At 39.6% G+C, this 60,948-nt stretch overlaps 4 protein-coding genes across 5 annotated transcripts in view; 3 read left to right on the top strand and 1 right to left on the bottom strand.

Annotated features, from left to right (window-relative positions):
* Positions 1 to 312: 312 nt before the first annotated feature.
* On the bottom strand, positions 313 to 10,429 carry tmem222b (transmembrane protein 222b). The gene is made up of 6 exons (XM_030412276.1): positions 10,261 to 10,429; positions 9,303 to 9,387; positions 8,328 to 8,359; positions 8,114 to 8,210; positions 7,892 to 8,022; positions 313 to 4,641 (listed from the first exon to the last, which is right to left on the bottom strand). The coding sequence occupies exons 1-6, from the start codon at positions 10,377 to 10,379 to the stop codon at positions 4,554 to 4,556; spliced, it is 552 nt and encodes a 183-aa protein (XP_030268136.1). The 5' UTR covers positions 10,380 to 10,429; the 3' UTR covers positions 313 to 4,553.
* An 11,603-nt stretch (positions 10,430 to 22,032) lies between these two features.
* Positions 22,033 to 28,150, top strand: paqr7a (progestin and adipoQ receptor family member VII, a). Its single transcript, XM_030413075.1, has 2 exons — positions 22,033 to 22,168; positions 24,944 to 28,150. The coding sequence occupies exon 2, from the start codon at positions 24,981 to 24,983 to the stop codon at positions 26,043 to 26,045; it is 1,065 nt and encodes a 354-aa protein (XP_030268935.1). The 5' UTR covers positions 22,033 to 22,168; positions 24,944 to 24,980; the 3' UTR covers positions 26,046 to 28,150.
* Positions 28,151 to 43,171: 15,021 nt separating this feature from the next.
* Positions 43,172 to 50,552, top strand: sh3bgrl3 (SH3 domain binding glutamate-rich protein like 3). The gene is made up of 3 exons (XM_030412569.1): positions 43,172 to 43,315; positions 45,651 to 45,818; positions 47,805 to 50,552. Exons 1-3 carry the CDS (start codon positions 43,271 to 43,273, stop codon positions 47,868 to 47,870), a joined length of 279 nt encoding a protein of 92 aa, XP_030268429.1. The 5' UTR covers positions 43,172 to 43,270; the 3' UTR covers positions 47,871 to 50,552.
* A 1,076-nt stretch (positions 50,553 to 51,628) lies between these two features.
* trappc9 (trafficking protein particle complex subunit 9) overlaps positions 51,629 to 60,948 on the top strand; it is a 257,722-nt gene continuing 248,402 nt past the window's right edge. The window contains exons 1-6 of one of the 2 annotated variants that reach the window (XM_030412356.1): positions 51,629 to 51,755; positions 52,800 to 53,395; positions 55,923 to 56,068; positions 56,358 to 56,483; positions 58,407 to 58,433; positions 59,586 to 59,707. In XM_030412356.1, the coding sequence (XP_030268216.1) occupies positions 52,812 to 53,395; positions 55,923 to 56,068; positions 56,358 to 56,483; positions 58,407 to 58,433; positions 59,586 to 59,707 (1,005 nt within the window). In that variant the 5' untranslated portion in view covers positions 51,629 to 51,755; positions 52,800 to 52,811. The remainder of the gene's footprint in view (positions 51,756 to 52,799; positions 53,396 to 55,922; positions 56,069 to 56,357; positions 56,484 to 58,406; positions 58,434 to 59,585; positions 59,708 to 60,948) is intronic. The other variant, XM_030412357.1, reaches the window with a different exon arrangement.

Below are 60,948 nucleotides of genomic sequence, written 5' to 3'. Positions count from 1 at the left end.
GTGGGACTTTTGGCCACTTGATAGTGGAGTATCAAAGCTCCCCTTCCTTAATGTTTATTCTGACGGATGATCATGATTATTACAGGAATCACTTCTGAGTGTATTTATAGAAAGTTCAGGAGGAGGAGGTGGTGGAGGAGGAGGAGGAGGAGGAGGTGGTGGAGGGGACTTTGCCTTTCATGGCTCAGAGGGCCTTGAAATCCTAACATCATCCTTCCCCACTGACAGCTTTGATGAAACGCAGTCATCATAATTCAACGAAGGAAATCCAAGAAAGGAAAAAAAAAAAAAAAAAATACTCAGAGAAATTTCTACAATAATAGACATCTTTATTTGTATTATAGCTGTAAGTCATAAACACATTCAGAGTTCACACAGTCACTTGCAGCGGTCTTCAAATTCCCCGTGGCCTGTATGATCCGCAGCATTGGAGATACTTTGGGGATCAGAGAAACAAAAGAGGGGTTTTGAAATCGCAGACTCCTATAAGTATATATGGATAGTGGCACTAATAATAGCATCCCAACTGTCTTTTGTCAGCAGGCTGAATCGCGAGGACCACAGGTCTCCACATTCCTGGACCTGGCTCCTGGATACAACAAGGCACCGCAGCAGGCAGCATCTTAAACCATTCAAATGATCTCCGCTCAATATCGCATTCCTGCACAAGCACTTCAATGAGGGTTGGTGTACCAGCTATCTTCACAATTTCTACCTCTCTTCCTTAAGCATACATATATATATATATATTTATGCGTCAGAAGCAGTCATAATCACACTGTTGTCAGTTGCATGCGCTGACCTCAAAGGGGCCATTCATTTATTACCTTCCATAGCTCGAAATGTAATGAATGAGCTGTTTCACTAAAGAAAAACAAAGTCACATTCAAGGATACAATTTGTCTCTCATTTTCTGTTATTTAGCACAATTACAGAGAGCCAGAAGGTTTTCACTTTTTGCGCGTTTCCACAGCAACGTTTGCTAAGTTTGGACAGAGATGTAAAATGTCTCTGCAGTTGAGGGATAATGAGCATATTTCCAGATTTGCTTTTTATAAACACATGCTACTTTTAGTAACATCACAGTGAATGCAAGACTACCAGTTCACTTGCCTGTATCCACAGTCCAAAACATTTCACACTCATTTTAAACATAAATATTAGAGACTGTGGGGCACAATGAAAGGCAATCAACTCTTCATAATAGTTACTAGTAGTGACAAGGCCTTTTAAGAAAGGCAAAAAGGGTCACAGAAAAAAGCTTTCTAAAAAAGGTATAATTTGTAAGAAATGGCCAGAATTTGAAAGTAGCTCCAAAATTATAGAGGGCTGCATGCTGGTTAACTGTGGCTCACTATATGTTTTGCTGTAGTAAGTAGATCACTTTAGCTGTGGAACTAAGTGGCCCCATTAGCTGACAGGAGTTTGCCAGGATCACGACCTCAGATCATGGGGGAATTCACCACCGCAACAGACCAAGTCAACTGGCCTCCCAGTGATCACAGCTGAATGCCAGTCTGAAGACAGGGGATGCAATGCAGAGGTGATTTACAGCGGCTCTGACCAGGACTATGACTCCAGGGACTCCGGAGAAAACGGAGCAGACAGGGACAGGAGAGGCCTGAAGCGGCAGAGGACTGAGAGCACCCGGCATCAGCGGCAGGTGAAAAACGGCGTGTAGAGCCAGAATAATTTCGACATTTAACTTTGAGAAAACCAGATAAGCTTGAGGAGGACAAACAGTGACTGTTGAGATTTATTTTGTTTATGTTGAGGGAACAAAGTGTGTTTTAAGATGCATTAACAAGGCAATTAAGCTAGACTCCGTTGGCTAAAAAAAGAAAAACCTGAATTCAGTAGGTTGTATTTTTTATTTAGTAAAGAAAACAGGTGTAAAAATATTTCCTTTCTTGACATTTGTGAGTTAACTTTGTTTACTTTCTGCTTTTACTTCTCCCTGCTGAAGCTATGGGGGCCTCTTGCAGTACAAAGAAATATTAGCAGACAGGATGGGCCGGGACTAGCTGGTTAGCACACTAACTTCACCCCTTCAACACAGTACAGAGACATCTTTGAAAAACATCAACACTGTAGCTTCATCACACTCCTGTTGATATAGTTGTTTTTTTTCTTTTTCTTAATTCTGGCCATATCTTACAAATTGCTCCTTTTAAATATGTTTTGCTTTTTAAATAGTATTCACTGTTCATACTGATCGCAGATTCTTAATTTCTTCCCATTTCTTCTTGAGAATATGACTGCAGCTCTACTCTACAGAATCTGAAGCTACACAAGGTACAGTACAGGCTATATCGTCAAATCAACATGAACTTAAGCAGGCCTATTAGAATCTAATTTATTATTTATTCTTGCTAAGGATTACCTGCACATTAAATTTGAAAGAGAATAGGAGGAAGATATGGTCTAATAAATATAGAAATCAATCAGTGGGCAGTTGGCTGCTATGGAATGCAGCTGATTATTAATCAAGAAGCCACAGTATGAGTCATGACCCTCAAATGCTCGTATTATTGCATGCATGCAATACACACATGCTGGCATGCAATCACATGCTCTCGCTTTCTCGCTTTCTCTCTTTCTCACCTCACGCACACAAACACACACAGGCGCACACGCACACACGCGCACACACAGGAACTATTCTGCTTCATTATTGAGCAGAGATGATATGCAGAAGTGGAGGAAAGAGAACACAAATTAAAAAATTACACTGTAAATTATTCAGACGCTAAATCTGTAGAGCGAGCGATCAAGTTTGCAAAGTATATAAAGAGCACCTGGTGAAGAGTATGTTTGTTTGAATATTTACAGGCAGCATGGGTGAATTACACACAAGAGGCCACAGAGTATCTGCTTCGAACAGACGCTCAATGAGGAGAGCAAAGTCTAAAAAACTGGCACTGTGTTAGCCCTACTGGTAAACCTTAAACCGCAAAATATAACTGATTTTCACTTTTTTTTTTTTTTTTTAAATACTTTAATGACATCTACTTTGGATTATTGCAGGATGTTGACCAGCATATATCAAAGCTTTGTGGTACAGCGCTGACATTTCACAATGACCTTCGAATCTGATCTGCAGACGTGGAAAACAGCAGGAGCGACACTGGCCAGGCGCTGTGGGGAAAGTGGGGATATTCAGCAGGGGTCGGTGAGTGTGAAAAACCTGAGGATCCTGGCTACCTGCTGCTTCTGGCAGCAATGCGGACAAAAAGACGGCTCAACACTTTTTTCTGTTTGATTGCAAACAATGGGTGGATTTGAATTTACTCACGACAGCCATGGCAACGGATTCTGAGTGCCAAACATCATGTGGAATTAACGTGTTTTTAAAAAGGCGTCAAAAATAACCACAAAACTGAAAATATAACATTTAAGGAATCCGAGAGAGGTCATGTTTTAGGCACTGACTCTTGCATTTTTCCATAAAGTCAAAATTAATAATGAAAAGCAAAGCAGTTCTCAGGCTGAACAACAACATCAGACGAGGTTTTATAACTCTTACGTCAGCAGGCTTTTCATTCGCTGCCCCGCTAGAGAACAAGGTCGATATTTAAGGACACAGTTTGAGTTGGTCTCCCATTCTCCTACATTTGGCACAAGTATAGAAAACCAAAGGGAGCTTTACTATTCTATTAGTATTTCCCACTGCCACATTCATTGAGTTTGCTACAATCGTTGCACTGATGATCTATAGTTAAAAGGTATGAAAATATGATCGTAAACCTATTACCATGAGGTGATGCATGTAATGCATGTACAACAGATCTCTGAGAAAATATTTCTTTGTAGAAGATGCAGACTTTGATATCCTATGAAGTTAGGCTGAATACAAGTAAGAAAATGCACAAAAATACAAACTGCTCGTTTAGTTTAAGTTGTAGTAATGTAGAAGAGCTACATTAGACCAAGCATGAAATGCAATAAATTCCCTAGAAAGGCATCTAATTGAATTAACATGTCTGTGCTCCCTGGTATAAAAATGGCATTCTGGAAGCACAGAGCAATGGGATTACACTCCCAATCCATTATAAAGTAAGGTCATCAAAATCTGAAAGCAAGGCATGGATGTGTTCTCCTCCGAGAATTCAACAATGTACGCACCTCTATTCAACTATTAATACAGCTACACAACTTGTACGCTTCGCAGGGTGCCAAGGCTCAAACCTGCTGTTAGGCTTTCAATAATCATAATCCATTAGTGTGTTTGTCTGGTAGTTGTGGTGGTGGTGTGTTCAGTCACTTCTCTCTAAACAAATGGCTGAATTTAAATTAATTTACGTCCCTAGGCCATTCAGGCTTCACCACTGGAGCACTGCCGGTAGCCGGCTGCCTGCTCTCCACAAACCAAGCGCGTGTTGGTGTACATGTGTTGGACATCCCTGTTCAACAATCTCCTCTCGGAGGAGGAAAGTCACTATCTCCTCTGTTACGTTTGCTCGACACCATGTGATGCACCCCTTGTTGTCTAAAAGGTCAACCCCACAGCCGACCTGCAGGGGTTCCACTGTGTCCTCAACCTGCCTCCCAGGTCACCGCAGGTTGAGGGTCAGGGCCACTGTGAGGATGATGCCCATCAGCATCAGGAAAGGCAGCCAGGTCTTCAGAAAGCCTGCACAGCTACATCAGCCACAGAGGAGAGAAAATGGAGGTGAGAAGAAGAGCACAAAAGAAACAGAGGTCTAATGTAATTTTTGTTTGATTTCCCCCTTCTCTCTGTCCTGATAATGTTCTGCTGAAGACATAGCACCAATTGTCAATAAGCTTGCGCATGCTGTAACCATGGCAACAGCCATTTCAGAATAGACAATATGTACGGATTTAACTTTGTCATGTTAGAACCCAATTTGCCCCTGCTGAGAAGTGAAATGAGTAGCTGAATTAAAGGACAGCCATGTCATCTGAATCACCAGTGATCTATGCTACAAACCAGACATGGAATGTGGTCCAAAACCAATGTTCCCAGTGCATAAATGTGTGACGACACTGGCAGATGACATGACATTAAACAAAGCCTCAGGGCTACTGACTCCAAAAAACTACATGCGTGGCTTGTCAACTTTACACTGCTTTTAGGAAATATCCTTTAGTGTTACTACTCTTCCCTCCTCTATAAAACTCTTCAGCCTTTTAGAAGCCTGGGTGTTTTTTTAGTTGAATGAATGAAGACAAAAGTGACTACTAAAAAAAAAGACAACCTTTTTGCTGATATAGTTGTTAGTTGTGGCTACAGAGGGGAGTGACTGTTGTGACTTCAATTATCTTGTCCAATCAACTTCATTTAGAGCAATCAATACCGAGCCAGCATGATAAGGCATCTAAAGACATTCTGGAGGAATGTCCTATATAAACTCCCAAGAATCAGGGCTCTCTCTCTCGTGTCCTGAGACACAACAGGTTCAAGGCATTCCGGCGAAATCATGCCCGAGCCCCTGGGATCCCAGTGAGAAACCTCATTCACAAGCTACAGCCCTACTTCTTACAGTGGCTTTGAAGAGAGCAGCTGTAGATTATAGAGCAGGCACTAGTTGGGCCTGTCAGCCAAAAGAAATATCAGATTTTTTTGGACAGAAGATGCATATTGGCAATTTTCTGTGCCAATGCCAAAATGTCAAAACATTATTTAAAAAAACTAGGTGCCATTCAGGATAACTGCATTGCTTCTAGTATTAACTGCACCTGCCTTAAGGCAATGACGGTCTTACCTTCCTACCTGTCCAGCCTTAAGACTACAGTTACTGGAGAAGCTTATTCCTGCAATAGCTGAATTTGCTGCTACATTTCTTTTACAACTACTGTTGTAATTGTGTTATTTAAAAAATACATTAGATCTAATGTAAAACATACTGTACAATTAATCATTTTTTCTTAAAAATGAGCAGGTGAATGTGGTTGTCCTCTTTCCTGTCTGTTGTATACATAGTTACTGACAGTAGTAGCGCTGACAACTTTATCATTGGGTTGGCTGCACAGTGGATTTGAATTCAAACAATCGCTTCAAATTTGAAGTACTGACTCTTGGCATTAAGTTGATGAGCAGGCACTTTTCTGGTAACGCTCTGCCAAGCCTGTAAAGCAACCATCTTCATGTCTTGTTTGATTCAGAGGCTTCACCAGGTGAACTGATGGATCAGTGCAATGCTCCAATATCATTTATGCAAAGTAAAAGGATCAATCTATATCATCAGTTTTAACATGTGCTTTTATTTTGAAAGTTTCTACGGCACATCTGTGTTTCCATCCAGGCACACCTCCTTCCTAAACATCCCAACAGTGTTAGTGGCACGCAGATAATGGCAACCAGCCAAGAGAAAGGCAATAAGGGTTTTTACTCCCCTCTCAGGAACACATTTTAGATTGTGGAGGAAAGACAAGGTAACACATGCCATATGCAAACAATGCCAGTACGAAATAAAATACTCAGAAAACACGACAAACCTGACTGGGCACCTTAGGAAGAGGCGCAGTCAGGTTTCTCTCATGCTGCACTTTTCTTCTCAGATGTCCCCTGCTCACCAGCTTTACCAGCTGTTTTCCACAAAAACTTCATCACAACAAGAGTTCAGGAACAAAAAATGTCAAATCATGTTTTGGTTGCTTTAGTTTTTAAGTGTTGATATAAACATATCTGATTGTGTTAAAAGATAATTTCCTGCGGAACTGTCCAAGAATTTGACTATTTCTACACTGTTTGCCAACTATGGGTGTGAACGACCGTTAGCACTTTGACCTCATAGTTATCAGTCAGCATTTAATTTAATATCCACTGGGCCAGATTAGAGCAACGACAATAAACATAGTGCCCTTATAGTTTCTGCCTGGACTGTAGACTTCCTGTAACCACGCTGTGAATTTGTTTCTTTATGAAAGGCAGATCTTTTAATGTTTGGATGGAGGCTTTTACTAGGGCTGGGTATCACCAGGTACCTCGCGATACGATACTATCACGATATTTTGCTCACGATAACCATAATATCACGATACGGCGATTCTGCGATAATCAATATATTGCAAGAAATTTCATCCATGATACATCACGATATCTGTGTCACTGAAGAAATTCAGAATTTATTGACTGCACTGCATCCATCTCAAAGGAATTACAAAACATTGTCAATCAATTTCACATGAATGACGGCCAAGTAAACAAAGAGTATATTGCACAGTGTCTCTTCTTAACACACACACACACACACACACACACTGACTGCAGCTATCATTAAATATCTATATGTGTGGGTTTCAGAGCTACTTAAACCATTTTTTTAATTTGATTGTATACCTATGTTTGAATAAAGATAAAGCTGTCACCCGAAGAGGGGTGGTGGTGGTGGGCCCAAAAAAAAAAAAAAAAAAAAAAAATTTTTTTTACATTTTTAAATATCGATATTTGGCACCAGTGTATCGATAATGTACCTCAAGACGAAATATTGCGATATATCGTAGTATCGATATTTTGGCACACCCCTCGCTTCTACTGCAGGTTAGTTGTGTTTTTTCATGTCAAATCCAGCCTTGGGCCTCACACACTTATAGAAGACTGAAGCTGTAATCTAATGTTTTAAGTTATTGTTAATGTAATCATTTACATCTGTGCTGTTGCTTTCCTGCTGTGGCTCTTCTTAGCTGGCTCATAAAGAATGGTGATTGATTTGTACTGTCGTCTCCTTTTTGGCAGCAACACCAAAACTGTCTAATGAAACCAGCTGAAGTGGCTTGCAACATATTTATATTTTCACACACTTTAAATCAACAGTATCATGCAAGTGGAATCCCAGCAACTCAACCATCTTCGCCATATATGGACAGTAATTTCATTCCCTGTCCACAAACAGTATTGCCAACAACTAGGCATGTTAGCCGTTCTAACCTGACATGTTTCCCATGGATCAGAGCGAGGAGGCAGAGGTTGACCATATTCCATGAGGTGCTGTTTTCATATCGCATCAGATTCAGAGCCATGGCGACATGTGAGTGACAGTTGTCACAGCAGAGGTTGTGCTTCAGAGAGAACAAAGGGGACAAATCATGACTGGTGTTTTCACATTTGTATAGTCAATAAAAATCAAGTCTCCAAGACCACCAAAATTACCATTCTGTGTTTATACTCCTCTGATGCATCGTGGACTGCCGTGTCCCACGCGTTGGAGCCACTAGCGTAGACTTTGCTGACATCAAGCATCCAGTACCTTCCATCAAAGAGAAAAACAAACTGGATTGTTGTGTAGCACAGATGTGAGGACACATGTTTGGTTCTCATTATTTCTCTGTAGCAACATTTCAATATATTGTTTTCATTTACTTACTTTGTTGGTCTTCCAAAAGCCATGTTGTCTTCCTGCAACAAAAGAGAAACACTTTTCAAGCTCAAAAACAAACTGTGTATCATGATGTGATAAACAGTCACATGTGCACAGACACACTTTTAGTTCTTTGGAAACTAGAGTATGTCATTTAGATGGTTTAGATGGTGGAATTGAGGAAATGTGCCTCATATCCTGTTTTTCTGTATTCACCATTAACTTTGTTTGAGTGCAACATCTAAATGAGTCCATGTTAAAACTGGGAAGCTTCATGATGCACCACCACTATCTGGATGATCTGGTTCTATTTTTCCACCATAACGAAGCAGCTTTGAAAACACATTACAAAGGGGTCCCTTATGTACGCATCTCCATCAGCAGGTTTAGTTATGTATTGTTAATCTAATGTTTTTAAAGACTTGACTTTTGGGTCTCATGCATGAAGATTTGATTGATCTTGCTCTCCTCCTTGGTTGTATGTTGTTGCTGTCAAATCAGATAGACTTAAAAGCTCTTTGAAACAGCTGTGTTCTTGCAGAAGTAACCACAACAACTGTGTTTGCTTTTCCAGCAGAGGCCGACTGTTCATCTTTCACCTGAGAATGAGTGAATTAATTATTGTGTCTACGTCAAATGAAATATTGTTGTTCAGTATGGTATTGTGAGCCATTTCTACAACCCTGATTCCAAAAACGTAGGAAAGTTAAAAACTTTAATAAAAACAGAATGCAATCTTTTGCAAACTTACAGTTTCATGCTACAAGCTACAGGGGTACATGTTTTACACTCGAAACACATGTTTACAGTGGGATATTCTCTAAAATTACATGTCAACACTTTAAGCGCCTTCTTATTGTCTTTCTTGACATCCACTGTGCTGGTGTAGACCACTGCACTGTACTTATTTTCACATAAAGGCCATAATATCCTCTCATATCCTACTTATATAGACCTTAAAGGACCATAGCCTTTACTCACTGAGACAAAGTAAGGCCCAGCAAAGTCCCGGATGATACCAGTGGAAGTGCAGATTCCCATGTGGCCGATGAATGGCAGGAGCCATCTGAAAAAAAACACATGCATTGTTATTATAACAACGCTGAAGTAATATTCACTTGATACATCTCATAAAGATCGACACCTGACCAATTATTATTGGGCATAACCTCGCCTGATTAAGTCCACACACACACACACACAGGACAGATGAGGTCAGTCTGGGACGCTTAATTCTTCGTATAGTGTGGAGGTAGGGCTGATTTACATGTGTACCATAACTGAGTTGTAATTAAGAGGGAATAACAGTTGAGCTTATTTGCTTTTGTTAAAATTACACAACTGTTATCACTTTATCAATGGCTGTGGCTGCATTTGTTCTACCCCAACACCAATTTCACACACACACACACACCTTTGGAGAACTACTTTTTAATGGATATCACTCAACATAATCAGTATGATTACAATGATAAGTTAATTAAAAACTGTTATTATATAAATAATATACAAACGTATATTTCTGGACAAATAGTATATTGGCATTACAATAACAACACTGTACAACTTTTAACACCTAAACAAAACACACTTTAAGAAGTCTGACCTCAAGGTCTATAAACTTAAGCTTTCCAATTAGTAGCATTTAAAACCGTTGTGTTGTTTGCTTTGCCATTTCATGTATGTGCTGTTAATTTGCTTTTTTAGTTTTACGCCTAATTTTAAATACACCACATTACATATCTACTATACTGTATGATCTATATCTGTTTGTCTCTTACAAAAAGCGAGGCAACACTCATAAAACAAATTTATGAAAGGGAAACAGCAGCAACAGGATGGTAGTGTACGTCAGCTAGCTAGCTAAGCTAATAAAGCTGTCACTTCGTCCCGAGGTTTTATCGAATGAGGACCTGCACAGTGGTCGGCGATAACTCACGATAACACGGGGATAGGTGTCCACACGATACAGTAGGGATAACGACTGGCCTCCGGGTTAATTTTCTCAGACGCTATGTGGTAATTCTTCATGGTGTCTTTATCAACAACATCCGCCATCACCAGCTGTGGAAAATGAACTTCATTTGTCCCACTTACATTTTCGTCAAGACAGCTGAACGCACGGAGGCAATCCGGAAATGTTGTTACTTTACCTTCAAAATAAAGTCGACCTGTGTCCTTTTGGTGACGAATCTCGCCACATGTAAGGATACATGCCGCCATAAACATATTCGGTGTTATCTTGATATGTTGGGAAAATCATGGCAGAAAAATATAGACTGGTGTGATACGCATTATAGCAGTATATCACACGGTAGTTTACTGCTGCTTTTACTTTGACAGGTACAGTCCAAGCTCCTTCTCTTACTGAGGCCAGCTTGATACAGATGTCTGTCTTGGCACCAGTGGTTGCTTCCGGGATCTGTGCGAGCCACCAGAGGAAGAAATCAGTCAAGTAAAACTTTAGTCTAACAAGCCTGCTACTCAGATTAACCCTCAGCCGTCAGAGGAAATCTGTATTTCACACCTCAAGCAGGTCACCTGTTATTAATTTCTTCTAAGTAACTGATCTACTTAGTTGATATACGGTTAAGAAATAATATATTAAGGGTATCAAGGTATTCTATGTGTCATTATGCAACATTGGGTGGCACAATGTAATAAAAGTTGAAGTTGTGGTACACAGAACATACATGCCGATACATTTAGAATTGAATAGGATAAAAAAAAAATACAATAACATAAAGGCCTATTCATACAGGCAGCATATAGGCCTACTCCTGTACACCCATGAAATAATTCTGTTGTCCATTTTTTTATTATTTTTTTTTAACACTAGAATTATAGGCAACCAAAAACCATTCAAATGTTTTAACTGATAACTGATGGTTAAGCCATTAAGTCCCAGGCATTTTGGTACTATATTATTAGTCCTGCCAGGTTCTGAAATATGAACATATGACACCATTTCAGAACAACCATGAAACTATAAAATAAAGAAACATTTTATCTTACTGAGATGCAGTGGTTCCCATTCTGTGATTAAGGGACCCCAAAGCAGTGGCGGTTCTAGACCAGTTTTAATAGGGGGGCCAGGTTGGGGCCGGCTTATTTGTTAGGGGGCACATACAACCCGGAAAAAAAAGATAAATCCCTCATTCAGACAAAACAGTGTTTACAATTTCAGCAATTTTGATTGGGTAGTAAACTGCTGAGACACTTTATTTCTGCAGATCCCTTCAAAACCACATCATTGCAAGAAATCTGTCATTGTATTATTGATGCAGACTCCCTGTCGGGGGGACCACAGGGGGGTCCAGACTCAGAGTTACGGGGGCACTGGCCCCTGTTGGCCCCCCCCCTAGAACCGCCCCTGCCCCAAAGGGTAGCAAAATAACGCTGAGGGATCACAAGATGCCTCATATTCAATGGATCTGTGTCTCAAACTGGACCTCCTGGATCATATTTTATTACCCCACTGATACCTGAAGTAACACACACCATACCCTTAATTGTTTTTGAATGCAGGGATGTTTTGGGTTCTGAATGCCCACTTTCTATTTCAAAAAACACTTTCTCTCTGCTTAGTGAACCCTGAATGCAAAGTTACTGCAACTCCATCGTCACACTCTATGCAGTTTGGGTCTATTAAACTTTACTATTGTTTGGAAATCATAAACAAACCTCAAGTTGTGATTTCATCAATATTGTGGCAAATATTGTGAGAGTGTTGTGATTGTGGGAATACACATGAAGAGAAAATATATGAATTATTCAGCAAAAGTGGTCTCACAATTTCATCTGACATTTGGAAACTGTAGTTTAGCTGCAAAACAGATTTTCTGTTGAAATCCATTGTAAGCGGCTTTAACTGCCATCATCTGTAAAGGAACAACTTATAAACTTTTCAGTCTGCTCTCAGGCTGCAGGGGTAAATATTTGATATTTGAAACATATGTTTACTGTGGAATATTCTTTTAAAAGAATACATGCCAGCACTTAAAGCTTATACTAAGTGTTTCATCAATAGTGTAGTCCACTGTCTTGTACTTAATTCCAGAAACCTTATTAAAATCTATTTATGTAGACCTTACAGGACCATAACCATTAGTTGAAGAGACAAAGTGAGGCAAAGTCCCAGATGACACCATTCAAAGTGCAGATTCCCATGTGAGAGCCAGACACATTTCCACTTAATGCCAGAGGTTGGGAAATGTTCTCAGATCTCGAACTAAAAGCAAATGTACTCTTGCAAAGTGGCATATTTCAGGATAATGCATGTTATATTACTCTATTAAAAAATATTGGTGCATTATTGTGTTCATCAAAGTAATGTTGAAGCTTGTAATGGTGTTCCAACTACTTTATATGGTTAGTCTGCTGGGAAGCGTGGAAATTTGCCCTCAGAGATCACAAGTTTGATCTAAATCTGTAATAGTACGTTATTTTGTAATATTAAACTAAATCTGCAAAGAAACCAATAACTACAATTGTCAAATAAATGTGGTGGATTAAATATTATTATTATATTTGCCAATAGTTGAATTGTAGTGGTAGAAATGTAAAGCAGCAGAAAATAGAGTAATTACTTTCCTGCGCGTCTTAAAGCAAATTTGACAGTATGTGAAGATGGCTCACAACACAGCAATATAGCGTATTCTGCTCTTAAAGGTGCGATATAACTGCGGTAATATAAACTGTACTACTACTCTACTGAAGTTAGAATGCTAGTTAGTGGTTACTCTGGTGATATGCCGCAACAAGACTGTCATATTCAGTATATAAGGTATGTAAACCTAACTTATACAGTGGGTTAAAACAGTCCTATACATTAGAGAAAGATGATACGATCAGTATCATGGTAATGATAATAAAATAATACTGAACTTATACACCGACTGCAATTAAAAATACCAATGCAGCTATGATTAAAACAATCCAATTATTTTTTTAAAAAAGGAAACCAGGGCACGCAGGTGGTCGAATGGTTGAAGCGCATGCCACATACGCAGCCGACCCCGGTCCGATTCTGGCCGGAGGTCCTTTGCTGCATGTCACATCTCCCTCTCTCTCCCATATTATCTCTACTGCTTAATAAAGGTGTCTATGCTAGAAAAAATCTTTAAAAAAAAAAAAGGAAACCAACCTCCACCCAACCTCCAACAATGGACTTATAGAGACATTCCCTTGTCACTGGGCCGCATCCTTTCATGTCATTATGTGATAGAAACTGTTACTTGTTAGAATAGCAGTGTTGCACAGGTCCATTGTTATCATCCAAATCCAATCCTTCCACTAGCACTTTAACAGGACTTCTCTCCAGTTCATTGCAAAAAGCCACTATTTGCTCTCATGCCAGCAGCACACAAAGGAAGCTCTCCAGTACGGCAGAGGAGTTGGAGGGCTGCAGCTATCGAAGGAGTTATCTATGGCAATGGTGGAAATGGAAACAAAGATGAACCCAAGGGATCTGCCGGGGCCCTGTGTACTCCATACTGGGTCCCATTAGATGTGACAGGTGATATATTGTGCGAAGGGCAAAAACAAACTACTCAGCAAAAGCGGGCAGACGTTGATAAACGAAGGCACACTGGGCTCATCATCGGGGAGCTGAGGGAATTCTGCTGCAAAATGCCACCTCGATATCTGGCTGAGCCATCCAACCCAATTAGGCCAGAAGATGTGCTGCTTTAGGGACTGTAACTTGGTGACATGTTATCCTTTTCAGTCAAAGGTTTGAAAAGTAAAATGTCAAGTGGTACGCTGGTTTCCAGTTCAGCTCCCTGGGCGAAAAAAACACGAGGGTCCAATTCTACACTTTTGAAAACACTCGAGAATGTGAATTATCAGAAAGGTTGTACGAAAGATTAGAGACTGGAAAAAGTTGTGATATTTACTGGTTAAAAAGGCCTTGATTAAACGAAAAATTACCCTCCAAGTTCTATATTTTTCCTCTTACCTGAACTGCTATTTATACGTCAGGATTGTTCAAGGGTGAGCTGCCGAGTTGTGGAGATATCAGCCATAGAGATGTCTGCCTTGTCGCGAATGTAACAGAACCAGATGGCTTGAAATGTCGTTCTCAAAGCGGCAAAAAAATTAATTTCTCCCCAGAAATAATGACCCGTTGACTTAAGATAATCCACAGACCTTTTTGTGGGCAGTTTCATTTTGGAACTATTTTCTCTCGATCACACAACAACAGCCCACCGTATCACTTTGCCGGGGGAAGCCTACGTCGAGAGGCAAGCTAACTAAGCTAACTAAACGAGCTAGGTTTGCAGGTATTTGTCACATACACGTGAGAACACGGTGTGCAGGTACATGCACAGGGACATGCACAGCTAAGCCAGCTAAAGTTACAGTTCAGCCGAGGAGGACACTATTAACGTTTACGTCTCGAGCCGTCATGGGTACAAGCCTCTTGTTGATGAATAGAATCATGCTTCTTACTGCGCAGTGATACCAATGACAGGTGTAAGTTGAGAAAAAACTGCTCCTACATGAAAATGCTCACAACAAATTATGTGGATTATCTTGAGCAACCATGTCATGATTTCTGGACAGAGACATTGCTGCATTTTTTTTTTTTATGTATTTTGCTGGCGCTTCAAACAACTGAGTGCCCTTTAGTGCCATTTGACACGAGGCGGCAGACATCTATCTCCAAAACTTGGCGACTGACACCAAATAAAAATCTAGATGGATAAAAACCCTACAGGTAAGAGGAAAAAAAAACATCTTTTTGATTTTACGACGAACTGTCCCTTTACAGCCACAAGGCACTTTGCTGAACCGTGTCACTTAAAAAGCTCCCAAGAGGTAAAGTGCTGAACATTAAAAGCAAATGAAGCCCTGTAAAATGTCATGTTACTAAAACAAACACACCAACAGCTGCCAAAAAAAAAAATCAATCCGTTGATTCTGTGTAATTTGTTGGAATTGTGATATTGATTTTCTCTCCAAAACTACAAGCTTCACATTTTGCATCTATGACGACAAGAGGGAGGTCACCACAATGTAACCCAGAGTTTCTTTTGTGCATTCTCAGCTAGGCAAAGAGGCCCTGGGGCCCTCAACCTTCAGTTCATTTGTGGTCATTTGACAAATTATAGATATAACAGGGAATGTGCACCATACAGCAGAACATAAGCTACAATGAACGGGGAGAGATCAGATTCTGTGCGTTTACATACAACTGAGGTCCTATACTGTAGAGGGACCCCTGTGTGTAAATCCATTTTTAAACCCTAGATTCAGTCTAGGTGATGGCCAAATGTATCTCCATGAATACGTTTATGTTCAGCTATATTACAACTAAGTAATTTATACATACCAAACCTAGGAGAGGACATTATTACAAAATAGAAAAAGTGGTTTGGTTTCTGAGGATCTGGGCAAAATACAATAAAGGTGGTTTTGGGGGCTTACATTTTTGGTGATGGCCTCCCAGTAGAGGAATCTAATCCAATCATTTGTCTTATTGTCACTCACTTTTTCGAAAACTGTAAAAATGGGCCATTTGTTTGAGAAAAACTCTCAATATCCATAAAAAGGAGAAAAACACATCACAGTAAATTAGATGTGACGTGCGCACAAACACAGCTTTAACCCTTTAACCCTATCTCCACAACATAAATGATCACATTTATATTGCCTGAATGAAGCTCGGCGGCTCTTAACACCATTGTAACTAGAGTAAACACTGCCCCTCTGTGGATATTCTGGAGAGTTACTGGACATGCACCATAGTAACCCTGCTGCAAAAAATGCCACCTTAGAGGAAAACAGGTTGAACAAGTTCAAGGTTTGAGCTGAAGACAAAACAAAAGAACCGTACTGACCTGATCAGAGACTTGGGTGGATCATAACTATTTCCACGTTAGGGGCTCCAGGGCAGATTGACTCCTCCACCACCCACTTCTTGTCTATTGTGTACATTCTCTGTTACCTCCCATAGTTCCCATTTAGACCAGTGCACACAGCAGGCTATACATTACAGTTGCATTGTACTCCCACAGACAAAACCAACATAATGTACCTACTGCAGCACTACACTAGTTTACAAATAACTGCACAACTTCAGGAATGTTTTTCATTTTTATTGCGACTTTCTCTCCTCGCTTATTTAAGATCATTTTGTGTTAATACACTTTATAATGACTGGTTATTTTTGATGTTTTCATATCTCATAATGCATGTAGTGTTTTCATTTTCAGTTTGTATGTGTCTGTTCTTGCACTTCTGCTGCTGTGAGACTTCAACCGAAGCAAACTAAATTTCAACATAGGCGCCTTCGACATTAAAGGGTAACTCCACCAATCTCAAACATTGAAGTGTGTTTGGAGGTTTGGGGAAGTGCTACTACACATGTGAAAAAAATAGTTCGAAGCCTTTTGTGGCTCCAGAAGAAGCTACATGTAATCTGAAAAACTGCCTCCAGTGACATTACCCGGTTGCCTGTTGGGTAATGTAGGCGCCATGTGTTGAGTCCACTGGTCTCCTATTACACTATTAGTCTCATTTTAAACAGTTTTAAAACTAAAACAATCAATCAAAATCAAAGTAGGGGAACCAGAGATATCACCTTTTTTTCCCCATGCATTTGCATCGTTTTAAAATCTAGTGCCTGTATTACCCATAATGCAATTTAGCCACTGCAATTTATCAGTTTACATGCAACTTCCTCTGGAGTCACAAAGGACTTTATTATACCTTTTACACACATGCAGTAGTACTCCCCAGGACCAGAACACACTTTAATTTGTAAAATTGGTGGCGCTACCTTTGTAGAGGCTACAAGATTAGCTAATAATGCAGGACCTGCCTTAACTGATATTGTATTTCACTTTAGAGCGACGTTTTTTGAACAGAAAACCAAAAAACTATTAAAACGTGACAAAACGGAGTTTTTCAGGGTTGAAGGAGGTCTGTCTCTTTGAACCAGTTAAGAATGAAATAAAAAAATAAAAAAATGAATCATAAGACCGCAACAGAGTGAAATGCGACAGGGTAGAAAACGTGTACATCATAAGGAATATAAGGGCAATAAAAACTGAAAAGGGCGTGAGGGAGGAACTAAAATTATTGAGCAAGTGAGTGCGGTTGGTAACAGGAAATGTGTAAACATTCGTCAAAGCGATAAACAGACAGAAAGGGAGTGACGGGGCCAAAACCTCAAGCTCTATGGCTACGTGTGTGTACGAGAGGCCATGTGCCTATATTTAAATCTGTGAAGAGAAATAGTTACCGGTGATGAGAATGCAACCCTCTCAGAGATCCTCCCAATCCAGAGCCAACAGGACTGAGCACCAGAAAGTACAGTATGTTAAAAGGAGAGCTGAGATGAAATTATACAGATTCCATTTTTTCAGATCAGAAAGACAGTAAAGGCTCAATTTTCAACTGTTCATCTGAGCCCGGTTGCATGTTCTGGACTTATTTTTGTACAGCGGACCAATAATTGAACTAATTCCAAGTCACTTATCCGAATTCCCATCGAGGATTCTCAAATGAGCCTCATCTCAGTCTCATCGCTCACCTCGTTGTTTAGATGCAGCTTTTAATTTGCCGAGTGTGCAAATGAATAATTAATTCAACATTACCTACCATCAGCACTTTACATATTTTAAATGAGGCCAGTTTTTCTCGATAGGATGTAAATTTAACCCTGTCGGGCCCCTTTTGATAAAATCCTCCCTCTAAAGTAAAACTGGTGGAGCACAAATGTAGTCTTTGTAATGATATGTGGACCTGAGTCCAGAGAACACGGTGAGCTAATTTTTCCTCCAGGACGGGAGGGACTGTTGGTTGCTGCAAACACTTTTTTCTCAGCAGCTGGAAAGCAGCCATACGTGTTATCAATCTGTTTTTCGGTCTTTCAGATAAGGCTTGCTGTTGCTCAAGACTAATCAGTGACATGCGTGGTCAGACTGGAACGATTGCTCACATCCGCAAGTGTTGCTCCGCCCACTCCTCTTCTTGCCATCCCTCACTGTAAACACACTCACAAATATGCAAACAACTGGTTACATGCTGTCCCCCACACAAACTGCTTCCATACATTTGAGGAGATTCTTTTCGACATAATGCTCCCTCTAACCCTATCATAGCCGCGAGCCTCAACCTGTCGCTGTATGTTAACCTATGTCATTCTAGCTTTAGTCCTAAAGGAATGTTTTTAAAATAGTACTCGTAGTCATACTTGAGTTATACATATTGTAACAACATACGATGCTAAAATGTTATTTCAGCAAAAGTTAAAGTCACCCATACAAGAGGTATTTGAGTAAAAGTCTCAAAAATTCTGACTTGCATGTGTATGCATCATCTGATTATTGGCCCGGCTGTTTATCAGATCCAGTATTCAGCATTTTATTACCAGAATAAGTGTATTTTTCACCTGATTGCTGTTAAAACAAATAAATCAAAAAATGTGCCACAGCGTGCTATTTGCAAAGTAACTTGTCACTTAAAGTTATCAAATAAATGTAGTGGTGTAAAAAATACAGAATCTGCCTCAAAATTTGGAGGGCTGATGAAGTAAAAAGTAGCAGAAAACACTCACATAAAGTGCAAATACCTCACAATTGTACTTCAGTAAAGTACTGGAGTAAATGAGCTTAGTTGCCTAAAGTCGTAACCTTTGAACATCTTCTTTAAGGAGCGAGAGAGCGAGAAATGTCTTCACCTTCCAAAAATGTCATCCTTCAAGGCCTCATATTCAAAGCAGTCCTCACAGAGACAGAAGGACAGCACACACACATACCCTGTTTGTCTCAAGCTTTAAAGGGAACTTACTGACAGCTTCATGATAAACCTCACAGAGCAAATATTAAACTCTATGAAAAGAACAACTAATAGGTGGAACAATATTATCTATCTTGTTTTTTTTTCTGTCTGGTTTCAATGTTTGCATTTCACTTACTTCTGGAGAAACTTGCTTTACCTTATTGCCCCTCAAGGCAACATCTTAGTTTTGCTTTCTGGCAGCTTATGCATTGATGATCTATGTTTTTGAAGGGCTCAGTTCCGATACTTAAAGGTGAAAACAAAGCCCTTGCAGAGGTTAGTGCTGTTGCCTAGCAGGGAGAAGGCCCTGGGTTCGACAGGGCAGGTCCTCTCTGTGCGGAGTGTGCATTTCATCCCCATGCCTGCGTGGCTTCACACTGAGTACTGTAGCTTCCTCAAACAGTCCAAAGACATGCAAGCAGTGATGTGCAGTCGCCCCCCCCTCGTGGCCCAATTGTTGACAAATGCGCGCTAAAGTGCCCTCCTGGGAGCCAAAAAAGTGTGCTAAAGTGCCCTCTTGGGAGCCAAAAAAGTGTGCCAAAGTGCCCTCTTGCCCCCTTGGCTGGTTAAAACATGATAAACTGCCCTCTTGGAAGCCAAAACACGCGCTAAAGTGCCCTCTTGGGAGCCAAAACACGCGCTAAAGTGCCCTCTCGGGAGCCAAAATGCACACTAAAGTGCCCTTCTTTTTGCCCCTGCCCTTCAAAAAGTCTGTGCACGCCTCTTTATGCAAGCGATGTTAATCAGTCATTCTAAATTGACCATTGGGCACTGTAACATGTTCTCATGCTTCAAAGGCAGGTGGGCGGTTCACAATTGTCAAACCTTAATGTCAGTCCTGACTGCTGCTTCAGGCTAAACGATGATGTAACAGGTCACTCTACTGTCTTGGGTCAAGAGAGGAAATCCTTGTTGAAAACTGGATTTGGTATCGAAGCCATTTTCATTTTACTCCAGTCTGGAATTGATTCAGAGCTAAATCCTGAAATGTCACGAGACACTGCAGACCAGACACTGGTGGACCTGCAGCCCTTTGAAAACACTCTTTAAACCATCACGCTTTAAACAGTGCACACACACCCTAAAGCGATAGTTCCACATTTTTGGTATGAGCTTCTTTCACTTTCTCACCACGTGTCAGATGAGAATATACCAGAGTCATAATAAATATGAAGCTACAGCCGAACTCTTAGTTTAACAGAAACACTGGAGACGGAGGGAAACAGTTAGGCTACTAGCCTCTCAAGAGTTGTTTAATTTCTACAAAAACCAAAGTGTAAAACGTTGTGGTTTTACATTGCACTGGTTCATGTGCGGCTGTAGCTCAGCGGGTAGAGCAGGTCGGCTAGTGGACGGAGGGTCGCTGGTTCAAAACCCAGCTCCGGGCTGGGCTGAACTGCATGTTAAAGTCTTCTTGAGCAAGATACTGAACCCCAAATTGTTCCTGATGTGCAGTTGGCACCTTGCATGGTGCCCTCTGCCATCAGTCAGGGCCCTGCGATGAGCTGGTGACTTGTCCAGGGAGTACCCTGCCCTCGCCCAGAGACAGCTGGGATTGGCTCCAGCAAAAACCCTTGTGACCCCATAAAAGGGATAAAGCGGTTACAGACAATGAATGGATGATTCACGTGCAGGACTATTTCTTGGTACCTTCAGAAGGAGCCAGGCGGCTGTTTCTCCCATATCCTTGTGTTTATTGTAAGCAAAGCTACCCAGCTGCAGGGTGTAGCCTTGTTGGTTTTCCCCCCATAATGTCAAACTAACGTTTGATGGAACCGTCCCAGATTCCATATTTCCCTCTGATTGCAGACTAATATGCTTTCAGTCCAGTTAAGGTAGCATTAACTAAACATAGGCCATTTCTTTACCTCTGTTAGAGTGTGGGTTCTCTTGCCCTCAGAATTTTCACAATAGTATTTTCATAAAAGCTTCTTCAACTAGTCACCTCAACACACCTGGATGAATAGTACGTACAGTTTGAGAAGTGTCTCAACTGTCCGGATTCATTCAATTCAGGTCTAGTTTGGTCCCAGCTGCTCTGTGCTGTAGGAACTGTGCTGAGGAGGGACGTGAGCAGATAGTCACTGACAAAGAATGTTCCAGGAGTTCACACCCACACAGTCGGGCTACCTTCCTCTGCCTTCGTCAAACAGCAAATCTCACACTTTTAATGCCGCTCAGGCCTGCTTCTACTGTGCACCCCCTAAGGTACTGCACTCACTGTATGAGATTCGTGGATGACTGAGATTGCAGGACGTTTGTCTTTCATGTCCGTTCAGGTTTAATATCCACTATGCCCATAAACGCATCAGAAAACAACTAGCCCATCTTGACTACTGATTAACTTATTCAAACTGGGCAGTGTTAATGCACCTCACGTCCAGGGTTTTCTTTTAGTCTTTTTTACAGCTCGGTCTTCAGGGGGAAGCCCTCTTTTCCTCATCCAGCTGGGGGTGCAACATTTTAGTCATGCTCCCTGCAAACACAGAAGTTTTTCCGGTATCAACTTTCAAAATAAAGCGCGTTAATAGTATAGGCACGCGCCACAGTGGTAATTGTGCAGGTTGTTCTCACTAAAATCATAGCAATACAGGCGAATATGTATCGACCTTTGAGTGTTTTTCTTTTCTTTTCTTCTTTTTAAATTTTGTCTACTACTGTATATCTCCTCGATTAAAATCTGCATGGTGTTTATCCACGTTGGGCATATTATCTTTAAATAATGTTTCATAGCCGTAAATGTATACACTATGAAATAGCAATAATGTAACACAATCAATACATTTTCAGACTTATATTTAATGTGTGTGTGTTTTTTTTTTTTTTTTTTTTTACACTTTTTTTCGTTGTTACGTTTCAAAATCTTCCGTGCTTTTATTGTTACTGCAAAAAAACTACACTTCCGCCTGTGTTTTCCTGACCATTCGCGGCTTGACGCTGTCTTCACACTTCAGAAAAGCGGTTCAATCGGTTTAATATTTTGTGTTGGCGGGTGGAGGAGGAGGAAGAGGTCATTTCAGCTGCGGACAGTGAAGAAAACAAGCTGTCACTTCAAGGTGAGACATCACTAAGATAACACTTTATAGGTCTACGGTCAACAGGCAGCCCGCTAAAAGTGATACGCACTAGGTTTAATAAGTTGTTTCAGGCTGTTGCAGAACTTTCTGAAGTGCCTCGGGTTTAGACCGAGACCTTTACAGTAGTCTATACATGATTGATGGGCACACCGAGACGACTCGCTTCAAACACCATAGATGAAGTCTGTTTGATTTCACATTCAACCTTCAGCTGCATGTTCCTGCCAGGGGCGTTGACTGGGAAGAGAAGAGTTTTTTTTCCCTTTTTTTTGTTCCTCAGGGCCTTAAGGGGGCGAAAACTCACCTTAAAATGTCTTCTTTTAGCAATCGTAGCTGCTGCTGCACTTGATAGACACTGCTGTTAATAGAAATGTATGACAAAATAACAAAATAAAACAAATTCAAAATACAGTCCAACAACAAATATTTCCAGTGTTTTTGGACATGATATGAGAAGTCACAATCTCATTTATGTATGTGCAATTTAAACAATTAAAGAGTTGGAGTTCCGGAGGCGGTGAGCCTAGCTTAGCATGAAGACAGGAAGCAGGGGGAACAGTTAGCCTGACCCTGTCCAACGATCAAAAATGGCAACAGTCAAAGCTGAAGCTCACTCATTAACACTGGAGCTGCAACGATTAGTTGATTAGTTGATCATTGATCACCAACTATTTTGATGATTAATCGTTTAAGTCACTTTTCAAGCAAAAATGTCAAACATTTGCCAGTTTGAGCCTTATAAATGTGAGGATTTGCTGCTGCTTTTGTCATTTATGATGGTGAATTAAGAGTCATCAGGTTGTGTATCGTTGGTTTACAAAAGACACAACTTTAAGACAGTTTGGCCTCTGAGAAATTGTGATGAGCAGTTTTTTGGACTAAACAATTGATCATGAAAATAATCTGCAGATTATTTGATGATTAAAATAATCATTAATTGCAGGCCTTATTTCAAGATCCTCATTTGGTAAATCTATACAGAAATAGAACTGTGAATGTAGAAATGTAATTTGCGGGTGGTTTATTCTGTGAGAGTTGGAACATGTCCTCTATTTTCGTTGAGATTGTTTATTGCGGTTTATTCATTTGAAAACATTCCACTCAAATTTCAGAGAGCTTGAGGGTCTGCAGATCCCTGGTCTGCTTTGCATCTTTGTATAGTCAGGTAGCCACGTCCCTTTCGTGGCTCAGTTTCAGCTCGGACAGGAAATTTAGATGACGCAAAACATGTCCGGCCTCATTTTTCTGAATATTTCTTCAGAGGGAGTATCAGCTTCAAACCGTCCAACTTCCAAACAGCATTTGCAGAGTTCAGTTAAGATTACAGCTATAGTTTGGATTGCTGGCTAGTAGTTCAGACTATCCTTCAGCCAGCATGATTATAACAAACAAACACAAAAAACACTATATACAAATGTTGAAGTTTTTTTTCTGTTAGGTTTCAGTGTTTGCTGAATGCTCAGATACCTCCTGTTTAAGTTAGGTGTGAATACCCAAGCCATATTGCTAAAGAACTAACAATATGAAGCACTGACGTACCCTAACTTTAGTAACACCATCTGGACTACGTTTGGCTGCTTTATCCACCTCTGGTAAATATAATCAGCGTTTTGGTTATAAACATATTTGTATTGATATATTGCTATGTAATATTCTAGATTTTTCAGTCCTGTTCCAACACACCTGATTACAATGATAAGCTCGTCATCAAACTCTGTTTAAGCCTGATAATAACCCATCATTTAAATCAGGTGTGCTAGGGCAGGGGAACATCTAAAACATTCAGGGCAGGGGCCCCCAAAGAATTAAGAACACTGTTCTGGGTTAATAATATATGGTTACAAAAATGTCATTTCTGCTTAAACAATGAAATAAACACACTCTTAACATTAGGGAAATTCAGGTGGGCTGATATTTAAAGCAGATAAAAAGGGGCCTTAGAATAATTTTTTTGTTTAGGGCCCTGAGAATGTTGACCTCTGTTCTGTCCATTCAGAAAGTGTGGTGTGGGGGACAGTGTAGTAGAGGTCTGAGGGTTATCAAAACTATTAAATTAGGATTTACTCTTTAGGGACCTTTAAGGAACACAAGCAAAACTTGAAATGGAATTTTCTCTGATAAACAACAAGGACTTCACTACTGGCAAATATGTCAAGTAAAATTCCATTAGTTACTTGTGAGGAATGTGGAAGGCCATGCTCCGGCTGTAACTATCAACACAATGTGTGTGACTGTGCTACTGCTGTGTCTTTTGTGGCTACTTCTATGGCTAGTGTGGTTACCAATGGCCACAACAAAGCCAGATGTCTGAAATCCTAAATTAATTCAGATTAGTATGATATTTAGGGTTTCTGGTATGACAGAAACATTAATTATTTAAGGGCTGAAATTTTTGCAAAATCAGAACCATCTTTACTGAAGCATATCCTAAAATAGGATGGTAGGCTACAGATCCTGTCCTAAATTCAAAATAACTGACAAAAATGGCAGCACCACTGTTTTTAGGTGTGCGAGGCAATGACAAGAAAGGTTGAAACCATATGAACACTGAAAGAATGATGATTGTGAACCTTTTGGGAAAGCTAAAAGCCTACTGATGTTAGCCTGTTGGAGAAGCTCATGCTGATGTTAGCCTGTTGGAGGAGCTAATGCTGATGTTAGCCTATTGGAAAAGCTAATTATGATGTTGATTGATTATTACGGATCATTCATGCTACAGTATTTGTTTTTGATACTGACAAATCTTCTCTGCAGGAACCACCCAGTGTGCATTACTCAACTACTGACAGTTATGGCAACAATCGTAATGGAGAGAATTGGCCGTGTGTTCATCAGCCTGCAGCATATTAGGGAGGTTCCCCGGATGCTGACTGAGGCGGCGCCCTCCATGCCCGGCACTGTGAGAGACACCGAGGTTCCCCCCTACTTTAGGGAGCGCTACGTCTGCACTGGCTACCGACCACTCAACCAAAACTGGCGTTACTACTTCCTGTCTTTATTCCAGCGCCACAATGAGACCATCAACGTCTGGACTCACCTGCTGGCGTTTTTGGTGTTTCTGGTTAAATTGCGGCAACTCACCGAGACTGTGGACTTTGTTGGCGATCATCATTCTTGGCCCTTGCTGGTCCTCATCCTGTCCTCTCTGACCTACTCAGCCTTTAGTGCAGCAGCTCACCTACTGGGTGGCAAGTCTGAGCAGTGTCACTATACCTTCTTCTTTCTGGACTATGTTGGTGTAGCACAGTATCAGTACGGCAGTGCTATAGTTCACTTTTACTATGCTGTGGATGAGAGCTTTTATAGACATGTGCATGGAATCTTCATGCCCGTTGCCACTGTTCTCAGTTGTCTGTCATGCCTTGGATGCTGCTATGGCAAATACTGCAACCATAGCCTACCAACCTGGGTGCGTAAGGTGTGCCAGGTGGTTCCCTCAGCACTCGCCTATATGTGGGACAGCAGTCCTGTGGCTAAAAGACTCATGTCATTGTCTACAGCCAACAATGACCCAGCTATTATCTATCACTTTGGCCAGGTGGCTTTCTTTCTGAGCTGTGCCTTCTTCTTCACCTACCCCCTGTTAGAGCGCTGCCGACCAGGACGATGTGATTTCTTGGGACAAAGCCATCAGGTTTTTCATGTTTTTCTATCTTGCTGCACCTTTTGTCAGATCCATGCCTCCCATCTCGACTTTGTAGGCCGTAGGGAACTGTACTCACGTCTGCACAGGAGCAATGAGGCTGCTCTCTTTGTGGGACTGTATGTGGTCACTCTGGTTGTATGCCCGTTAATTGCTGCCTTCATGATGAGGAAAGTTAAACAAGTGCTTGACTTCAAATCCAAGTCCAAATAATAGACTTGATGTTTTGGGATCTATGTACAAAATCATTCTTGTGCCTTCCAGACTTGCTGCTTTGATAGAAGGGAAACTAATTATATTTGCTGCAGGCTCATATTTAGTAAACTGCTGTTGAAATTCAAACATTTTATGACAGTTAACTGCAGATTACATGATGTATATATGATGATATTAAGAGTTAGTATATGGTACTGATTTGTATTTTCAATTTTGTAATTATTCACAGTATCAGCATTTTCCTGCATCAGCAAAGGCAAAATCAGATTCTCAAAATGCGGTAATGCAGGCTAGTTGTTTACATCTTTGATGTATGGCAGTTTACTAGTTTACTATTGTTGGAATTTATTTATCCTACAATTCGGGGATAATATAACATGTAAAGTGTTTTTGAGATTAAGGTTTTTGTAAGTGAGGTTTTTGTAAGTGAGGTTTTGTAAGTGAGGTTTTGTCCATACTGTGGGTGTACTTACATTTTACAACAAATGGTTCTACAACGAAATACAAATTGCAATCCCTTTTTGCTTGTCTAGAAAAAAATATTTTTTTATACTGGCCTGTTGAGTGTCACAGCCTGAGAAAAGAAGCTGCTCTGTAGTCTGGAGATATAGCAGGTAATACTCCTGTATCTTTTGCCAGATAGCAGCAGGATGAATAGGCTTTTGCTGGAATGGTGGGAGTTTTTTTGTTTTGTTTGTTTTTTTTAAATTATAATTCTTGAAATGGTTTAAAGGTGATTCACTGATCAAACATTGTGGGAACATTTTTCTACAGAGTTCCATATGTCCAAACAATTCCATCAATACAACATCACACAAGAAGTTCATTTCAAGAGGTGCTTTCATCGGACACTCCACACTGCGTCAGCTTCTTTACGAGGCTCTTAGTGAGGGGCACACTAATCTTGCCTTACTGGACTTATTTCCATGCTTTGTTTTGTTGCTGTGACAGTGCCAGAGAAAGAAGCACGCTGGACTGCATCTCTCTGTCAGCACTGATGAAGTTACAGGTAGTTGTGAAGTTAGCTTTTGTTTGTGAGAGCTGTTCCACAATCGCTTGTCAGAGCTAAATTTAGCTTGTTGCCCTGGCTAGCTTGACTTTTTTGCTTGACTGTGACAAAATGCTTTCCCGTGCGTTTAGTCACAGTAGCTCTTGATGGCATAATGTACTCAAGCTGCAGGCAACAAACAAGCTTTTCGAATCCCTTGCCCTCTACCGCACTGATTGACAGCATATCTCCTTGGACCAGTGCATCACACTTTCTCCTCTTTGGCAGACAGCCATCATCAGACATGGCATCTGGGTATGTTGTTAGTATGGTACAATGTAGTACTAGTACTACTAATAAACTGATACTGAGTATCATTTAACATTTTAACTAACATTTGACTTTGTTGCTTTTCTGCTGGAAATGTTGCCACACTGAGCTTCTTGTAGTGCGCTTTACTTTTTACCTCAAACTGTTTGCAGTTTAACTCAGTGAAGGATATGCCGAACAAGTCAAAGGTTTTCTCTGCGGTTAAACGATCAATATTAATGACTTACATGCCTGTTGGTACACGATGGAACAGGGTTAGCAGAGCTTCTAGCGTTCTCGGCTCTACCACAATGGGTCCTACATCTGTCCATCTTTGGTTTTAGACAGTTAAATCACTGTTGATGGAAGCTTTTACTGCACTTGAAGTAACGTAATGAGTTGTCAACTTGGCTCAGTTTTGCTAGGATGAGTTTGATTTCACTGCACTTTTAGATATTATTTAATGCACTGTCTGTATTTAGTGTATTATGTAAAGCTGGATATGAGGGACCTTATACAGTATATATTCAAGTCTTAATTAAAATGTGTCTTATTATAAACAAGCGGTATAAATGCCAAGACTGTTTTGTATTATGTACTGTATATGAGGATGTCATGGTAATGTGTCTTGTTGGAAAGCTTTTTCTGCCTTTTGAATCACAAGGGAAAAGTGAATGTTGGTGTTACATGAGTGTACTAATTAAAGATAAAGATACTGTGATAATGTACGTCTATGGGAAATAATAATGCCTACTACTGACCAAGATGTAAGGGAAATTATTAAATAAACATCTCTGACAGAGTTTGTGTGGAGGCAGAAATCTCACAGTTTTTGTTAAAGCACATTTCCTTGTCATGCCCCTCTCGTCGTGTGTGCAACATTGACTGATGATTTGATATCTCATCTGATACGCTGCTGCAATGTGTCACAATCTCTTCTTCTTTTACTCTGAGCAGCTACAAAAATATCAAACATGTTTAAACAGTGAGGTTCCAGATTGCATGCTGTGCAAGGAACAACAGACTTTGAACGTCATCTCCATTGTTATCTTTAAAACACAGTTTAATGTGTATGTAAGCCAATAGAATGAGTGTAGGTTACCAAACTGTATCTCAAGGACAACAAAGCATGAGAGAGCAGAGAGCATGCTAAACATCTAGCCGCTTGCCAGTGAAGTCAAAATTTTCAAGTTCTGATCCAGCCCTATGAACTGGAATGCCCCCTGAAGTTGTATTTCAGAGTCAGAAAGTCAGACGCACCTCACCAACCCTGACGTCAAAATCCAAGATGGCTGCTTCACAAATCAACAGCTGTTTATCAACACTTCTGTTTTGTTTGTGTCTCATTAAACCAGTCTTACGAACAGTTCTGTCCAACCTCTATCTGTGGACATTTTGCTGCGATGTCTCTACATGTGTATCACACTTTCTCCTGCTAGCAGCAATGTGATCTTTGGCAGCAAGCCGTCATCAGACATGGCAGCAGGGTGTATGTATCTACTAAACTGAAGAGTATCATCACACAGTTTAACTTACATCAACTTTGTTGTTCTGGTGGAAATGTTCCCACGCTTTGCTTCAAGTAGCGTGCTTCACTTATTACCTCAGATTGCTGGAGCAAGCAGATTTACTGGTCAAAAATATTCTAGGCAGTTTGATGATCAAAGGTTTACCTCTGACATCCCTAGTTTGTACATGATGCATACAGGGTTAGCAGAGCTTCTAGCATCCTCAGCTTTTGCCTACCACAAGAGTCAGGTTTGGCGTGTTTAAATTATGGGGCCGACGTCTGTCCATCTTTGGTTTTAGACAGATAAATCACTGCTATTGGGAAGTAACGTAATGAGTTGTCAACTCGGCTCAGTTTTGCTCGCGTGAGTTTGATTTCACTGCACTTTTAGATATTATTTAATGCACTGTCTGTATTTAGTGTATTCAGGAAAGCTGGATATGAGGGACCTTATACAGTATATTATCAATTCTTAATTATAAAATGTCTTATTATAAACATGCAGTATAAATGACTTCATTTTTTTGTATTATGTACTGTGGCGGTTAGCCAATTCCTTGCCACTGTTTGTTCACACAGAGCCAAGCACCTCTGGCGGAAAGATGAACCAGTGTGTAATTCACACAACAAGCCGGTACTGCGTATCCAAAAGAGGCATGACGGTACACATCATGATGATGGCGTCTGTGTGTTTCCCCCAATGTCTTGTTGTTAATCTAAACATGTACCCGCTGTCTGTTTCTAATCATATGTATGCAGTTGTGATTGGGATCCTGACCCATCATGCATCCTGGAAAGTGACAATGTTTTTTGCTTTAAATTACGTAATTACATAATCTACGGTACTGTTGTTTGGTCATGTAACATTGCTTTGTGTGACATTTCTCTTCTTGTTGAGGGAAGGATCTGTTTAGTTATCACACTATTACACCATCAGATCATCACGTCCCCGCTCCGCGCCGCCGGCTTATCTATTCACACAGGTTTGGTTCGCCAATGCTGTTTCTCTGATTCTACTTCCGGTGGCACATCAGAGGTGCAGCAAAATTTCACCCCTCGCTGCATCAGAGACTTTCACACAGAGGAGGGTGCAGAGACTTGCTGCAGGATCCCCACACCCTTAAGGGCAGTGTGAATGGGGCTACTGTATTGTGTCTTGTTGGAAATCTTTTTTCTGTGTTTTTAATCACAAGGGAAAAGTGAGTGTTACATGAGTGTACTAATTAAAGATGGAGATACTGTGATAATGTATGTCTATGGGAAGTAATAATGCCTACTACTGACCAAGATTTAAGGAAAGAGTTAATAAATATCTCTGACAGTTTGTGTGGAGGCAGAAATCTGAGTTTTTGTTAGAGCACATTTCCTTGTCTCGACCTTCTTATCATGTGTGCAACACTGACTGCTGATTTGATATCGCATCTCTGCTGCAATATGTCACACTCTCTTGTTACTACTTTCACTATGAGCGACTCCAAAAATATCAAACATGTTTAAACAGTGAGGTTCCAGATGGAAGGGGAGAATGGATAGTATATATCAGGAACATGTTTACCTTTGCATGCTGTGCGAAGAACAACAGACTTCGAATGTCATCTCCACTGTTATCTTTAGTACACACTTTAATGTATATGAATCCTCAAGCCAATAGCATCTAGTGTAGATTACCAAACTGTACCTCAAGGACAACAAAGACAGAACATAAGTGAAACCTTAATTATATTGTCTGATCTGTGATCCATTCCATTTGGGAAATGGTTCTTCCTCATTATGCCTCAAATATTGACAATGCAAATTAAATATTTAACAGAAATGTGAAAATACAACAGTTTTGGCTATTTGTCATAGACGTCTATGTATTGTTTTTCAGAGATGTCTACTGAAATTGGCATGCTAACCACTTAGTCCCTTATCACTTGTAATGGTGCGTTACACTTGAAGTCAAGTTCCCATTCTGCACTTTCAACTGGAATGCCCCCTGAAGTCATATTTCCGACTCAGAAAGTCAGACGCACCTCACCAACCCTGAAATGAAAATTCAAGATGGTTGCCTCACAAATCAGCAGCTGTAAAAACTGCAGAATAAACTGTTTATCAACGCCTCTGTATTATTTGTGTTTCATTAAGTCAGTGTTACAAACAGTTCTGTCCAACTTAAATCTGTGGACATGTTGCTTTGATGACTGTTCATGCATAATGTTATGAAATAGATTGTTTATCAAATCATAGGGATAATATCTTACAACCGCTAACCTGACTAGAACTGGTATTTCAACTTGTTCTGGAATGCAGTCAACTCGGGTGTGACATCATTCCCAGCCCTGTCTTCCAACTTCAGAGATAAATGGTGATAAATGCTAATAGGAGCACTAGCTGCATTGATAAATGAGCTAACCAGCTAAGGGCAGCTACAGTAAGCAGTTATTGGTTCTTCTAGTAATATGCTGCACCCTGTTTGAATGTGACAGGTATCCCATTCTTACATTTTGCACTTTTAATACACCCTTTTTTTTATATTGGTCTACGAAATTAATCTCAACTGATGGTCCTGCTTGTGAGGTTCCAAATCCATCTGCTGTTTTATATATGCATGCATGTACCTATGTATGTATGTGTATATATATATATATATATATATATACATATATATATATATATATATATATATATATATATATATATATATATATATATATATATATATATATATATATTTATATATGATAATATATAATATATTTAATAAGATTAGACTGTTAAAAAACGAGCAACAAAGATACACAATGATAATGAAACCATACATGTTAAAACATGTACAAATAGCTGTCTGTATTTACACCCACTGGTCTGTCATTCACCAAAAAGTTGCGCTGCTGGTTCTACATCTGGGGCGTAATTGAACAAGTCACACTTTGTTGGACATACTCTATTCTGCATTTAAGCTTAAAAAGCCTTTTGTTCATTGTTTTCCTGTTATGTCGTAAGAACCTTTGAGTTACCATTTTGTTAGCAGATGATATTTTTCAACAATGTTTCATTGTGTGCTTTCTTCAAGAAAGCGTTTTCAGCTAACGTTAATTTTCATTTCATTTCATGTGTTTGTGTTTGCTGTCAGTATGCTGGGGCGATTCTAAGTTTGAGTGTGGTTCATAAATGCTACCTGCTACAGTAATTCCTGCTTGCTTGCACTTCTTGCAGGTAAAAGCAAAATGAAAAAGTTTTGCCGTACTTCCACACTCCAACTAATAAGTTGGTGGCTCACAGGAAGTTGGCCATTCCACAACAACAATTAAGTAAACAGGTCAGTAAATTAAATATGGAAAAAATAACAAATTATGTATAAGATTGCACTTGACCATAAAGGATTTTTTTTGTGAAAATGACAACTTTGTATTTGTTAGAGTTGGGGGTTGGGAAGTCTCATTTGAACACTTTTACATTTACATTTAGGGCATTTAGCAGAGGCTTTTGTCCACAAGGATTTACAATAAGTTCCCTTGTCGCAAGAAAGAAGCCACAACATATCACCGTCGATGAAGTAAAAAAGAAAGATTAGAAAAACTTTGTGGGGTCAAGGTGACCCCAAGGTGAGTTGAAGATGCAGAAATTATATTTTGCTAGACTGAAATATCAAAACGTTTGTATCAACACTGAGGTAAAATCTAATGTAGATGCATTTGGACTCACTCAATTTACAAAACATCATCTCAGAATAATGGTGCTAAAATTAAAAATTAAAAACGGTCTTCACTGTCTCTGTCACTGTATGGTTAAACAAAGGGCTTAAGATGTTTTCTGCTTCAAAGCTGAATTACCTAATGTAAGCACTGCCTGTAGGTATACTACTTAAACAATCTAAACAATTTTATACAATTTGCATCTATTCTTGCAATTGCACAGGGTGAGGAATTGATTGCTACATTCAACTTGAGAAAACTCCAAAAGGCCTGAGGGCCAAGCAAGGCTTGATAGACCAGATATTTTATTACAATATCACTCATTCAGTTCATTTCTTAACTACTTCTCAAAGAAGTACAGGATATACATATTTGTATAGTTTTTGGAGCTGTCACAAAATTAAAGCCCTTTAGTGGTTATATGATTGTGCTTAACATATATGAATATCTTTTTTGTGTTGCGATATGGCCAATAAAAGATGTCCTACTGATACCAAATAGATTCCGACTATACTGACTGCAGAATGTAAACTTATTGTTGATGAGTCTCATTCATAGGTTGGATGAAGAGCAGCAATTGAAAAATTGGCCTATTAGTTGTTCAATAGAGTTCACAATTATTTGTGATTTTGAGTGCCTCTTTTTACTACCATTTGTCTTTCTTAGTCAAACAGTTAATATATCCTTTCCAGAGTACTTGGCTTTCTTGGAATCTCTGGGTTCTTAAGAATGTCCTGCCTGATCTGAACCTGAGTGTTGCTCTGTCATTAGACTTCGGTGCTAGTCATGGATTGGCCATAATAACCATCATGTTCGAGCATTAGGTTCACTAGTGTATTTGGTAGAAGAAAACCTTTGGCCCAACATCAAAGCTTGGTCAGACTTGCGCCTAAAACCTGCTGGTGAACAAACGGAGGCCTTTCTGGTTGGGTTGGCCCAAGGGTCCTCAGTGTTATATGGCTGTCAGAGACTGTATCTCTGGAGTGGCAGACTTGTAGATTGTGGTTTGCAAACACGATACAGTGTGCTCCAATTATTGGGGTATCATACTGCCTCCCCAGGAAAGTTTATTCCAAGGAGCTGTGACCAATTGTTGAACCTCAGATTAAAGAGGAGCAATGTGGATTCTGTCCTGGCTGTGGAACAGTGGACCAACTCTTAACTTTTGCGGGTTTGCGGATGGGATCACTGGATTTTGCTCATCCACTCTACATGTGTTTTGTGGACTCAAAGAAGGCTTACAACTGTGAACCCCAGAGAACCCTGTGGGGGAGGTAGTGGGGTAAAGTGGCCATAGCAACAAGCCATCCGCTTCTAGTATAACTAAATGAGAGCTGTGTCTGTATTCTCAGCACAAAGTCAAACATGTTTTCAGTGGTTGTTAGACTCTGCCAAGGTTGCCCCTTGACACTGGTCCTATTTATGATTCTCAGGCACCGGATGATATTTTGGTGTTTGTTTTAAGATCTCTCTGTTTACTTCAAAAGCGTTGTTTTACTCTATATATGTGTTTTTATGTGTATATGTATGTATGTATGTATTACATATGTGCAAGCATTACTTTTATTGATGAAGTACTACATTCATATTTGGGGGAAAATAATAACTATAATGATAATAACCCCCTCTTGTATATAAACCTTCCTGCTGACACTTTCTTTTTCACAGTGTGGTGAAACGTTAAAAAAAAAAAAAAAAATAGATAAGATCTTTGAAACCTTACCCTAACCCTGACCCTAACCTAACCCTATTCCCTGACCAGCTCCATAAACAATTTAATAAAAGACATCTTTGAATATCACCTTTATCAGAATTAGGATCTTGTTTGCTCTCAGTTGGACCTAGACAAAGTGAAAAATACCTTTCTGCTGCCCCCAAGTGTTGAAAAAGGTCCATATATTTGAGGCAAACATATCAGCAGAAAGATCTGATTTATTTTGTCATGTTGAGTGCAGAATTGGTTTTCTAATTGCTCTTGACCAAACCCCAGAAATGATATTATTCACCTGACTTGCAGATGTCAGTTGACCCTGGTGGCTGGCTCCAATCTTACTGTGTGCTGGTGTGTACTGGTCCATACTGCACGGCTCGGTTACTCACTTAAAACCCTGAATCAGCTGAATTTTGGCACTGCTGGACTCTTTCCCACATTCCTCCTGTCTGACTCACAATAGAAGGGGCCAGCCTGCTTCCCTTGTGATACGTTCCAAATCAAATTTCATCACTGCTCATTAGACTTAATGGGGCTCAAAATACTCACAGCATTATAACGGAAACAATACAAAGCTGATTTTATTTAACTTGTGAGTATGACTTCATCCATAATATACAACTTGTAGATGCTTACAATTTGGGGAATTCAGATAATCTCAAGTTACTCATATTGTTGCTGGGTGGTAGTGGGTAGGTAGAGAGATTGTGATTGTGAATTTGGACTTTCCCAAATTATCCAAACTATCCCTATGTATCCTCTTGGTAGCCATGTGTAACGTATGTTTACTTGGGAAACACTAAACCCTTATTGTGAGAAGGCGGCTTTGGAAGGAGAGGCAGCTAACAACAGTTGCTTTATTTTATATATTTCAGTGGAGGTTCTCGCAAAGAATTCAATGTTTATCATTTAGTTTTTAAGAAAAGCTAATTTTGCACAGGCATTCCTGGTCCCAAGAGGATAAGGCCGACTGACTTTGGTGATCTCTCCTCTCGTGCTACCATGAGGATGACAGTTTGGGTTATCAGAAGCGAATCCTGATGAACAAGAATTGTGAGAACTAATTTCTCATTTTGGTTTCCACTAACTGGGCAATTTGCATACTCATATTTATTATTCATTGATAACAGTATGCTGCCCACAGTGTTTATAATTACACTGTTTATATTTGTACATATTATTATATACAATTCTATTTTTCTGATTTTGATAACTGATCACTTATAATCGTAATGTGTAATAGGATACACAAATAACTGTAACTAAAACTGGAACTAAGTTTTGAACGTATCACTTCCTTCTTGAAGACAGAAGATCCCGCACACTGTTCTTGCTCAGTATCACCAAATGTATTTATACTTCTAACAGTGTCAGTTACTGAGAGCCACTCGCACGGCAAAATAATTGTACCACACCGGTGCACTAAGAATTGTTTGAAACGCTCTTGACAAAGGTCCAGGGGGACCGCATCATGAGTCGCAAATTGATGTTGAGCAAGAGGAATGTTCGGGTTCATCTTTTCATTAGTCGCTAGAGAGACAGAACTGGAGCATCAAAACTATTCTTAGAAACATTCTGCTACTTCTCTTGATTTTTAGGTGCATAGTGGTGAAGACTGCTCATCCACTGTTACATTCCTGGCCACACACACTGCAAGGCACACTGTGTGTGGTGCTGCTTAGTGATGTGGCTGCTTGCCTGGAACACTAAATCATGTGAGAGGAATGAAGGCTTCCTGTGCCACGGTGGATCTATTCTTTCGGGGTAGACATCTGCGTTTGGAAAAGTCCTGTTGGTCGTAGTCATCACTTTTGTTAAAATAAGAGCAACTGCATTGTAATACAGACTATGTGATCTACATAGCTGCTTTGCAAAGAATCCTCAGGTTTTGGATTCAACCAACCTGAATTGGGAGAAATGTTCAGTATGCCAGAGAGCTCTGACAGGAGTCAGGAGCGACTACTAATTTCTGGTAAACAACCTCTACCCTTTTAGATTTCTGCTTTAAATGTTATTGATAACAGCACATCTTTTTTTAAAAATGTAAACTGCTAAAAAAAAAAGTTCAACAATTCCTGACTTACACAGGTTTATAACGTCAATGATAAGCCAGCCATCCGACAGGTATTTTTTAATGATCAGAGCTATAAAACACATTTAGACAGAAAGTAACTGTGTAAGTAAGGGAGAGGTTAATTACAGTCTGAAAGTGTGAGTAAACCTTCCAATGCTGTGTTTACTGTGACAGCAGACAGCTTTGTATGAGGAGGACAGATGGACACTGGCTGGCTTAGAAATGGTTGTGACAGCAATTACTTTTCTCATAAGCAACAAGAAGACACTTGTTTTTACAAGCTAATATGTCAATAATCAGTTTTTAACTAAACTGAGATGTTCATAAACTTGCTTAAGGCGTGATAGAATGCTGTTTGTCATATGATATCAATATACATTTGTCCCAGACAAATCTCCTACATGACAAATAAGTTCATCTTGAATCTTGTTACATGTGTATGACACACACACACACACACACACACACACACACACACACACACACACACACACACACACACACACACACACATCTTTATAGCTTTGTAACGACCACCTTTCCTCTATACCTTGTGAGGGCCCCTACTTCCACTGTAGCTAGAATGATGCAAACATCAAATTTGTCACTAGATGGGAGTAGACCGTGAGAATGTCACTTCAGATTTAAGACCACTCAAATTAAAAATAATTTTTTTCTTCTGTAGTTGTGGGGACCGGTGCTGCTGCTAGGCAGTTTTGACAACACACGCATTTTTTAAGTGTCTCTCTCACAGTAGACAGGTGGTCTTGTACTGCTACTCTTAAGGCCATTTCTGGCCACCCTACCCCACTCCCATCCTGCAACCTGATGTCAAAAATATAATATAATGCAGCTCACAAAATCAATGTATTGCATTTTTTTGTTGTTTTGTATATATCCATTTTATTCCACTCCTTCATATGCGATTAAAATAAAATCAAAATTAAATTCTATTTTACAAACTAAATTTAGTTTGGTGCAAAATAATTGTAAAGGTCATAGGTGCTTGTACATGCCCAGTTTTTGATGAGAAAAGAGCAGGTTCGAAGCTTTATTTGTTGTTTGTCTGTGAACAACAAAGATGTCTCTTTCCAAATCAAAAAAGATATATATATATGAACACAGACAGTTTCAAGGAAAATGGACTACAGAGAGGATGGTTATCTCTTTTCCATGAAGCTAAGAATGACGCTGATGCTGAAATAAAGAACCTAATTTTCAGAAATATTATGCTTTCATGTTGTACTGGAACACTGAAGTGGCCCTCCTATGAGATGACAATATCAGAGTGGCCCCGGCTTATTTGAATTCAAATCCATTTTCTCAAGCTATGTTAAGTACAATTGCAGGTATTTGTACTTTACTTTTGTACTACCACCCCACCTAATTTTAAAGGCAGATATTCTACTTTTTACTCCACTTCAATCATTTCATTTGAATTGTTTATTTATTTTACAGATAACATGCTACATCAGAGCCAAAGCAGCAATTCTGAAGTGAATTTTATCATCAATGGGATAAAAAAAAACATTTTTATGATCTTTTAATCTACACATTAATTAATATGCTTTATATAATTTTCCAGAGCCCAAGATGAAATCTCAAATGTTTTTATGTCTGACCAACAGACCCTTACCCAGAGACAGTCAGTTTACTATCACATATAAGGAAATAATCAAATTGGCACCTGTAAGAGGCAATGACCAGTGTTTGTTGAAAAATCACAACAATGATCATTCAGTTGTGAACATAGAAGTTAAATAATCTAGTCAATGACTAACTGATCCAGCTCAAAATACATATTATTCATTTACTCCACTCACTGTACTTCAGTTTGTGATACATCTGTATAAAAAAAGCTGAGTTATACACTATATTATAATTATATTATAATATTAGCTTGGCCAACCTCTTGACACCATTTAATTTAAATTACTTTATTTTAGACTTTTCTGTGTACTGAAACCCATGCAAGTAATAAATAAAAAAAAACACGTTCAAAGCATCCAATATTTATTTAACAACACCTACTCCCAGCACAAATGTATTGGATTGATAGAGCCATCACAGATAAAGTCCACAGACAAGAATCAAACAAAAATCCATATTCTCCTAGAATCAAGTAGCATTTTGGTCCGCTCATTTTAAACAGAAATCACCCTGTCACCTCAGAATTCAACAGGACAATCAAGTTATAGTGCAATATAAACATTTTGAAATCTGCCCGTTTTCTCTCAACAACAATAAACAATTTACAGCATTTTCCTGGAGCCACCACAAGGAAAACATAAATGAAATGCAGTATCATCTGCTCCTAAACTCATTTTTAACTTGTTTTAAAACAGAAAACAACCTGTCACATCACAGTTCAACAAGACAGGCAAGGGTTAAGATAAACATTTGGAAATCTGTCAATTTCTCTCAATTAGACAAGACAAGAAGAAATGCTAAATAATCTGGAAAAATACACATTTTTAATCCTAAGTAATGGGGAAGTGCATGTGTAACCGGGTCAACCTGTGAAATGTATATATAATTACACAAAATCTGTTACTGCCTGACAAGAAAATGCCTCCGAATCTGCTATGTGTAGACTGTGTGTGTGTGTGTGTAGCTCTGTGCTCCTCCTGTTGAATTTCTTCTTCTGTGGTCACTACTATAAATGCTTTCTGCGCCCCCCACCTCTGCCCTTTTGTCCAATTCTCCTGCGGAAGAGGTGGGTGTCATTATTTCATTCAGTTGATAATCCTGAACCATCCTAATGTTTCTCTTTATTATATGTATTTCTGGTCTCAATGCTATTATGTCTGTTCCAGGGGTGGTTCTAGGGGGGCCAACAGGGGCCAGTGCCCCCGAAACTCTTAGTCTGGATCCCCCTGTGGCCCCCCTGACAGGGAGTCTGCATCAATAATACAATGACAGATTTCTTGCAATGATTTTGTTTTGAAGGGAAAGGCGGAAATAAAGTGTCTCAGCAGTTTACTACCCAATCAAAATTGCTGAAATTGTAAACACTGTTTTGTCTGAATGAGGGATTTATCTTTTTTTCCCGGGTTTTATGTGCCCACTGCCCCCTAACAAAAAAGCCGGCCTCGACCTGGCCCCCCTATTAAAACTGTTCTAGAACCGCCACTGGTCTGTGCCTGCCTAACAAGGTGTACATGTCAACAGAGTAGCATTTAAAAATAGCAGTTTTAACAGTTGAAAGCTGCTAGCCTAAAGTTATGACAAACCGAACTAACTTCCGGGTTTGTCGATATCTTTATCTGCATTTTATTTGTATAGGAGCTCGAGGGGACAGTCAATTTACATGGAGGTTCTGCTTGTTATTCACTCTGTCAGAATAAACGGAGATCGTCTCCAAAGAGGTCCCGGTGTCACAGCATCATTCAAACCAACACAACGCAGAAGCACACCGGTCACACATGTTTAAATTTGAAATGCTTGATTTCATTTGCCAAACACATCTTACACTGGCATTTTTCTGGACTTTGAATGTGCAAACTAGTGTACAATATCTTCAAAATCACAAGTTCATGTTCGATGGCCAAGAGAGAAAGTGCAGAGAGCCGTGTCTGTGACATTGTGGTCCTCAGCTCATTTTTAAATCGTTTAAAAAAAGAAAACGACCTCTCACCCTCGCAGTTAGACACTGGCAAGGTTAAAGACAGTCTTAGTGCAACATAAACATTTGGAAACGTTGTCTTAAGTCCATGTCTCTCAAGAGCTTGCAGCAGCTGTACAGGTGAAGTCTCATTTTGCACAAAGTGCTTGCACTGAATAAGTTCGTCTCTCGAGGAACCATCCAGATCTGTCGGATAAGTGGACCACAGCTTAGCAGCTCTTTCACGCTCATCACAATCATTGCAGTCCCTCTCAAATAAAACTCCAAAGAGTCACACACATTTGTGCGCTTGGATAGGCACGAACAAAGTCTGTCAATGATGACATAATATGTTTCAACCTTAAATCATCCCCAGACTCGTCTACAAATATCTTTCTTTTTCTTATACATTGAGTGTCAAACTGGTAGTTTTGTGTTGCACTAACAGTGCGTGCAGATTCTTGAAGCTCGAGACCCATCACCACTTCCCTCGACGGTCGCTGCAGAATCCGGGCCGTCGGTTGAAAATGCTGCCGGGGGCTCTTCGCTCTCAGGGCTGTGAACATTAGCTAGCGCCGGCAGTGAAGAAATGTCCTGGCTAGCAGAGCTGTCCTCGTTGACGGATGCTGCCTTAGCAGAACAGTTACCACTAGCGTAAAGAAATTCCCTATTTTGGTATATATTTTAAGTTTTTCTGTGTTCCTGATATCCTTCTCCTTTTTTAATTTCCATTTAGCGCTCCCACTTAGCTTCTCCATGTTTGCATTTTTTGAGTTGTGTTGTGTAGGGGCGCTTGACGTCATGCGACCTGCTCAGTGCACGTTGATTGGCGTCACCTTTGACCTGCCTCATATGGGCTGACCAATGAGGGGAAGGTCTCAGCTCACGGTCACAGTCACAGGCAGCCAGGAGCAGAGATTATATGCAGTGCATAGACCGTATTAGTGCAGCGCAACGGCTCCGGCGGACAGTTTAACATATAAGCGAGATATAACCAGATATTTTGCTTGTGCCCTCACTGCCCTTGGCCCTTTAGAGTTCGTGGGCCCCTGGGCAATTGCCCAGTTGCCCATATGGTTAGTCCGGCCTTGCCTTACCCCAAAACTTAAAGTGAAGCTCTCGTCGGGAAAGCAACCAAGGCTTTATTTGTGATTGAATATGAGTCAAACCTTTGTGTAAATGCATAATTACGACGAAAGAGGCACTTTTAAGATTTACCGTAGTTTCGTTTTCGGGCAAACTGAGAAGGCTCGACACAACATGAAACTTTGCTTGTAGTATCACCAGGGTCTCTTCACATGAACACGAACATTGAGAACGTTGTTTGCGTACGCAGAGTTTACTGCACTCCATTGAAAATTAGCTTGCCCAAAAACGAAACTATGGTAAATCTTAAAAGTGCGTCTTTCGTCGTAATTATGCATTTACACAAAGGTTTGACTCATATTCAATCATCAGTTGCTTTTTGGCGAGAGTTTCACTTTAACCAGGACATTAGTAATTCACATTTTGCTGCATTAGGACGGTCTTTGGTCCCCATGAGGACTATTAGTCCTGATATGGTCAGTGAGTCCAATAGGTAACAAAAACATGTACACACACAGAAAGCCATTTATAACTGTTCACAGCAAGGAGAGTGAGTGAGGTACAGTTACCAAACGCAGCTTCATGGAGGCAGATAAAATACTGTTTATGTTGACATCTGTGTGTGTGTGTGTGTGTGAGTGAGAGAGAGAGAGCGACTGTCTGGCATTCCCTGAAAGGAGGGGAAAGGATAAAAGGACAGAATGTTTGAGCAGGAAGGAAGGGATGAAGGCCAAGAGAGACAGGGGGGAGACAGGGAAATAAAGCAGCTGCCTTAATTTCTCTAAATTAAAACGATAGCTGTTTGATCTAGGAGTAAATAGTACATACTTTCAAATAAAAAATATGAATAAAGCCCTGCTTTGCCTCTTTAAACTGCACAGGGAGAAGTTGTCCTGAGTATTGCAGGAGAGTAGAGTCAAGTTGAGCACAACACAACAAATCATTTCCTGTTGTTTCAAATATTAAACATGTCCATAGGTAGCCAAAATTGAAGATCTGCTAATAACTGACCTCTATGGACCTGTTGCTCATTATTTTTGTTGATTAATTAATTAATCATTTACTCAATTGGTTGTTTTGTTTATGAAATACAAAAAATGGCCTGATCTTAAAATCCAAAGTAATGTCTTTAGATTGTTTTGTCTGATCGTCCTATACTGCCAAAAAAAATTTGATCTAATGTCACATGTAGGTTTATAGGAGCTACTGGTATTCCAGGTTAATTTAATTCAGTGGATATGTTCATACAGCCCTTTGCTGTGGCTCAGAAAGAGACAATTGTCCAGGTAGGTGAAACAATGCTCAATCCAATTTTAAACCAAAAAAAGTCTGTAGTTTCCATCCCCTTGCCCAAGGGCATCACTTTGTGATGGTGGGGACATATGGACACAGAAGAAAAAATTTGTTTCCAAAATGTCTTCAACATTTTAGGAAATACAATGTCCAAGTGAAATATCCAAGAGGAAAATGAGAGAAGACATCGGAAACTACTTCAGCCAGCTGCATTGTAAAAATGTTCTGTTAAATCCATTGTGGTTAGCTAGCTATTTAATCAGTCCAGTCAATCTATAACATTGATTTACAGTATATGCTGTTAACATATATTACGATGAAAAACTAAAACTACTGCATTTTATCGTGATTTCACACCTGAATTTGCAGCAGTCAGTTCAAAATGCAGGTGCTGATGGAGCGCAAATCGTGCTTTTAAAAAGTGATTGGGACAAATTTGCAATTTCAATAAGTGATGGGGACATGTTTACAGCTTCTCCAGTGTAAATGACAACTGTGCCCCATGTCGGACACTGGAACTGTGTCGATCTCTTCCTGGCCAGTGGCCTATAGATGGAGGAATGACTACAGCGTCCAATGACATACATCATTAACATACAGGGAGGCCGAATCACTGTGACATTTTGCTAACAAGAACAGTCACTTCCATATTGAAAACTGGCCATTGATTTACATTGAGGAGAAAGAAAAAATGGCAAACTTGTTTATTTGTGTTGTCATTTGCAGTCATAACTTTGCTGTGTAAAGATATATTGTATGTTTTACCGCTTAATGTTTTTCCTATGGGTTCGAGTTTCCAAGAACTGGGCAACATACATACTCATATGCTGTGAACAGGCATGTCTTTTATTTTGAAGGTGACGTCTCCAAACTTCCTTACCTTTTAATCAATAACGGTTCAGCTTGACGCAAACGAGAGAGCGAGCCACTCGGCAGCAGATACACAAAGAGAGCGGAAGGACCTGCGGCAATGGGGATCAAACTGTACTACACCACCGTTACTGCCTCACGGACGGTGAGTCGAGCGGCCACAATGTCATGAAACTTACCGATGTGTTTGTGTTGCATGCTCCGACGGCGGCAGCTAGTAATGCTCCGTCCGTCTGACACACCCAGCACCCTATCAGTAAGAGCTCCCCCCTGACTAACAGTGCAGTGGGCCTATGCTGCTCAGCTCTTGCCCATTTACAACAGTAAACGTCAGCGTTAGCCGGTCGTAGGCGAAACGAAGATGAGAGTTATCAGTCGTAAATGTAACAAAACATGACTTGCACGGACGACGACTTGGTAAATGCTTGCATCTAAATTCCTTTATCTTGTTTTTTTTTTTAACGTTTGGGTTTTTTTTTTGTTCTCGAGCATATTGGCGAGCTAATTGCGGAAATGTATGCTCAATCAAATGACCCGTATCACTTCCCCTGACATGTGACACTGTCATAGTGTCATTTTTGTATGTAAGGATGGCCGGAGTAGCTGAATGTGGCGACCGTATGCATTCGTTTCCTGTATCGAGGACTGTAAGCCAAACTTCATGTAAAAATCTGGCAATTTAAGGCTACCTTGCTGAAATTGAAATTGTAACGTTTAGGCCCCGTACAAACAGTATATGTTCCTGCATACATAAAATGCACTCAGCAACGCACGTCTGAAATGAATTTCAGCGCACCAGTCAGTCAATCTTCTTGTCCCAGTTTCTGTAGCTTGGTGGCAAATTAGCATGTAAACCAGGTGTAGAAACCTCAGAGGTTACTTAAGGAAGAGCTGCTTTGTAGTTTATATGTTAGCCGAATTTACCACTACACCCTTGAATCCAGGAAAAGTCAGGCTTTTATATTAGTTGGTGTAAGTGTTAGTTGGTAAGTAGAATACTTTTAAGTAGCTTGACATGGTAGTGAAGTTTTGCCATTTGTTTCCACTGAATCTATTAGGGTTGAGTGGAAGAGGTTGACTGCCTGCAGACATCAACAATCAGATGTTGTAAAGTGTGACATCCTTTGTGGCAGTACATTTGTGAAAACAGTGTGTGGCAAAGCACTGCGCCAAACATCTGGTACCGATTAGTTGTGAGGAATTCATGTAGTGGAAAAAAGTTTTGTGACGTGCATTAGCTTTTAACCCTTTCATGTGCAATCATGCTGCAAGGTAACCTTCTCATTTTTGTGGTAGAAGACTTTAGAGGAAGATTCTGATCTGTTATGTGCCATTGACATCCTGTTTTTCTGCTTGCCTGCTGCATGGACATGTTATTCTGTTCTCATATTATTACTCAGTATTATTCAAGTATTATAGAGCCAAAGGCAAAAAAAAAACCAAACACTCATCTTCTGTTGATGGAATAATATTTTTCTGAATACTAGCCATTATGAAGAGTTTTATTATGATATCTTATTGTATTGGTGTTGAAATGTTTCAGTTCATTTAAATGATTGAAAGACCACTGTCTCCAAAATGAAAATGTATTCACATAATCGCACTAAAATGTAATCCCTTTGTGTCATGCAGTTTCATAACGGTTTAATGTATCCGGGAAGAAGTGGTTGCTCTTTTAATGCATGCCATGTCTACAGTGGTATTACACATCAAAACGATTAATGTATGTGTGTCACATTTTAAATAACTTCCCCATTTTGAAAATATTTTATAGTATATTCAGTTGTATGATTAATTGTCAACTGTCCTAATTTTGTTCTTCACACGATTCAGAAAAGCTTTAAACTACAGAGTCAGCTTTTTTCTTTTCCAGTCTTGTGAAATGAGCAAAAGAAAGTTCCCCTTTTTCATTTGAAGGACTTGTCACTGGCCTTACAACAGCTCTGTTTGGCGGACTAAATGCCAGCTTGTGTGTTTCCAGTTGGTGCTGTGCTTAGGTGTGGTCCCTTTTACAAACACCCCCTCCCAACTTCCTCAGTCGGCCAGAAAGATAGCAGAGCATTCAGTTCACCAGGTCTATTATTCATCATCCAGTAGCCTGATAAAGCCATTGCTTTTTTTTAAAGCACAGCCTCAAAAAGTAAAGTACTTAAATGATATCATTTTACTGTGTCTGAGCTAAAGTCTTAACTGTTTATCTCTGCACTTGAGGAGAAATAGAACTACAAGGTTTATTTGAACAGTCTATAAAGTCGTTTGATGGCCCTCGCCTGCTTGTTATTCATCACACGGACTAAACCTCTAACAGTATGACAGCCATTACTCTTTTAGAAGTGTAGGCAACGGAAGCAGGATTTGGGGTGTGATGGCATATGTTGATATATCCAGATAATATGCGTAGGTTATAATGAATGGCCTGGTTCCTAGTGGTTATGCTGAGCTTGAGTGCAGTTCTTTTGATGAGTGCTGTTGCTTTCCAGGTGAAGTCCCAACAGGCAGAAATGATACGAATCCTTGACAGTAAAAGCATCCAGTACGAACTTGTGGACATCTCTGTTGGCGGGGAGCTTCGGGATGAGATGAGAAGCAAAGCAGGTGACCCCACGGCAGTCCCTCCCCAGCTTTTCAATGAAGATCAGTACTGTGGGGTAAGGAAAGCACATACACTTGAAAGTTTTGATTTAGAAATTCTTGAAATAATTTTAAATATATGTGTGTTAAACCATTGACTGTATTAGCATAACAGGTGTATATCAATATCAACACAAGTGACAGCTGTTGATGAGCAGCAGGAAATGCAGTATATAAATGCTGAAGTTTGGTTTTGTTAGTTTGATTTATTGTCTACCAGCGAGCTTATATTTTAACCGTAAAAAGGTTCTTTCAAAAGCAACTGTTAAGTGTCCTCATCAAAAATGTAAATGTCATGCTTTTATGTAAACAACAAATATATACTGATATATTTAATTTGTAGCCATCAAATATTGCGTCTATGCTCTTTAGTTGAAAGAAGTATCATGAAACATCTGCATTTTAGATGGTAAACATTCCTCCCTGTAGGCTCAACAGGTGGCTGTGAAAAGTTTGTAGTAAATAGTGAGATTTCTGCAAATATATTGTAAACTACACAGTCCATTTTTTGCTAGCATTAATAGCTGTGTTAGGGTATACCAGATAATTTTTACATATACGTGTCTGACAACTACTATTTTTCTCATTCTGTTTGTTGTTATTGGTTATTAGTTATGTAAGAGAACAGCTAAATGTGCTAGCAACAGACCCAAGTTGTACATTTAGCTATAAGCAACAAATTCTTCAGATCCATCATTAAATGATACAGGCAGTAAAATTGACTATAGAAAAGGTTTAACCTACATTCCTTTAAGCTTAAAAGATAAGATGCTAACAGCTTGTTGTGTCACTTAGTTCAAGTGTAAAGTCAACACTGTCTTTTACATCATTAGTTTGATGCTTTATTTGACACTTTGTTCAGGTCCAACTTTGTTAAATGGCTACAGCTTAACTAAACTAGTTTTTAATTAAAACATTGCCACAGAAGGAGACTAGAGGGCCCTCTGTGACTGTTGTTTAGGGTGAAACAGTTAACCTGTGTGTGTGTACTAACTAGTCATTTATCAGCACTCACTAAGGTTTAGATGGTTGAACTGCACATACGTTTGGTTATAAATAATAACACCATTAACACAACACTGCATGTAAACATAAAAAGTTATATTTACACTCTGTATTACTACCCAAAATACATTATTTGTGTGCCTTTTCTTTCTCATAAAACATGAAAACAATTGGAAATCTGCATTGTTTAAGTCCATGTTTACCAGCAACGAAGTGGTGCCACTGATAGATTCCATCTAGCATAAAATATTTGTCCCATGAATTTCAAATACCTGTAACAGTACAGCACAGTACTAAGTGTTCACGTCATGACTTTCCCCTCTTCTGGGAAGGTGTAAAATTTGTATCTTAAAGGAAAAGTTTGCTCAAAAATGAAAATTCAGTCGTTAGTCCTAAAAACATTTTTGGAGTTTCACAGCAAAAATGCATCGCATCATTCTCCTAAACAACTGAAGTAGATGGGGACGTGCCTTATAAATATAATTAAAAAAAAGAACCACTTTTAACTCACTTATATGGTGAACCCTATTCTCCTAAGTTATAGCACACATGCAAAGTTATGTTAATAAGATAGTTGGTGTAGCAGGCTGGACATTTAGCAGCTAAGGAGTCAGGAGAGTCAACTCAGCAGCTGGTAGAGACCAAAAACTGAGCTAAAAGTAGTGGATTTTGGATTTGCGTTCAACTGGTGAGCAAATACAGGACTTCACATGACTGATAATGTTGCTCCATAACAGCTGGAAGTGTAAATATTCAACTATTTGTTCACCAGTTTGCAAAATCCATGAAGAGGTGACATTGTCAGTGTTTTGATACAGCTCGTTTCTGTTGCTCCCAATTGACCAAATCAGGTTTAAGGATCACATCAGACATGAATAAGACAAACTTGCTTAGCATACCTATGTAATGTAAAGCATGTTGGTCAGGATGTTTATGTTTTTGTTGACTAAGGAATTTCTGTTTTCTTGTTTTCTGATCCACACTCTTTCTCCTCACAGAACTATGAAATGTTTTCAGAGGCGGTGGAAGCAGATACAGTGGAACAATTTCTGAAATTGGCGTGAGGAGGGCGGAGTGTTATGCTCCATCTTGACCCCATTCCCCAAACAAACTACCACCAATCCACCCACCCATCCACCCTTTACCCAAATGGAGGCCCTTTATTCAGTCTCTATCTGCACCACTGGCAGTGTCCACTCACTTTCAATGCCATGATGAAGGATGCCAAATATCTTGTATTCAATTAATCAGAAGACACACATTCCCCCTACTGCACCATTAGACTCTTTAATTAGTCTTAACCTATTATACTTTTGTGTGTTTGTTCTGTTCTTCCTTTGATTTCTTTCAGACCTTTTTTCCCCGTCTGACAGAATAGTGTTTCTAAGTGCTCCTAGTCTCGCTAGGAATCAATGAGGCGTCTAAATGTGCTGTAATTAGGGCGACTAATCTGGGCCGTGGCCACATGATCGCTGGAGATTAAACTAATCCACTGGATGACAACATTCAACCCAGAATCTTCCTGATCCTCTGCAGACCAAACAGACCATCATCACTCAGTCTTAACTACTGTGTCGTCTTTTTCTGTAGCCTTCAAGTTCCCATGTCGCACATGACTGCGCACTATTTGTACTTCACATGGATGCAAATGCACACGGAAGTAGCAAGGACTTCAGTGTCCTTAAACCCAATTAATGAAGAAATATAGCAGTTCAAGGATGTCTCTTTGGGGCGAGAAAACTTTTTGTAATTTTGGTCCATTGGTCACCTTGTAGGCACCCCAGTGCTCATCTGACCTACTTCGATAATGTACAAATCACTTTGATGAAAGCAGAAACTAGTTCTTTTCTGTGACACATTAAAGGCGTACCCTGTGGCATTATTTGTAAACAAACGTTTACATTCTCAACATAAAGACCTTGTCCTCAAGGTATACAAAACCTGGTGAGTGCATATCATTCCTTACATTTGCAAAGGTGATCTCTAAAGATATATTTACGTTGCACAGTGTTTACATCCATGTTTTGCTAGCTTGCAGTCTTCTTCCTCTCCATCTTTATGAACACGTTGCTACACTTCGTTGAACATTACTGCTGTCGGATCTGAGTAGTGTGAAACTGGTGAAAGGAGTGTGTGTGTCGGCTGTGTGCATGATACCAACAAAACAGCGACCCACCTGTAAAAACATTTCTCTCCAGTGCTACTAGTGGTCAAACACTCTGCAGGGTACCTTTAGGCTAAGTTGTGGAAATGTCTGAAAAAGATAAAGCCAGTTGATATCATTTTTTTTTTTTTTTTAATCTATAGAAAATAAAAAAAGGTGTATAAGCTACGAGGTAATTTCACAAACGTCTTAAGAGTATTTTGTTAATATTGTCGCCGGTAACTATCAGTGTAAGTTACGCTTAGTTAATGTAATTTTAGATATGGCCACCAAGGGACGCCTAATAAATATTTTTTTCCCTCAAGAATTTGGGGAGTATAAGAACCTGTAGAGGCTAATCTTACACCTGGTGGATATTCTGTAGGCTGATTCCAGTAATTTATGTATTTAGAATTGACTCCACAGACCAACAGGAAAGCCTTCAGTATTTCCTCACCAGAATTTTTCTGAGGACGTTAGGTCTTCATGGGGAGGCATTTGGGCTTCAGTATTTCAAAAAATCCTGGCTTCACTGCTGGTGTCAAAACATGTTTAATTTGGGCATCAAACATTCTCTTTAGGTATGTTATAAAGGTCACCAATGGGCCAAACTTACTAGAAAGGTTGGTATATTCCTTAAAAAAACTTCCAGTAGTTAGCTGCTTAATTCTAGCATCCAACGGAGCAAGATGAACACATTTCTTAATGTCACATTTGGTGCCAATATATATCTGAAATGCACATTTGCAGGGGGATATTCACTATAGTATTAGTACTTTCCTACTATCTTCTATGTTTTCCACAATCCATATAACTTGAAAGCTTTGTTCCTGTACTGTTGACCGACTGAACAAAAAGACAGCAAACACCTAGAAGGAAGCATTTCTTATTGATTGTAAATGATTAGTCTGAAAAGACGTGAATCTAACAGCTTTCAACCATGTAGCTTTTCCTTCCTCTGTTTATTTTGTGTTACAGTTTCGCTGATTGTCCTGGGCGTAAAGATGCATTAATGTGACTATGCACTGAAACCCTGTCTCATTCTGAACACAGACTTAAGGGTCAAAGCTGGTATGTTTCAGTTGACCTGAAAGGAGTCTTAAGGCTAGCTTTAGGGAACACTGACCACATGGGAAAAATGAAGGCATCACTTACTTGTGCTTTTATGTATGTGCATTGATTCTGTTATGCGATCTCAATGTACAAATCATGTATTGGGTCGCATGTCTTTTTTTTTTTTTTTTTTTTTATAAATTGAGAACAACATGGTTTCCCTCTCTTTCTTGTAACATCTGTCAAACTCTCCCTGCTTTCACAACTGTGCTGTTATGGTTTGGGATCCCTAGTAATGACAGCCTCCACACACAATGTTTGTGCACTGTTTTGTAAGTTGATGGTTGTAGTTGTTTGCCTGTTATTGATGTATATTCACTATCAACCATGATTTAGACATTCCATGTCTCTCTCTGAGCTCCTGCTTTGCTTTTGGACCAATTCCCCTTGGCCAAAAAATGAAGAAAATAGGGAATAAAATGCAGTTGTCTTCCAAGAAGATTGTGAAAAGTGATTTATGGGTGAATAAAATAAAATGGAGTTGAACCTACCTGTCTTGGTATTTCTTCAGATTCCTCAGTCGGAGCGATACAAAACCTTTTACTTTAAAAGTTGTATCTTTTATTTATAGTCCACATTTAAATGAGGAATTAGACGATGTGGAGCGCGTGCTCACCAGCAAGAGGATCATATTTATTTTGCAAGTCAGTGGAATATTCTGTTTACCAATACAGTCACATGGATAATGTCTTCAACACTGTGGATCACTAGGGTCAGTACATTCATAGCATGTGAACTACAATTTTTTACTGATCCACTGAATTCTGGCTTTATTATAAATATGTTGTGTGTGTGTGTAATGATTAAAAAAGTGTGGTTGTTTTTCTTTAGACCTCAAGCTTGTTAGTCTGAATTGAAATGCATAGCTAGTTGATGACCTAATTCATGTAACCAAAGTTATTTGATGTTAATTAGTAATTAGAAAATCAAGGTAAATTTGATTATGATGAAGAATATTATGTGAATGTAAAAAATAGAACCGAGTACATTTAGATATACATTTATACAGGTAAAGGGTAAATCAGGAGAGTAGGTCCCCATAACTCTTAGAAACACTATAATGTGTAAAATTGGTGGAGTTTAGGTTTTAGGCAACTGCAGTACCTTATTTGTTTGTCAGGTGAAGCTGTAGTATCATTATTAGACTTGCAGAAGAACCTTTGCAGAAGAAGAAAATACCAAAATATAAAGAAATAGCAAAGCTAACGTAAGAATGCAGGAAAATGATTTGGATGTCAAAATAAAAGCGAAAGTTCAAGTGGCATGTTCACGTCAAAGAGGCACCTCGTCTTGTGTGGAAGGAAAAAGTGCTTATTTGGGCAAAAATGGCGTTGTACAGAATTATTCTCACATTATTTTCTATCCACCCTTTATCCTTTGGTATGTTTTTTAATCTTTTACGGAGCTGGACTCGACTTGATTTTGAGAGAATATTTATATTTTTTCTTGAGAAATGTTTGGTTGAGACTGGATTTCATAAAACAAGGTCCTTCTGATCCAGAATAAAGCTGTCCACTCATCAGGAGATTCGTTGTTCACTTCCCCTTACCTCAAGATACATTTCATAGTCTAATGAGAGTTGTATTTTGAAACTGTGAACCGGAAGTTTTAACGTTGATTGAGTGTTGGTGCCTGGTGTTGCAAACACTGGTCCAAAGAAGGAAGCTGCAAAACTTGACAGGTTGCTTCTAAGGTAACGTGAGATTACATTAAATGTTGATAGCGTTAGTATGAAAGCCAAAAAGAGCGAACTGAGCTGATATGTTCAGGAGCTAACTCGTTGTTTCAGTCAGCGTTGTTACTGTGTGACTGTCACGAGAAGCCAATTCAGAGGTTAGCTAGCTAAGCGAAGCTAGCTACAACACTTGTTTTGAAACGACAGTGTAGCTTCACGGAAGGTTTTTCTCTTTAAATAGAATTATCGACATGCAAGCTAATGACAGGGCTTCCCCTCCGCTGCAAACCTCGTGTTCGTCACATTTGAGCACTGTAATAAAATGATAAAGCTGTCAGTTTTAGCTGCCACTGTCAGTTTTAGCTGCCACAGCTTGTATGTGTTAGCAAAGACAGAAGCAGGTGCTTTTCTTTGGTTTTCGGCAAAAGTAGCGCTCCATTTAACTAGAAACCCCTGTACGTGACCGTGAAGGGGTCGCTGGTATCTATTTCTTTTCACCGTGCGTTTATCAGAGGGTCCAAGTAGCACTTTTTCATTCAAACATCAGCAGCTGTTTTGGTGTACACGGCACACTGAACACAGACACAGCTCATAGTTGTTAATGTAACAGACATTGTGAATGGGCCACATTTGAAATAACCTAGCCACAAAAATATAGGACTGAATGCACAAGTCATCCTCTCTGACAGTAATGACACAACCTGTGCTCGTCAGAGCCTTCATTATCAAGTTTATGACTGTGAATGCTTTAGTGTTAAAGGAGCAGTATACAAAATACCAAAAAATATTTTCTCACATACTATGATGATCTCTCCATGCAGATATTACCTGCTTTGTTTTGAGATTTTTATCCCTAAACATATTCCTTCACACCAGAATAGTGGAGGTGAATGAAATTTAATTAGAGGTGCATGCAGCATTTAAAAAAAGTTCAACTACCTTCCCCCCAGAGAGAAAAAAAAAGAGAAATGAAGTTGTAATTAAAAGACGATTAAGAAAATTATTGCATGTTAATAGATGAAGCAATGGAGTAGTAAATGTTTGTGTTTCTGTGTCCTCAAGCCACATGTGAAGATGAGTGTCCCAGATTACTTGCAGTGTGCTGAGGACCACCAGACAGTACTAGTGGTGGTCCAGCCGGTCGGCATCGTACCCGAGGACCAGTTCTTCAAGATCTATAAACGCATCGCCAGTGTGAGCCAGGTGAGCATCAGGGACTCGCAGCGTCTCCTCTACATCCGCTACCGTCACCACTACCTGCCTGAAAACAACGAGTGGGGAGACTTCCAGACACACCGCAAGGTGGTGGGGCTCATCTCCATCACCACCTGTGGCCCAGCCAAAGAGTGGCCACAGACCGCAGAGCGCTTCCATGGCCAGAAGGAGGTGTACAGTTCCACGCTGTACGATTCTCGCTTGCTGGTGTTTGGGCTGCAGGGAGAGATTGCAGAGCAACAGCGGACAGATGTGGCCTTCTACCCAAGCTTTGAAGATTGCTCTGATGTAGAGAAGAGAGTGGAGGACTTTGTGGAGTCCATCTTTATTGTTTTGGAGTCCAAGCGGCTCGACCGGGCCACAGACAAGTCGGGAGACAAGATACCACTGCTCTGTGTTCCCTTTGAGAAGAAGGACTTTGTGGGTTTGGACACTGATAGCAGGTGAGTTGTTGTGTTTGCGGCACCATAACCCCCAAAAGCACTTAGACGCTGCTTAAGGAATACTTCTATGTCCATTGCTGTCAGTAAATGTGTTATACTGCATGATTTGCAAGTTGTTAATGTTTGTTTGTGTGTCGGGCTGCTTGTTATATGTCTGCCTTTCCTGCTCAGAAATTCACCTCTCAAAAATCTGTCTTTTGATTTTTGCTGTGTTCATTTTGGTTTGTTTAAATTGGTTTATTTGTCTTTCTTCTTTTCTTCTCTCATACTGTCCTGTGAGTTTATTGTTGGGTGTGAAAAGGTGAGATGTTAGACACTTAAGTTTAGTAAACCCGTATCGATCCCATCAGCTTTAGCTCTGCCCTGAAAGAAACACTCAGCCCTCCATGCTGTTGTGCATTTGCTCATGACTCCAAGCCAAACTCATTGCTCTTCCACAGGTTTGAGTGAATATACAAACTGATTGTAAACAAGGTTGATTTATGTTAGATAAGAGATGATTTGTATCCCAAAATATCCCTCTAGCTGATGAAATGTAACCACTGTTCGCAAAATTGTGTACTCCACAAAAGTTACACTAGCAACTACCTAAATTACACATGAATGAATCTCGGCTCATCACAACCCACCATATCCTAATTGATATTCTTTCATCGGAGTAGATGACGCCTGATTTGCCTGATTTGCCTGATTTGCCTGATTTACTTTCTTAGAGTCCATTGTGTTTATTAACTTTAATCTTATCTCAGCAATCGTGTGTTTGACACTGTTACTATAAAGAACACAGAGGCCCAGTGACTACTTATTCAGTCCTGGCTCATAAGTGACATTTTTACACTTTTTACACAGGGTTTAATTAAAGGACCACATCTGTGTTTTTCTGTGCTTTTGCTTGTCAACAGCAAATTATGTTTATTGTTAATAACTAGCAGCCTTCCTTCCCTCCTGGTAGCCATTTTTTACCTACCTATTTATCTAGCTACTCCTTCCCATCTTCACTCCCTTAATCTTCTATACAACCATTCATTTAGTTTTTTGAAGTGACTCTATCACAGTGCAGATAAAGAAGATTTGTGCTCATTCCTGTTGGATGATGGCCTTAAAATAATATCTTCATATTTTTGGTTATGTTTTATTTAAATGTAATAATATGATTTATACAACACATTATACATTGTTTTGCAATAACAGGAAATATGTAAAACATTTTTTTTGTTGTATGAGGGAGAGAGATGAACTTTATAACGCTTTGTTTTATGGATAAATATCTTCCCAGTAAATTGCTATGAAGCTTCCTTCTAAGAACAATGTAATTTGGTACTTATTAGAGTAAAACTTGGAATTTCCTTGAAGGAAAAGCTCCAGTTAAAACCTACTAAATGTTCTTGTTGACTTTGTGGAAATTATTGGAAAGGTTTAGGAAATTGCAGGCTTGTTAAATGAAGTGTTATAAGATCTAACTACACATGCATTTGGTTTAGATTAACTGAAACCAGTAGCCACCTTCATTTTTCAAAAACCACTTACACACCTCTGAAAATGTTCAAACTTAATGTTAAACATTGTAATTGAATAGCATATACATAATATTTTTGTTCTAAAAAATGCAAAAAACCCTGGTATGGTCCTTTTTAAAGGAGGTGCTGATAGATTGAACCCACTAAATTTGTCGCAGTACATGATGCTGAGATCTATCCCAGCGACTGGGAAGGTGCAGTTTGGGATTTCATCTGTTTGGCTGTCTGAGCTGGAGCGACACGTTGAGCTCATGTCTTTATTCATGAGAGCCTACATTATTGTCCAGCTTGGGAGAGTGCTCCAGCTACTCATGAAATACATGAATATGGTAATGGTATCCTTGTAATTGTGTAGTAATTCTTTCATCACTCATTTTAGATATACTCAGCCAGAACCTTTTCATAGTTGTTCAGAAGTAGTCTACTGAGCATTAGCAGTAGCAGTATGTTTATATAGATAGTTGAAATACATGTGCCTTTATACAGCTAAGAAAATATTCTACATGGCTCCATTTCACCTTGAGTCCTTGATTTACCTGCTGGTCCACGTTATTGTCCCACATAACCTTCCCAGTCTCTGAGAGTGCTTAAATGTTTTCCACAATGGGCTTCACGACTTTCCTCTAAAAAGTTCCTTTCCCCTGTATCCTGGTGAAGCTGCTCCTTCCTGAGTCCCTGACATTGTAATTGTACTACAGGCTTGTACTGTGTCAGCTCTTACTCGGTCCTTGCTTAGTTGCTCCCCTTTCGCTTGTGCTTTCCTCCTCATATATCCCCTTTGTGGCTGACTGATAAGATTCACTTCAGTTTACTCTCCCAGCACCCTGCTGACATAAGAAATGACGATAACGGAAAGTCAGAGCTGTGTTTAAAGAGAGAAAAAGTCCCTTCTATGAATCCCAAATCAAAACAATTGTAAGAGGCAGAAACCATGAGAATTCGAGCCACTTCATTCATCCTGCCGTTGTCTAAAAACATTTTTCTCCCCTTTTCCCGCTGCTCTCTTTCAGACATTATAAAAAGCGTTGCCAGGGACGGATGAGGAAGCATGTTGGGGACTTGTGTCTCCAGGCAGGCATGCTGCAGGATGCCCTGGTCCACTACCACATGGCTGTGGAGCTGCTCAGGGGCGTTAATGACTTCCTCTGGCTTGGTGGTAAGTCCGGATAATGATGGCCTAAAAGTATTAACTGGGATTTACAAGGGTAGAATTTGTTTCTTTGTCAAAGTTATCTTTATTTGTCTTTTAAATGTATTTGCTGGAGTTTTAGACATATTGGATTATTGAGACCATCACCATAGTTGATATTTGAGAGTTTGTGTTTTTTAACCTAAATACATAATTACCCTTTTAAATCTCCTTCATCAGTAAAATCTTTGAAAGAAAACAAACTGAAAACAAAGTAGAGATGGACCATTTGTCTTGTATTATTTTTGCTGTCCAGCTGCGTTGGAGGGTTTGTGCTCAGCCTCTGTCATATTCCACTACCCTGGAGGCACAGCAGGGAAGACTGCAGGACGCAAACCAAGCATCTCCCAGCCAGCAGACGCAGGGAAACGCCACAGACCAGGTGAGCATATGATGTCACCCTGTTACCAGACTGATAGAAACAGTGGTCTGGATGAAATAATATCAGAAGTAAGCTGAGATTGATTGACAACATTCACTGCTGACCATGAACTCAAACATTGCTAAGCTTCGCTCAGCTAAGCTGCTTCCTTTGTGTGCAGTTCAAGATGTTAGCTTTTAAAATGCTGAAGCTTCTCTTATTTACCCTATTGAGTGCTAATTAAATGAAAACTTAACATCAACTAATATGTCTAGTTTGTTACTAACATGCTAGTAACATGGTGTGATATTAACACTGCTTTGTGCATAACAATACTTATTGGGAAAATAAATCTTGACTGGTCAATCAGCAGACATTTATCCTGTGCCAAAATAGAAACAGAGATAACGTGCTGCTTTTATGATGCCTGGATGATACTTGAGGGCTGTATAATCAAGGGTTGCAGCTAATAATTATTTTGATTATTTTAGTTATTTTCAAGATATTTGTTTATCTAATATATTTATAATTACATTTACAATAAAATTGGATAAGATTAAAGACGGGATTAAACTTGTATTGTCATTAAACACAGAAAATACTAGTACAATGAAACCCAATTTAGCATTTAGCCAGCAAACAGTTTCATAGCGCACATCGAGATGCAAAAATTATTGTACCAAGCGAACAAGAAACCAATTAAGTATTCGATAGTAAGAGGAGAATTATAGTGCCTATAAAAAGTGCTCAGCCCTTGGATATTTTCCCCTTTTATACCTTTTATAAATGAAATCATGGTGAATTAATTTGGCTATTATGACACAAAATTTACAAAGAAAACCTTGTTAATATCAAAGTGGAAACACATTTCTACAAAGTAATGTAAATTAATTAAAAATATATGATATTAAATGAGTGATTGCACAAGTATTTACCCCCTTTAAAGTGACTGACTTAATTCAACAGAAGTCCAGCAAGTTGGTGCTACCAGCCTCACAATTAGTAACATTATTATTATTGTTCATAATTATAAGATAATAATTATTAACGCACACGCACGCACGCACACACACACACACACACACACACACACAATGTATATATATGCATACACACACATATATAACATATGATGGAATTAACTTAATTTTTTAATTTTAAAATGTTATTGACTGCACATATGTTAAAGGTAACTGGTTGAGTTTCCCATTAAGTAAACAGAGTGATGTTTCCAAAACAGGTTGTATCCTGGAGGTCTTCCTGTCACATTAAACATATCCAAAGCTAATTTTTTAGAATAATCTCAAGCCTGCAGTCTACATCCATGTTTACTAGTTTGCACTCTTCTTCTTCTTTGCATTTGTTGGTTCATTGCTGTGGATCTTGGGAGAATTATTGTCACCTGAGTGGAATCAATTGAATAGTCTGAAACCATTAACTTATCTGATGATGGCGTCACCTCTGCATGCGTGCATGTGTGCATGCTTGCATGAGGCAAATAAAAATGGGGCTCTAATACAACATAAAATGGATTTTGTATCGGTGAGTAAACAAGAGCATGTATCAATCTCATATCACTTAATCTGTTTGTTAGAAACTAGACCCTGCTGTTTACCAGCAGCATCCTGTACCCCTGTATACAATTTAACATCTTTTTTTTATAGAACAAATAGCAAATTTCCATAAACAGCAACTGACTTGTGTGAAAAAGGACCCACTCATAAAGATACAGCTCTGTACTGCAACTACAGAATAAAATCTTCCCAAATACCTTTAACTTTGTTTTGGCAAAGTGTATTGCACACCAAATGTTTGTCATGGCTTTTGATGAGCACACATTACAAGAAAACAGCTGCAGCCATTTAGCTCATTGTTGGGACTAACACTGCTAACATTGCGCCTTGCGTCATGGAGTGAATCTGCATTCTTTGTCTCTGTCTGTAGGGGCTCAGGAGGTTCTCATTGACCCAGGTATGGTATTTCTAACCAACATAGCCCTTGTAGTCACTTGTTTGCTTCCGCTCACATGTGCCCTGTGTTTGATGTCATTTTTCATCTTACATTATCAGCACCCTGATTCCTAAGGTTTATTTTATTGTTTTTATATTGATTAATGTTCTTTTCTCCCGGTAGCAGGTAGTGTTCTCCTGTTTTTGCTTACCATCAGTTTTGATGATCACATGACTGCACAGTCGAAGACAACACTTAAAATGAACTCTTTTAGTTGCCTCTATGCCTTTTTTATTGAAGCCCCATTATTCTAACAACTCTCACCTTACTTTTGTTGATCACATAAAAATCATTTAATATTTGTAATTTGTTAGCAGAATATCCGGTCATGTCTCTCCTGAAGCACCAGCAGGTGGCAGTCCATCATTATTGGACCACACTTTGATTTCCTGCTTGTTGAATGCTCACCATTGCTTAACCTCTCACTTTCACAGCCTAAGAACTTTATTGAGCTCTCTTCAGTTATTCTCTAATTTGTATTCTTTTTTAAATGTTGCGTGTGTAAAGTTGACCCAAGAAATAGCAATTCAGCATGTCATTATTCACACATTTGTCATAGTGATAGCACCATATTGTTGCTATGGACATTGATAGGTGATGCATTCTCAATTGGTTTTGATACTATAATCCGATTTGGTCAAGCGATGCAATGTGCTCTTGAAATATATCAGGTGTGAGTTTAACTCTGCCTGGGACAGTAGCCATCGATTACATTCTGATCACATCTCAGATATATTTTAGAGGCCTCAGAATATTCATCGCAAAGTACTAGTGTAAGGGAGAACGGGAGGTGTTAAGTTTTAAACACACGATAAGGGGGACAGAACCTAGAAAGGAACAAACATTTCACATAGTTTCATAAACACATCACCTGTTGTTATCTGTTCAGATATGTTCTACCATCCTGCTCTGTTAACAACATTTTAAACACTTTATATTTGTGTCTTATTCGTTAATTTTCTATGGATATGCATGTGGCAGTGGTAGCCAGGGCAATGTCTTTCCTGTTTTCACTCCTGTGTTATCCTTTCATTTCGTGGTGGAACAGACTATTGGACGTTCATCCTGCTGTCTTTTCTTGACTAATGATATACCGTCCTCTTTTGAGTCTAGGTGCCCTCACAGCCAATGGCATTAGTGCAGACACCAGCACTGAGATTGGACGAGCAAAGAACTGCCTGAGTCCGGAGGACATTATCGAGAAATACAAAGAGGCAATCTCCTACTATGGGAAGGTACTGAACATAAACTTTTGAACTAATTTGACCAGTGTTACTGTTGTTTGAGTAAATATACTTATTGTATAGTGTCACTGCTGTTTCCTCTGGAGAGGATCCTCTCCATTTACCTAAATGAGCCATGATGTTTGCTACAGTGACATTACTACATGCATGAAGGGAAACATTTAAATGACTGAAAGCAGCCTCTTGAATCCTTTAAGCACAGTGTTTATGTGTGGTAAACCAACCTATGAAGGTGCATCCTACTGTGTGAATACTGAGCCATCTATATACAGTTGCAATCAAAAGTATTCAACCCCCACTGCAAATTATGTTTATTGGCAAAATGAACAAACTAGCAGCTGTTTGCAATTAACATATCAAACAAGAACAATTTAAATAGCTCAACACAACTAATATTACAAGTGGTTTCTCCAAATTCAACACAAAGTGCCACTTTTAATGACTACTGCAGTCTCAAAATTATTCAACGCCTTCATGACAGCATCTTCAGTACTTAGTAGAGCACCCTTTTGCTGTTATGACCTGCTGCAAACGTGATGCATAGCCAGACACCAGCTTCTGGCAGCGTTCTTGAGAAATCTTAGCCCATTCCTCATGGGCAAAGGCCTTAAGCTCACTAATATTCTTGGGTTTGCGTGCTGCAACCGCCTTTTTCAAATCCCACCAGGGATTTTCAATGGGGTTCTAGTCAGGCGACTGATGGCCACTCTAGTATCTTCCAGGACTTCTTCTGAAACCAAACCTTGGTGGACTTTGAGGTATGCTTGGGATCGTTGTCCTGTTGGAAGGTCCTAAGCTTCAGCTTCCTCACAGAGGGCATGACCTTTTCTCCCAGAATTCCTGATAGTTGATTGAATCCATCTTGAATCCATGCCCTCCACATGCTGCAGGTTTCCAGTGCCAGAGGAAGCAAAGCAGCCCCAGAGCATCACTGAGCCACCACCATGCTTCACTGTAGGCAGGGTGTTCTTTTCAGTGTATGCTTAATTCTTCCTCCTCCTGACATACTGCTGATCCATAGGCCAGAAAAGTTCCAGTTTTGTTTCATCGCTCCACAGAACAGAATCCCAAAACCTTTTTGGCTTATTTATATAGTTTTTAGCGATTGGAGACGACTTTTCTTGTGCTTTTGGGTCAGTAGTGGTGTACGTCTTGGGGTTCTTACATGGAGCCCTTCAGTGTTGCGCCTTACTGTAGAAACTGAAATCTCAGTTCCTGCTGCCACCAAGTCT

The sequence above is a fragment of the Sparus aurata genome, chromosome 3 (assembly GCF_900880675.1).
Source record: "Sparus aurata chromosome 3, fSpaAur1.1, whole genome shotgun sequence".
NCBI lineage: Eukaryota > Metazoa > Chordata > Actinopteri > Spariformes > Sparidae > Sparus > Sparus aurata.
The sequence above is the reverse complement of the archived record's forward strand: the minus strand, read 5'-3'. Positions and strand labels throughout refer to the sequence as shown.

Coding starts and splice junctions, on each gene's coding strand:
- tmem222b (XM_030412276.1), bottom strand. CDS start 10,379: ATGGCGGATGTTGTTGATAAAGACACCATGAAGAATTACCACATAGCG. Junction 9,388..10,260: donor ACACCTATCCCCGTGTTATC/GTGAGTTATCGC, acceptor GTTTTTTTTCAG/ATGGCTCCTGCCATTCATCG. Junction 8,360..9,302: donor CTGGGCCTTACTTTGTCTCA/GTGAGTAAAGGC, acceptor CTTTTGTTGCAG/GAAGACAACATGGCTTTTGG.
- paqr7a (XM_030413075.1), top strand. CDS start 24,981: ATGGCAACAATCGTAATGGAGAGAATTGGCCGTGTGTTCATCAGCCTG.
- sh3bgrl3 (XM_030412569.1), top strand. CDS start 43,271: ATGGGGATCAAACTGTACTACACCACCGTTACTGCCTCACGGACG. Junction 43,316..45,650: donor CCGTTACTGCCTCACGGACG/GTGAGTCGAGCG, acceptor GTTGCTTTCCAG/GTGAAGTCCCAACAGGCAGA. Junction 45,819..47,804: donor ATGAAGATCAGTACTGTGGG/GTAAGGAAAGCA, acceptor TTCTCCTCACAG/AACTATGAAATGTTTTCAGA.